Source organism: Xiphophorus maculatus, chromosome 14 (genome assembly GCF_002775205.1).
Source record: "Xiphophorus maculatus strain JP 163 A chromosome 14, X_maculatus-5.0-male, whole genome shotgun sequence".
Classification (NCBI taxonomy): domain Eukaryota; kingdom Metazoa; phylum Chordata; class Actinopteri; order Cyprinodontiformes; family Poeciliidae; genus Xiphophorus; species Xiphophorus maculatus.
This window is the reverse complement of record NC_036456.1, coordinates 7,406,809-7,469,346: the sequence shown is the minus strand read 5'-3', so window position 1 is coordinate 7,469,346 and position 62,538 is coordinate 7,406,809. Positions and strand designations below refer to the sequence as shown.

Sequence of the window (62,538 nt, the reverse complement as noted above, 5' to 3'; positions counted from 1 at the left end):
CCAGATTCGTCAATTTCTTTCTACCTCTTTACGGAAACGACCGTCAGCTGTTAGCTCTCAAGCGTTCGCAGCGAAACAACCGTCAGCTGTTCTCAAGCGTTCTGAGCGAAGCAACCGTCAGCTGTTAGCTTTCAAGCCTGTCTGCCGCGCTCCGAACGAAACAACCGCCAGCTGTTAAAAAGGGGCGGGACGATCAACCCCATTGGCCGACACGAAACCAGACCGCGCCAGCCATTGGCTGCCTAATCTGTCAATAGAAGCTAACACTAAAAGCATATTTCACATTTTTTGAAGATTTACGTAATTACCTTTTAGCTATTTTGGTAGAATAAGACATTGAATCAACATCTATTATTTTTTTTTCTTGTGTTTTTAAACACTGGGTTACATTCATCTTGTCAAACTGTAAAAACATTTGGCTTTGATGTCATATTATTAGCAAGCAAGCTCATATTTCAGAAAATAATGAAAATATTTTGGTGTAGATGTGCTTTGATATTCTTACAGCTCATTAAAATCTCTTAGGGATCTTTATCCACATCATCGAAAGGGATCTTAAACGTAACATTTATGGCACCACAAGTTATTTTACTGCAACTTTAAAAGTTTATTCTCGTTGCATAAAATGTAAAACATTTTGAAATTCTTTTAAAATTCTACTCTTAAAAAAATTTAGTCATTTTATTTAAAAACAATATGGAAAAAAAATACAAAAATATATATATATTTTTTTTCCCGAAGGACTTAAGTTTATCCACTTGTACTTCTAATGTGGTTGGGGTTAATTTCATACCTTGGAAATGTAGCAGTTTTCTTTCCAGTGAAAAGTTTCATTATCTATAGATGATCGTTCTATTGCTCATCTTTACATGAATATCCACATCTATGGTGGATTTTCACATTTCTAGCATTTCCCAGCAGAGCTTGATCAAGAACTCTAGTTTCATAAAAATGTTCCTCATAAAATCCTTTTGACTACTGCAGAAGTCTTCGGAGGTGTGTCTTCAGTTGTTTCGGTGAGCTTGGCACGGCAATACTGGTTGCTCAACTTTTAATCTCCTGAAGCTTCTACAGGTGCGACTAAAACTGGAGAAACCTGTAAAACAGCGCCGCTGGTTCCTGGTTGTCTTGACAACCAGTGATCTGGCACAAAAACGCTCAGATGTTTTGACAAACTGGGTCAAGGCCTCACGCATAAAGCGTGCGTGCACGCAAAAGATGTACAGCGCCATATTTTGTGTGGAAAAATATGTATAAAAATTAACTTTGTGTCAAAGTTTGTGTAAATATACACACACTTTTTCGCTGGCGTGAAAATGTGCGGCAGCCACGTAAGCTTTTTCTGTAGACGATATCAATCTACAAAGCGTCAAAACTCGCCTAAATACACTGAAATCTGACTACATTCAATGTTGTTTAGACCAAGAAGCATCAAATTCAATGTTTTCATGGTTTTAATATTTTATTGTTTAGACGTAAACGATTAAACTGATCCGCATTTATCCTCAGACAATTAGCTAACACGCACACAAAATAAAGAAAATGAAAATAGAAAAATGTGAAAACCTCACTTGAATGTAACTACTACTTTTCCTCAGTTTTTGTCTCAAAGATTGGTCTGTACGCCAAGTGCATGAAATCGATGGGGTAATTTCATTCTGACTGAAAAAGAAAACGGGGTTGGATCGGCAGATTAACGCCAAACAGTTCAGGTTTGATTATTTTTAAGGTGATCAAAGTGTGTATAATCACACGCATATAAGTAGCGTTTCATTGCCTGGACTGATCATCCTGGAGCTCCGAGCAAAACTTCAAGTAGGAGCTGACCGGTACCGGTGCAGCTGCAGTCATCCTTCAGTCGAGCCGCCCGTTTTGTGAATGCGCCTTTATGGACAGAAAGCATCTCTATTCTGTAAATGTACAAGTTCTGCACATGATTCCACTATTTAGAATAAACGTCCATAATCCCACTCAAAGGACTCGCGGACTCTCTGTCTTTAAATCCTGGCTGAACTCTCTGCTGTTCAAACAGGCATTTGTACAATCTTTTTATTTATTTTTTATTTGGATTTTTTTTTCTTTGAAATGTATTTTTATTTTTGTGAGGTGACCTTATGTGTCCTGAAAGCACCTTTTAAATTAAATATATAGTTATTATTATTATAATTATTCATACTGCTACAAACAAGGACTTTGCCATGATTATTGCTTCACATGGTGGCAAACATCCGGGTATTTATACTAATTTACATATGTATTTATGGATGGCAACATAACATGTCCTAATCTCATCCTTTTGGTTTTAAAAGTATCAGCCAACAACATGAAGCTAGGAGTTGGAAGGTGTTAGCAAAAGCCTAAGCAAAGACAAAAAGGCATTTTGTTGGAATCCTTCAGAAATTCAAAATGATCAAGTTTTAAGCTCTTTATAATAAATCTCTTAGAGGATTAATTCCTGTTGATAATATGAAAGAGCCTTTAGCAGATTTATGGATAGTGAATACAATTGTAAAAATTAAAGACATCAGTAGACAAAGACTGAAAATGAACTTTTCCATTTTCATGTGGTAATTTAAGCCGACAGGGGGAGAAAGGGCTGGCTTATTTTGAGATGTGCTGCAGGATCAAATGTGTGGAAAAAAGCCGATGGATGGATAATAATGGTTTCAACCCACAAAAAGAAAACCTTTTAATATATAAACAGCTGTGTCTAGCTTGTTTTAATATCACACACCATTCTGTTCTCTTTTTTTTCTCCACCCACAGCACTTTTTCTCATATCTTGTGTAATGAGTTCTTCTTGTCACTGATCCTGATGAGTCGTGCTTCAAGAAAAATCCAGAAAAACACGTTGGGTTTGATGTCTGTCTCTGAAGTCAACGTAAGCAGGTGGATGTTGATGTGTTCCTCTTTGCAAAAGGGAGGGGAAAAACCCAATTACATACACACAAGCTCACTATCGACTCATACAAGTAATGCTTGGTGCACCATTACATCTTTCTACAACAAAATGCAAAAGAGAAATTCACCTTAGACTTGTGAATTAGATCTGCTATAAACCTGTAAAAAACACAAGTCACTAGCAAGTCCACCAGGAAGTTTGAAAAGGTAGTCACGTGGACAACTTGTGCAAATTTAGAGTAGGTGCAAAAACATGTCATTTGAGGGGCTGTCAATGGGGACCCATTTGGGCCAAGAGTCATACATGTGCAGTGAACCTGCAACTTTAAGAACTTCAGTCGTTTCCAATCAGACCTTCACAATTTCAACCACTTGGGTTTGGAGAACAAAGAGGATTTTGTATTAACACAGGCAAATATATCGTCTACTAAAAATTAATTAGGTCCCAGTAAACTGTGCTGAACTGCACACAGTTGCACTGTTTTGAACTAAGGAAATCACATCTTAAGGGATTTAGTTGTGCTACATTTTAATCAAGGATGTTACAGTAAAAATGGAAAAATAAATGAGTGCCATACATCGTATTTTAGTTGCACAAAATGTGGAAAATGTTAAAATTTAATATACTTTTTCTTCCAATATTCAATCATGTGCTAGTTGAGATGATTATGAACATAAATACCTCCTGAAATAATTAAAGCAACAGTAGGCAACTTTTATAAACTCTTTTTGTTAAAACTATCACTCTGTTGTGACAGGGTAATGAGACGGATAATCTGTGGAAAAACCGATCTCCTCTGTCTTTTCCCAGTACTGACTGCAGAAATACACCGCTCTCTCAGAAACGACCAATCAGAGGAAGAAAGAAGGTCTTGGTGTTGTCAATCAGGCTTCTGTACATGCTACTCTCCCCTTGTTCTCTGCTAGGCTATGGCTTATCCCCACCAGCACCATGCCATGAATGCTAAGGCTACTTAGCATGGCCACTGATGACTTCTTGTAACATTAAGTTGTTTCTCCACCATTAGCACACTTAGCAGCACATGCATAGTATTGATTGATGGCGCTAAGACCTCTCCTTTCTGTGTTTATTCAAATAGACAATGACTGAAAAGGAAAATTATCTATAGTACTATTTTAAATTATTTGACTTTAGATATTTTTATATCATCAGAGAATTGTCTTTTAATGCTTGTTAGCATCAGCTAATGCTGTAGTCTTTTCAATGAGAAGGGTGAAATCTGTTTTTGGCATTAAAAAGTCTTAAGTTTGGACCAAACCAAGTGATCATACTCATGCAGTCGTCCAATGAAATGAAAAAATATTTGATTTAGTCTGACAAGAAAGCCATGTTGAATGCACTTGTTCGCACTTCTGTACTCCGTGGAGCAGTTCTTGTACTTACAGTCTTGTGAAAGGTTATAGACAGCCCATTAAATATTTTCCTGATTATGAAGAAATGTTCGCTTCTTAACATTTATTTTGGCTTAATTGAAGTTCTCCTGAGACGCATTAAAATCCCTCGCCAGACTCATAAACTGCTTCCATCTTTTTTGTCAAACTGGACACCAAACTCAGTCTTCCAACCTTGAAACTTCGGGTCGGCACAAAAAATAATTAAAACCAACAGAAAAATATAGTTTTGAATGATTTTAATCACAGTTTATTACTAATCACAGTTTGTTTGTTTCATATTTAATAAAATAACAGTGTGATTATCTGCTAAAAATCCCAAACCTGTTGTCTGTTAAACACTCGAGATTTAATTGGCATTTACAGTTAAGAAAATACAGTCAACACAATGTAAAGGACAGAAAAAAAAATAAACGATTTGAATTTTATGAGAGGTTTGTTAAACTAATTACCAGATAAACTTATTACACCCTTCATTTGGTTTGTAGAAATCTTAATTTGTGAAATAAAACTAAATCAGACTAAAAATATCAACATTTTGATTCTATTGAATAGAGAGTTGGTGTTGGTTATGAACTAGAATGCAGAATGAGTCAAAGCTATGATTTAGTTTCCAGCACCACCAACAAACAGATGGACAAACAGAACAAGAGCAGAGAGAGGGAAGACTCGAGCGACGGGAATCAGAGTTTCACCACTGCCAAATATGCTGTCGTCAGTGGTAGAGTGCTGGGTGGTAAAGTCGGGGCGCTGGGTGGTAAAGTCGGGGCGCTGAGTGGTAAAGTCGGGGCGCTGGGTGGTAAAGTCGGGGCGCTGGGTGGTAAAGTCGGGGCGCTGGGTGGTAAAGTCGGGGCGCTGGGTGGTAGTTGGTGGTGGAGGACAGGTGTAGTTCAAGTCTCTGTCAATGCCTGGGGAGGTGTAGGTAACAAAACCTGGGTCCATGCCAGTGACTGTGTCGGTGATCCATTTCTGGTACTGGGACACACGAGTATAGATAGTAGGTAGATTCGGCCAGGTAAGACTCACAATCCCACTCTGGACCCAGATGGAGTCTTTCTTGGTTACTAGAGCTGCGCCTTCATCTCTCTGTGGAAGAATTTTAAAACAACATAGATGTTAAACGGTGTTTTTAAATCTGGTCCAATAGTGACACTTTGCTGTTTTAAAAAAACAAAACAAAAACACAATCACTATTTTAAAATCAACAAACTGAGACAGAACACATCTCATTAAATTGCTTGAGTTAGGAACTGACTAAATTGAATTAAAGCTGCTGTAGTTGCTCCAGAGATTAAATGGATATTATTAGGGCTTAATTAGTAAAATGGCAGCAATTTTGCTTATTTCATAACTTCATAACCAGGGACCTTTTTCTCCTCTGGTCTGTTTAACAGATAGTCTCAGATCAGCTCAGATTTCCAGGACTGTCAGCAGCAGAAACAGAAACTTTATACCTGTTGGGGAAAATATAGATTATATTTGCTTTGCATTTCCCCGCATGATGGCAATGATAAAGTAGAATCCAATTAGATTCTTGATTAAAATGGGTTGTTGCTGTGTTGTTGTATTGTGTTTTGGTTCAATGTGGCCCTTTTTTAAATGTGAGCCCCTGCCCCTCCATAGGTCTCTGCACGGCCCTGATACTATTATCTACAGAAATGCTCCTGTTCAGAAGCAACCAATCAGGAGAAGACGTGTCTTAGTGCTATTAATCACTGCTCACGTTCACGCTGCTCAATGTGCTGATGGTGGAGAAACACTAAACGGTTTATCTGCTGTGATCAGTGGCTATGCTAACTAGCCTTAGCATTTGTGGCAGGCTCTGCTGATGAGGAAAAACGTTAGGGCAGCAGAGAGTAATTGGAGGGAGTGAACCATACACACAAGCGTGATTGACAGCGCTAAGACCCTCCTTCTGGGTTTTATTGGTTGTTTCTGACCAAGTTATGTATTTCTGTATTAGGAATACATGACTATCTGTCTCATAGCATAGTGTTACAACATAGTTACAGCTTTATCAAATATCTAGAAAAGTTACTTAAGGCTTCTGGAATGCAGATTTAAGTGCATTTCATGAAGTTCAATTTTACTCAAAACATAATCAAAAAATGAGAACAAAAAAAGGTAATTACAGAAGATTCTGTCTTTGAACCATTTTCACTTCCAGCACACATCAGGTCCTCTGTTATTGGATAGTTGTAGATGTAGTTGTAGATGTAGATGTAGTTGTAGCTGCAGTTGCATTTTCTGTTCCCAAGTACTGATACATCAATTTCCTGTAAAGGGTAGGATACTAAAGAATAAAGTTTTAAGGATTATTTCTCTTTGGAGAATTCAGCAATGGTATTGTACAGAAAGCTGATGCTAAAAACAAAACTGTAGAAATTACTCAAGTTGTCACTGAAACCAGTGACCCAGCTGCTGGTTCCATCGTAGAAAGTGCTGTTTTCTGCAGCCAAGCACACTGGTCGGATGTAGTCAGTGAAGTTGACTGGAGCAGACAGCTTCACAAGGCAGATGTTTCCACCATAGTAGGTGTGGTTTGGGTGGCAGTGAAAGCTGTCAATTCCCCGAGTCACTTCACCAATTCCAAAGTGCAAAACTACAATAGAGGGAGTGCTTAAAGAAGAGAGAAGAAAAGTGTTTAAATCTGATTGTCACTGAGTATCACAGTAGGTAGATCTTTATCTGTCTTTCTTGCTTTCTTTTCGGTAGTAGAGGTGTAAAACTGGCATCCTTGATCCAGATGCTGACCTGACATGACTGCTGCACATCACTGAGTTTACTGCAGTTGAAATCTGTTTTGAGTTGACTACCGTAAATTCTGGCTTCTTTTTTTCCCCAGTCTCTGAACACTGGCCTATACTAAGGCAAGGCTAATGCATGTTTTGTTTTTTGTTTTTTTTTCTCCCACACTGCCAAAAACATTTTTCCTTATAACAATAGACCAATGAAATTGATCAGAGATCTAAAGAAATTGTACAATAAATTAAGAAAAATTTTTCAAATCAATGACTGGTATAGTAAATCTGCCACTTTTTCGCCCTCATCAACATGGAAAACACTCAAAGAAAATCATATGATGACGCTTTTACGCTAAAGGCGATCAATCTGGCGGTTCAAGAAGGACATAATCTTGGCATAAATGAATTGATGGTGAGACGGTGGAGACGCCAGCGTGAAGAACTGAGTCAAAGCAAAAGTACAACGAAAGCTTTCAGAGGTGAAAGGTGAAATTTTTTTTGAAGACTGGCTTAACACACAGACAGAAAGTGGCTGCAGTGTTTCTATCGTGCAGATCAGACTGAAGGCTAAAGCAATCGCCACTGAAATGAGAATCAAAGATTTTAGAGGTGGACCATTGTGGTGTTTTAGATTTATGAGGCAAAAAGGCCTGTCCATCAAGGCATGCACGGCTTTGCGTCAGCAGCTCCCTTCTGACTACGAGGATAACCCTGCTAACTTTCACACGTTCACTCAAACAAAGATGGCGGAGAATTCCTTCAGGCCATATATCATAAATATGGATGAAGAACCTTTGACGTTTTACCTGCCTCCAGGGGTGGGAAGTAACGAAATAAAAGTATATCGTTACTGTATTCAAGTACAATTTTCGTGTATCTGTACTTAAGTAGATTTAATCATGGATACTTTCGACTTTTACTCCACTACATTTTACAGCAAGTATCTGTACTTTCTACTTCACTACATTTCTGCCGAATAAACAAAATAAGAACGCAGAGCATGCTCATTGCTCTTCGATTGTTTTCGTCACCTGTCATGGCAGACAGGGTGAGAACAGTCACGGTCCTTCTGCTTGGTTACTTCTTGCTTGTTGCGCCTTGGACAGTGTTCATAGTTGAGCGTTGTTTACCATTAATGCATTGTCTTAATTGCTATGTTTAATGGTGCAGACGGTTGTGGTTTCTGACGTGGGTGATATGGGCAACCGCCCAGGGCGTTATCTTTTTAGGAGTGGCAGGAGACCTCTGTGGATTGTGGCACAAAGATGGAAGCAAAGCAGAATGAAGGAGGGTTTGAATTGATAATGATACTGGTTAAATTTATTTAAGCTCTAAGTATTTAATTTCTAGGTGTTTTATGGGAATGTGGATCTTTCAGATCAATTTGAGAAGCAATTTTGATAGGTGCACTTAATTTTATTGAGTCATGTAGCGCGGGGCGCTGGTGTTGGTCTCGGGTTTGGTGGTCGTGACTACAACACTGCTACATGGCTCCTTGGTTGCATATCCTCCCCCACCCACCTTCTTTCCATCACATTTCTGTTGGATTTCTGTCAAAATAAATGCCACTAGTGGTAAAAAAAAAAAAAAAACAGTGAAGTTGATGCTATGTTAGGACAGGAGATGAGATGTTTCCATCCCTGAAATTATGATGCATAGAATCACATATCTAAGTCTAAACTATGTTACAGGGAGTAAACACAATAAAAACATGCTTTATCTGTGGCATTATTTAAAATGGCACATTACTAATGTATTAATATTAAATACGATAGGTACATTTAATGGTATTGTATTAGCAATTATGTAATGCTTTCAGCAAGTACTTTTACTTTTAATACGTAAGTATTTTTAAAAGCCAGTACATTTCTACTTTTACTCAAGTACAAATGTTAATGTGGTACTTTTACTAGAGTACATTTTTGTCTGTGTATTTGTACTTTTACTTAAGTACATTGTTTGAGTACTTTCTCCACCACTGCCTGCCTCTCACTGGGACTGTTAACAACTGAAGGTCCCAGAGGTGGACATATTGGAATATTTGTGCACTGTTCAGTGAAAAAGTATAAGCAATGTAATTTATGTTACTGATACGTATGTATATTTAAAGGTAGACATGTTAAAGGCACTGTTCATATAAAACACTTGCAATATGTATTCCTCATGCGTAATGTCTTTGTAAATATCTCGTATTACATCATGGGTCACCTGCGGTTTACCATCTTACTAATCCAGTGCGGCTTGTACAAAATGTATTTTCTTTCTAAAATTAGAGCATGCAGCTTTCATTTACGTGTGCTACGTGGTCTGAAATTTACGGTAGATTAATTTGAAAAGATCTTTGAAAAATAACTTTAAAAAAACATATGAAGTGGAGTTCATTAGATGGTTGCTGCAAGGTGATTTGTTGCAAAATACCAAACCATAGCTTCCTACCGTTCGCATTGAGCAGCTGTCAGCACCCACTCTTCGGTGATCAGAGATCCCTGACAGAAGAGGAAGCTGTTGCCAATGGTAAAAGCAACATGCCAGGGCCATCTTCCTGGAGATGCATCTTGCCCTCCGATGATCCTGCTGTTGATGGGAGGGCTGGCACAGGCTTTACAACAATCACAAAACACAAAGGTTAATGACAGATAGTTTTCACTTGTTTTGTTTTTAAAACAGTGGGTTGGTCAGTACAAAATTAGTCAGAACACATAGGCAAATCTTTATTATAGGTGCAGCATTATGCATTTTCCAGTCACATGGTGCTATTTTATGACACAATCAAGCAATAGTTGTTATAAAAAGGCTATCTACATCAAATATAACATAGAAATTTGACTTCATAAATTAACTCCTTGAAATTAGGCCCTGGTCTCTTTAAAACCTCCTGCTCTTTCTGAAAGTCTGTCTTCAGGAAGTCATAACGCCGCTCCTTTATTAACACTTTAACAATGTTTCATCAGGGAAGAAGGAAATTAACACAAATGAGTTTTTTCCTTCCTTTCTTCTGTTACTATTACCACTATTGGTAACTTGTTAATGTTATCATTCCATCATTTTTCTCTTTTTTAACAACATTTTACTTATTGTTACATAACTCAGATTAAGAAGAATCTATAGATGTACATCGGCAAGGACTTGGTAATTATTCTGATGCTGTATGTCCAGTTGTTTATTATTGCCATTATTACTATTATTGTCATCCATAGATTTTCTTATGATAGTTTGTAACCATTTTGCCAATGGAATATAGTTTTTATTGGTTCTGTAGCAGTATATTGAACATGCACATGAATATTATAACTTGGTTTTAATTACAGATTTTTGATAATTATTGAGCCGGTAAGTGATATATTTCAATAAATTTAGATAAGGGGTGATATTAAATGAGTGTTCATTTGTTTATATTCCTTTTCAAACTGTAAAGTAGTGGTAAACTAATATTGTTCTTGGTTATGTATGCAGATGTTTTCTCTGTCCTACTGATTGCTTGTTTTTAAAAACCTGTTTGAAATAAATAAATCAAATCGGCGTCTCACTGAGAAGCAGCTATTATAGCAAGTTCAGCTAATGTGCAGTTCCAGCAGATGTTTGCTAATTGTGGCTGGCTAGTCTGAAGGAGCTGAGTGGAGCAGTCGCGGAGAAGGGAGGCTCTGAGTCGGAAGCTTGGAAATTGCAGCACGGAGGAGGAGCTTTGTCCTCAAAGGTGGAGCCAGGTCCACCCAGGCGTTTTAAATTAAGGGATTTCTCAAACATTAATGGAGAAACAAAGCAACACTCCAGGAATGTTTTTATGAGGAAATAACATTACATGACGTAAAGCTCAAAAAGTTGATTTTATCTAACACTGCCCCTTTAACAATGTGCTGCTTGAAATATTTAATGCTATAAAAAACTGAAAATTAGATTTTGCCCATTTATTTTGTAAGTGAGTGATTTTTAACAAAACTGACTATTGTACCTTAAACATGCCTGTTTTTGTGATATTACAAACACCAATTTCAGTTAATTTTAAAAGAATTTTATGAGATAGATCAACACAACACAATAATTAAAATTTTATTTTGCACCACTCTGCAATGGTCTATCATATTGAACCCCAAGAACATACAATCAAGTTTGTGTTTGTAGCATCAAAGGGTCTGAATACTAAATATCTAAGTGATGCACTAATTTCCCCACCTCAAAAATCTTCCAGATCAACGTGAACATTTTTATCATTTTACAGGTAAAAAATTCCCAAAAGTACAATTATTATTTTTTTTCCTGTTAAAAATTAGAATAGGAGTGTTGGATACTTACCGGGTTGTGAGTCACCTCCTGAAATTTGCACACACACAAACACAAACATGTCAAACAAGTCAGGTGAGACTGTTTTCTCACTTTGTCAGTCAGACATGTATATCAAATCCATAATCAGATCTTATCCCCTCAGTACATCATTGATATTAAGAGACAGATTTTGTGTCACTGTCTTATATGAAGCCAACCATCAACAATATAAAAATTGCAAAAATAAACCGTATTAAACAAGGCAATTGTCTGTATATCATTGATGGTTCAGTAGTTTATCCACAAATTCGTATGACAGTCTTTTGAGATCAGCTGTACAGACTTAAATAAATATGGAATCATTTAGTAGATTCAGCCAAAACCACTGAACATTTCCTTAGCTCTTAGTTTGGATCATAATCATAAACTTGTTTTCCTATATGAATCATGCCGTCCTTTTCCCTGGTGTACCTGTAAACACGCCATGTCATACTACAGTCTATCAGTTTATTTCTTCTGGTAAAGTATTTCTGGAAATTATGGATATAATCTCTCAGATAAATTACTTGTAGGCCAGGCGTGTCGAACTCATTTTTATTTTGGGCCGTATAAAAAGCCTGAATGTTCTTAAAGGCAGGTTGTGTCAGAATGTTTTTATAAAACTCATTAAATTATTAAATTGACAATAAATAGCTGTTTTAGCATTAAACAAGAGTTTCTTCTAATTTAATATTATCTTTTCACACTGATCAGTCCATCCAGGATTTTGCGATTGTTTTTGTGGTGCTAATTTATAAATATTTGTAAGAAATTTTAACATTTGAACTAATGCATGATACTAAATGTGACTTTTTATTAATTGTCGTATCAAGTAAGACTGAGGCAGCAGTCACTTAAACTCAATGTTTTTGGCCAATTTTGAAAAATGAAACAAAACACAAAAAAACAGTAAAATATGAAAAAATGTGGAGATCTATTGATTTAGTGTGAATTTAGCAGATTTGTGAGAAACTGGAGGGACTTATTAAAGTCATTTGCAGTCTAGAGGGCCACATGAAAAGCCTACAGCGGGCCAGATTTGGCCCCCGGACCGTGGGTAACAGAGGTGAACTGCAAAGCAAATGACTGATTTGATGGCTATAGACGGTGTGCGATGCTTTTCTTTAACAGTATTTCAATGAAAGAGAAATATAAGAAATATATTTTTCTCACCTTTGAAGAAGAGTGCGATCATCACAGTGATCCCCCATGCAAACCCTTGAAGAGCCATTGTCACCAGTACCTCTTTTCTCTGGTCTTCAACATTAAATACTTTTCTGTGTTTAGCTCCACCCAAAGTGACATGAGGTCCAATAAACTGCTCTGATCACAAATGAGCTCTCTCTGTGGTCTGGCTTGGATCTTAAAAGAACAAGAATGAATCCAAACTTGTCTATCTGGATCAATTAGTTGGTAATGACTGTACCTGAAGCGCTATGCACAGAGTGTTTTTGGGAAGCAAGGTTATGTTGTCATGGCGTGCAACTCAAATAAGCTAGACGAGGTTGTTTATGCATCATGGCTTTCTCTGTTTTAACAATATATAATCTAAATGGGGCTGCACAGTGGTGCAGTTGGTAGCACTGTTGCCTTGCAGCACAAAGGTCCTGGGTTCGATTCCCGGCCCGGGGTCTTTCTGCATGGAGTTTGCATGTTCTCCATGTGCATGCGTGGGTTCTCTCCGGGTACTCCGGCTTCCTCCCACAGTCCAAAAACATGACTGTCAGGTTAATTGGTCTCTCTCTCTAAATTCTCCTTAGGTGTGAGTGTGTGTGTGAATGGTTGTTTATCCTGTCTCTGTGTTGCCCTGCGACAGACTGGCGACCTGTCCAGGGTGACCCCGCCTCTCGCCCGGAACGTAGCTGGAGATAGACACCAGCAACCCTCCCGACCCCATTAGGGACAAGGGTGAACAGAAAATGGATGGATGGATAGATAATCTAATTGGCCAGTTTAGTTCAGGATGCCACCCAGCTAGTAATAATCCTAAACACTGGGAAACAGTTTTACTAAATAGTTAACTTGTGTCAACTAAGAGGGCAAATTGAAGAGAAATACAATAATTTTCTATTAATACTAGAGCAGTTATACATTTTGACCACTTCTGAGTTTAATACAACTAAAAAGAAGCACAAATGGCCACGATGATTAAACATAGCAAAGGTCTAATGCAGTGTTTCTCGGTTCCCGTCCTCTGGCCCCCCTGCCCTGCATGTTTCAGGTGTTTCCCTTCTGCCACACACCTGGATTGAATCTGTGGGTGATTAACAGATTCTGCAGTACTTGATGGCTGCTTTCTTCCTGAACATTGTCCTGAAAAACTGGATGCCTTTATTTCCAATAGAAAATAGTCTGGTAATGTAGCTCTCTTTTTTTTTTTTTAACACTGAAGTCTGTATGGAGGACTTTGAAGCCAGTTTATTTAACCAGAATAAATCTGATATTTTACTGTATAGTAATAGAGATATTTAGAGATAGTAAAACATTTAAAATACTTGTATCATTCAAACAGAAATCCAACTCACTGCATTTAAAGTCACTCTGGTTTTGTATATACTCTATGTATAAGGCTAATTTATAAAAGAATTGATTTTATGCCATTGAGTGAAATATCTACTTTCTCTTTGACATTGATGATAGATGTACTCTGTATAATCAGTTTGAGCCTCTTGAATATTATAACCTTTTCTAATCCTGAACACCCATTAATAGCAAATGTCAGATTTTAAAAGATGCAGAGGGAGTGGGGCTAACTCTAATGGTATTTGGTTTTAGTTCAAGGTGGTTTTATCCAAGTAAGTAGGACAAGTTTGAAATTATTTTAGTATGGATGAATAGAAAGGATATTTGGAGGTGAAAGGAGAAAAGGAGGGTGTGAGGATTACACATGTTGACGCTGTAGGATAAGAAGCTTTTATACTGAAGGCTTGACTGGTTGTTTCCCAAAATGTTATTGCCTTTCAGCCCCACAGTTTCATTCATCCCAGAGGGACAATGTGGGTCAGATTGTTAAAACATAAGCGCAGGAGGTTTAACTTACTTCTCATTAAACTTTGCTGAGCTTCACTTACCTTTTATTCCTCTGTAAATTATTAAGACATAAAAACAGGAAGATGGAGGTTCCATTCTGGCGAAGCTTTTTCTTCAAATTGTGTGCAGTTAGAAAGAATGGGGCTACAACGACGCGCAGTTAAAACTAATTTGCAGGAATGGAGGTGGGAACAAACTGGACACAACGCAGAAAACATTTCAGGGAAAGGAGCAGAATTCAAGCCGGTCATGGAAACGGTGGCTCAACATGGAGCAGAATACGTTTCTGAGTGCCATTTTGAAAAAGTGTGAAAGTAGTGTTTGCAGAGAGAGAGAGAGAGAGAGAGAGAGAGAGAGCGCGGTAAAATCAGGGTAAAATCTAAGATCTTACATAGGGCTCTTAAATTGAAAATCTAAAATCTTAGATAATAAATAGAAACAATATTTATTTATAGATTTAGAAATGGTAAGGCTGATAGTCTGTTATACAGGACTGGAATACCTACAAACGTCTAATGGAACTTATTGGTAAATCAGTTTTAAAAATGTCTATCTTCAAAAAATTCTTTTAGTTCTCTTCATATTAATTTTAATCTGCCAAACATTAAACATGGTCTGACATTGTCTGTGTTCTTGAATATTAGAGCTTGAAATCTTGTAAATGACACCACTATCAGGTTATATTGTTACTGGATGATGGTTGATCATTTTATTAATGTCTTCTTGTTAAAAAAAAAAGCCACACATATTCCACTATTATTTCTATCTGGAAAATGACAAATGCATTTATCCAAAACAAATATACAATTTCATAAAACAATGGTAAAATGTTTCTGCCATGGATATAAATAAAAACACACCAAATTCACACCATGTCTGAAAACCAAAATTCACTTGTTATAGAATCATTTAAAACAGATTAAAAATAGGTCAGATTTTTAAAAAATTAACTTGGCTCTAATGTCACAATATTTGATCATTTGTATTACTTGATTGGCAATACATGTCACAATATTCCTGTTGGCTCAGATTAACCCCCATGTTACTTAGCTACATATTAACAGCAATACTATTCAAAATGAATTTAGTTAACTGCTCAAAAGACAAATAACTTTTTAATTTTAAAACTTTCACTGTGTTTAGAAGCACATATTTTATACTGCAGTGAAGTATAAAACATAACCTTTTTCCTATCTGTGCATCGCATAATCCTCAGTAAAAGATTTACTTCCAAGCACCGCCCACAAGGAAATGAAGGAATAGAGCAAGAACAGCAATTCCCATGAAGTGAGTGAAGTGGCTCAGGGTTTCCCCACTGCCAAAAATACTGTCGTCAGTGGTCATACTGGGAGTGGTGGTGTGGGCGGTGGTGGTGGAGGTGTGGGCAGTGGTGGTGGTGGTGGTGGTAGTAGTAGTAGTAGTACAGGTGAAGTGTAGGTCGCTGTCGATGCCGGCCGAGGTGAAGGTAACGAAGCCTGGCTCCATGCCAGTGACCGTATCGCTGATCCAGCTCTGGTACTGGGACACTCGGGTGTAGACGCCTGGTTTCATTGGGACAGCACATCCCTCACCAAAGCTCACAACCCCTGCTTGGACCCACTGAGAACTATTCTGGAGTTGAACCATCAGAGGTCCGCCTGAATCTCCCTGAAGGGGAAAGAAAGAGAAGAAAAGTATCAATTACTTGTGGATAGTAATTGCAGTTTTATATTACCTTCTCATTCTCAAATTTTCTTTTATTTTTGGCTGGACTGATTAGGTTTTTCTACAGTGTCTGCTTTTTCTTTGGTTCTATTGTGTTACATGTTGTGCAATGCTTCCTTCCTTCAGTTAGGGACTGGACATCAAAAACAATGCTGCTTTTTTTGGTTTTATCCTGTGAAATACTTTGATTTTAATTAGGGGTGCAGCCGATTCATTGGTAAAAATTTCCTTCATTTTCAGAGATTGGTGATTGGCCAATACTTCAATGTGTAGCCAATCTTTTCACCTGATATCATCTACCCCAGCAAATGTCTTGAAACCAACCACTGTCCTCTCCTGCTCACCTGTGAGAGGTTTGACTGTTGGCCCCACCCATCGGGTCATGTCTGCACGTTTGCACGTAACAAGAGTCGCTCCACTGTTGCCAAATCAACAACTTTCCTGCTATATTTAATGACATTTCAGACAAAAAAAAAAAATGGTATCGGCAAAATCAGAATCGGCAGGTCCGAAACCTACCTACAAACTAGGTAGGTTTCAATGATCCGATGAAAACATTGCATTTATGATTGGAAACGACTGTACTTCAGTCGTTTCCAATCAGACCTTCACAATTTCAACCACTTGGGTTTGGAAAACAAAGAGGATTTTGTATTAACACAGGCAAATATATCATCTACTAAAAATTAATTAGGTCCCACTAAACTGTGCTGAACTGCACACAGTTGCAATGTTTTGAACTAATGAAGTCACATCTTAAGGGATTTAGTTGTGCTACATTTTAATCAAGGATGTTACAGTAAAAATGGAAAAATAAATGAGTGCCATACATCGTATTTTAGTTGCACAAAATGTGGAAAACGTTAAAAATTTAATATACTTTTTCTTCCAATATTCAATCATGTGCTAGTTGAGATGATTATGAACATAAATACCTCCTGAAATAATGAAAGCAACAGTAGGTAACTTTTATAAACTCTTTTTGTTAAAACTATCACTCTGTTGTGACAGTGTAATGAGACGGATAATCTGTGGAAAAACCGATCATCTCTGTCTTTTCCCAGTACTGACTGCAGAAATACACCGCTCTCTCAGAAACGACCAATCAGAGGAAGAAAGAAGGTCTTGGTGTTGTCAATCAGGCTTCTGTACATGCTGCTCTCCCCTTGTTCTCTGCTAGGCTACGGCTTCTCCCCACCAGCACCATGCCATGAATGCTAAGGCTACTTAGCATGGCCACTGATGATGACTTCCTGTAACATTAAGTTGTTTATTTGAATGCACTAGTTCGCACTTCTGTACTCCGTGGAGGAGTTCTTGTACTTACAGTCTTGTGAAAGGTTAAAAACAGCCCATTAAATATTTTCCTGATTATGAAGAAATGTTCGCTTCTTAACATTTATGTTGGATTGGATTGGCTTAATTGAAGTTCTCCTGAGACGCATTAAAATCCCTCGCCAGACTCATAAACTGCTTCCATCTTTTTTGTCAAACTGGACACCAAACTCAGTCTTCCAACCTTGAAACATCGGGTCGGCACAAAAAATAAAACAGAAAAATATAGTTTTGAATGATTTTAATCACAGTTTATTACTAATCACAGTTTGTTTGTTTCATATTTAATAAAATAACAGTGTGATTATCTGCTAAAAATCCCAAACCTGTTGTCTGTTAAACACTCGAGATTTAATTGGCATTTACAGTTAAGAAAATACAGTCAACACAATGTAAAGGACAGAAAAAAAAAATAAACGATTTGAATTTTATGAGAGGTTTGTTAAACTAATTACCAGATAAACTTATTACATCCTTCATTTGCTTTGTAGAAATCTTAATTTGTGAAATAAAACTAAATCAGAGTAAAAATATCAACATTTTGATTCTAATGAATAGAGAGTTGGTGTTGGTTATGAACTAGAATGCAGAATGAGTCAAAGCTATGATTTAGTTTCCAGCACCACCAACAAACAGATGGACAAACAGAACAAGAGCAGAGAGAGGGAAGACTCGAGCGACGGGAATCAGAGTTTCACCACTGCCAAATATGCTGTCGTCAGTGGTAGAGTGCTGGGTGGTAAAGTCGGGGCGCTGGGTGGTAAAGTCGGGGCGCTGACTGGTAAAGTCGGGGCGCTGACTGGTAAAGTCGGGGCGCTGACTGGTAAAGTCGGGGCGCTGGGTGGTAAAGTCGGGGCGCTGGGTGGTAGTTGGTGGTGGAGGACAGTTGTAGTTCAAGTCGCTGTCAATGCCTGGGGAGGTGTAGGTAACAAAACCTGGGTCCATGCCAGTGACTGTGTCGGTGATCCATTTCTGGTACTGGGACACACGAGTATAGATAGTAGGTAGATTCGGCCAGGTAAGACTCACAATCCCACTCTGGACCCAGATGGAGTCTTTCTTGGTTACTAGAGCTGCGCCTTCATCTCTCTGTGGAAGAATTTTAAAACAACATAGATGTTAAACGGTGTTTTTAAATCTGGTCCAATAGTGACACTTTGCTGTTTTAAAAAAAACAAAACAAAAACACAATCACTATTTTAAAATCAACAAACTGAGACAGAACACATCTCATTAAATTGCTTGAGATAAGAACTGACTAAATTGAATTAAAGCTGCTGTAGTTGCTCTAGAGATTAAATAGATATTATTAGGGCTTAATTAGTAAAATGGCAGCAATTTTGCTTATTTCATAACTTCATAACCAGGGACCTTTTTCTCCTCTGGTCTGTTTAACAGATACAGTCTCAGATCAGCTCAGATTTCCAGGACTGTCAGCAGCAGAAACAGAAACTTTATACCTGTTGGGGAAAATATAGATTATATTTGCTTTGCATTTCCCCGCATGATAGCAATGATACAGTAGAATCCAATTAGATTCTTGATTAATATGGGTTGTTGCTGTGTTGTTGTATTGTGTTTTGGTTCAATGTGCCCCTTTTTTAAATTTGAGCCCCTGCCCCTCCATAGGTCTCTGCACGGCCCTGATACTATTATCTACAGAAATGCTCCTGTTCAGAAACAACCAATCAGGAGAAGACGTGTCTTAGTGCTATTAATCACTGCTCACGTTCACGCTGCTCAATGTGCTGATGGTGGAGAAACACTAAACCGTTTATCTGCTGTGATCAGTGGCTATGCTAACTAGCCTTAGCATTTGTGGCAGGCTCTGCTGATGAGGAAAAACTTTAGGGCAGCAGAGAGTAATTGGAGGGAGTGAACCATACACACAAGCGTGATTGACAGCGCTAAGACCCTCCTTCTGGGTTTTATTGGTTGTTTCTGACCAAGTTATGTATTTCTGTATTAGGAATACATGACTATCTGTCTCATAGCATAGTGTTACAACATAGTTACAGCTTTATCAAATATCTAGAAAAGTTACTTAAGGCTTCTGGAATGCAGATTTAAGTGCATTTCATGAAGTTCAATTTCGCTCAAAACATAATCAAAAAATGAGAACAAAAAAAGGTAATTACAGAAGATTCTGTCTTTGAACCATTTTCACTTTCAGCACACATCCGGTCCTCTGTTATTGGAAAGTTGTTGTAGATGTAGTTGTAGTCGTAGTTGTATTCGTAGTAGTTGTTGTAGCTGCAGTGGCATTTTCTGTTCCCAACTACTGATGCATCGCTTTCCTGTAAAGGGTAGGATACTAAAGAATAAAGTTTTAAGGATTATTTCTCTTTGGAGAATTCAGCAATGGTATTGTACAGAAAGCTGATGCTAAATACAAAACTGTAGAAATTACTTGTGTAGTCACTGAAACCAGTGACCCAGCTGCTGGTTCCATCGTAGAAAGTGCTGTTTTCTGCAGCCAAACACACTGGTCGGATGTAGTCAGTGAAGTTGACTGGAGCAGACAGCTTCACAAGGCAGATGTCGTTTCCACCATAGTAGGTGTGGTTTGGGTGGCAGTGAAAGCTGTCAATTCCCCGAGTCACTTCACCAATTCCAAAGTGCAAAACTACAATAGAGGGAGTGCTTAAAGAAGAGAGAAGAAAAGTGTTTAAATATGATTGTCACTGAGTATCACAGTAGGTAGATCTTTATCTGTCTTTCTTGCTTTCTTTTCAGTAGTAGAGGTGTAAAACTGGCATCCTTGATCCAGATGCTGACCTGACATGACTGCTGCACATCACTGAGTTTACTGCAGTTAAAATCTGTTTTGAGTTGACTACCATAAATTCCAGACTATAAGCCGCTACTTTTTTTTCCCACTCTTTGAACACTGTGGCCTATACTAAGGCAAGGCTAATGCATGTTTTTTTTTGTTTGTTTTTTTCTCCCACACTGCCAAAAACATTTTGCCACATAACAATAGACAAATTAAATTGATCAGAGATCTAATTAAATTATACAATAAATTAAGACAACATTTTCAAATCAATGACTGGTATAGTAAATCTGCCACTTTTTCGCCCTCATCAACATGGAAAACACTCAAAGAAAATCATATGATGAAGGCGATCAATCTGGCGGTTCAAGAAGGACATAATCTTGGCATAAATGAATTGATGGTGAGACGGTGGAGACGCCAGCGTGAAGAACTGAGTCAAAGCAAAAGGACAACGAAAGCTTTCAGAGGTAACCATAACAGATGGCTCGAACTTGAAAACTTTCTTGAAGACTGGCTTAACACACAGACAGGAAGTGGCTGCAGTGTTTCTATGGTGCAGATCAGACTGAAGGCTAAAGCAATCGCCACTGAAATGAGAATCAAAGATTTTAGAGTTGGGCCATTGTGGTGTTTTAGATTTATGAGGCAAAAAGGCCTGTCCATCAAGGCATGCACGGCTTTGCGTCAGCAGCTCCCTCCTGACTACGAGGATAACCCTGCTAACTTTCACATGTTCACTCAAACAAAGATGGCGGAGAATTCCTTCAGGCCATATATCATAAATATGGATGAAGAACCTTTGACGTTTTACCTGCCTCCAGGGGTGGGAAGTAACAAAATAAAAGTATGTCGTTACTGTATTCAAGTACAATTTTCGTGTATCTGTACTTAAGTAGATTTAATCATGGATACTTTCGACTTTTACTCCACTACATTTTACAGCAAGTATCTGTACTTTCTACTTCACTACATTTCTGCTGAATAAACAAAATAAGAACGCAGAGCATGCTCATTGCTCTTTGATTGTTTTCGTCACCTGTCATGGCAGACAGGGTGAGAACAGTCACGGTCCTTCTGCTTGGTTACTTCTTGCTTGTTGCCCTTGGACAGTGTTCATAGTTGAGTGTTGTTTACCGTTAATGCATTGTCTTAATTGCTATGTTTAATGGTGCAGACAGTTGTGGTTTCTGACGTGGGCGATATGGGCAACCGCCCAGGGCGTTATCTTTTTAGGAGTGGCAGGAGACCTCTGTGGATTGTGGCACAGAGATGGAAGCAAAGCAGAATGAAGAAGAGTTTGAATTGATAATGATACTGGTTACATTTATTTCAGCTCTAAGTATTTAATATCTAGGTATTTTATGGAAATGTGGATCTTTCAGATCAATTTGAGAAGCAATTTTGATAGGTGCACTTAATTTTATTGAGTCATGTAGCGCGGGGCGCTGGTCTTGGTCTCGGGTTTGGCGGTCATGACTACAACACTGCTACATGGCTCCTTGGTTGCATATCCTCCCTCATCCACCTTCTTTCCATCACATTTCTGTTGGATTTCTGTCAAAATAAATGCCACTAGTGGTAAAAAAAAAAAAAGTGAAGTTCATGCTATGTTCAGGAGACGAGATGTTTCCATCCCTGAAATTATGATGCATAGAATCACATATCTAAGTCTAAACTATGTTACAGGGAGTAAACACAATAAAAACATGCTTTATCTGTGGCATTGTTAATAACAATGACACATTACTAATATATTAATATTAAATACGATAGGTACATTTAATGGTATTGTATTAGCAATTATGTAATGCTTTCAGCAAGTACTTTTACTTTTAATACGTAAGTATTTTTAAAAGCCAGTACATTTCTACTTTTACTCAAGTACAAATGTTAATGTGGTACTTTTACTAGAGTACATTTTTGTCTGTGTATTTGTACTTTTACTTAAGTACATTGTTTGAGTACTTTCTCCACCACTGCCTGCCTCTCACTGGGACTGTTAACAAACTGAAGGTCCCAGAGGTGGACATATTGGAATATTTGTGCACTGTTCAGTGAAAAAGTATAAGCAACGTAATTTATGTTACTGATATGTGCGTATATGTAAAGGTAGCCATGCTAAAGTTACTCTTCATATAAAACACTTGCAATATGTAGTCCTCATGTGTAATGTCTTTCTTTGTAAATATCTCTTATTACAACGTGGGTCACCTGCGGTTTACCATCTTACTAATCCAGTGCGGCTTGTACAAAATTAATTTTCTTTCTAAAATTAGAGCATGCGGCTTTCAGCCACGTGTGCTATGTAGTCTGAAATTTACGGTAGATTAATTTGAAAAGATCTTTGAAAAATAACTTTAAAAAACATATAAAGTGGAGTTCATTTGATGGTTGCTGCAAGGTGATTTGTTGCAAAATACCAAACCATAGCTTCCTACGTTTGGCATTGAGCAGCTGTCAGCACCCACTCGTCGGTGATCAGAGATCCCTGACAGAAGAGGATGTTGTCAAAGGTAAAAGCAACATGCCAGGGCCAACTTCCTGGAGATGCATCTTGCCCTCCGATGATCCTGCTGTTGATGGGAGGGCTGGCACAGGCTTTACAACAATCACAAAACACAAAGGTTAATGACACAGATGGTTTTCACTTGTTTTGTTTTTAAAACAGTGGGTCAGTCTGTACAAAATTAGTCAGAACACATAGGCAAATCTTTATTATAGGTGCAGCATTATGCATTTTCCAGTCACATGGTGCTATTTTATGACACAATCAAGCAATAGATGTTATAAAAAGGCTATCTACATCAAATATAACTTAGAAATTTGACTTCATAAATTAACTCCTTGAAATTAGGCCCTGGTCTCTTTAAAACCTCCTGCTCTTTCTGAAAGTCTGTCTTCAGGAAGTCATAACGCCGCTCCTTTATTAACCCTTTAACAATGTTTCATCAGGGAAGAAGGAAATGAACACAAATGAGTTTTTTCTTTCCTTTCTTCTGTTACTATTACCACTATTGGTAACTTGTTAATGTTATCATTCCATCATTTTTCTCTTTTTTTAAAGCATTTTACTTATTTTTACATAACACATATTAAGAAGAATCTATAGATGTACATCGGCAAAGACTTGGTAATTATTCTGATGCTGTATGTCCAATTATTTATTATTGCCATTATTACTATTATTGTCATCCATAGATTTTCTTATGATAGTTTGTAACCATTTTGCCAATGGAATATAGTTTTTATTGGTTCTGTAGCAGTATATTGAACATGCACATGAATATTATAACTTGGTTTTAATTACAGATTTTTGATAATTATTGAGCCGGTAAGTGATATATTTCAATAAATTTAGATAAGGGGTGATATTAAATGAGTGTTCATTTGTTTATATTCCTTTTCAAACTGTAAAGTAGTGGTAAACTAATATTGTTCTTGGTTATGTATGCAGATGTTTTCTCTGTCCTACTGATTGCTTGTTTTTAAAAACCTGTTTGGAATAAATAAATCAAATCAGCGTTTCACTGAGAAGCAGCTATTATAGCAAGTTCAGCTAATGTGCGCTAATTGTGGCTGGCTAGTCTGAAGGAGCTGAGTGGAGCAGTCGCGGAGAAGGGAGGCTCTGAGTCGGAAGCTTGGAAATTGCAGCACGGAGGAGGAGCTTTGTCCTCAAAGGTGGAGCCAGGTCCACCCAGGCGTTTTAAATTAAGGGATTTCTCAAACATTAATGGAGAAACAAAGCAACACTCCAGGAATGTTTTTGATGAGGAAATAACATTACATGACGTAAAGCTCAAAAAGTTGATTTTACATAACACTGCCCCTTTAACAATGTGCTGCTTGAAATATTTAATGCTATAAAAAACTGAAAATTAGATTTTGCCCATTTATTTTGTAAGTGAGTGATTTTTAACAAAACTGACTATTGTACCTTAAACATGCCTGTTTTTGTGATATTTACTATCAGTTTCAGTTAATTTTAAAAGAATTTTATGAGATAGATCAACACAACACAATAATTAAAATTTTATTTTGCACCACTCTGCAATGGTCTATCATATTGAACCCCAAGAACATACAATCAAGTTTGTGTTTGTAGCATCAAAGGGTCTGAATACTAAATATCTAAGTGATGCACTAATTTCCCCACCTCAAAAATCTTCCAGATCAACGTGAACATTTTTATCATTTTACAGGTAAAAAATTCCCAAAAGTACAATTATTATTTTTTTTCCTGTTAAAAATTAGAAAAGGAGTGTTGGATACTTACCGGGTTGTGAGTCACCTCCTGAAATTTGCACACACACAAACACAAACATGTCAAACAAGTCAGGTGAGACTGTTTTCTCACTTTGTCAGTCAGACATGTATATCAAATCCATAATCAGATCTTATCCCCTCAGTACATCATTGATATTAAGAGACAGATTTTGTGTCACTGTCTTATATGAAGCCAACCATCAACAATATAAAAATTGCAAAAATAAACCGTATTAAACAAGGCAATTGTCTGTATATCATTGATGGTTCAGTAGTTTATCCACAAATTCGTATGACAGTCTTTTGAGATCAGCTGTACAGACTTAAATAAATATGGAATCATTTAGTAGATTCAGCCAAAACCACTGAACATTTCCTTAGCTCTTAGTTTGGATCATAATCATAAACTTGTTTTCCTATATGAATCATGCCGTCCTTTTCCATGGTGTACCTGTAAACACACCATGTCATACTAAAGTCTATCAGTTTATTTCTTCTGGTAAAGTATTTCTGGGAATTATGGATATAATCTCTCAGATAAATTACTTGTAGGCCAGGAGTGTCGAACTCATTTTTATTTTGGGCCGTATAAAAAGCCTGAATGATGTTAAAGGGCAGGTTGTGCCAGAATGTTTTTATAAAACTCATTAAATTATTAAATTGACAATAAATAGCTGTTTTAGCATTAAACAAGAGTTTCTTCTAATTTAATATTATCTTTTCACACTGATCAGTCCATCCAGGATTTTGCCATTGTTTTTGTGGTGCTAATTTATAAATATTTGTAAGAAATTTTAACATTTGAACTAATGCATGATACTAAATGTGACTTTTTATTAATTGTCGTATCAAGTAAGACTGAGGCAGCAGTCACTTAAACTCAATGTTTTTGGTCAATTTTGAAAACGGAAACAAATCAAAAAAACAGTAAAATATGAAAAAATGTGGAGATCTATTGATTTAGTGTGAATTTAGCAGATTTGTGAGAAACTGGAGGGACTTATTAAAGTAATTTGCAGTCTAGAGGGCCACATGAAAAGCTACAGCGGACCAGATTTGGCCCCCGGACCGTGGGTAACAGAGGTGAACTGCAAAGCAAATGACTGATTTGATGGCTATAGACGGTGTGCGATGCTTTTCTTTAACAGTATTTCAATGAAAGAGAAATATAAGAAATATATTTTTCTCACCTTTGAAGAAGAGTGCGATCATCACAGTGATCCCCCATGCAAACCCTTGAAGAGCCATTGTCACCAGTACCTCTTTTCTCTGGTCTTCAACATTAAATATTTTTCTGTGTTTAGCTCCACCCAAAGTGACATGAGGTCCAATAAACTGCTCTGATCACAAATGAGCTCTCTCTGTGGTCTGGCTTGGATCTTAAAAGAACAAGAATGAATCCAAACTTGTCTATCTGGATCAATTAGTTGGTAATGACTGTACCTGAAGCGCTATGCACAGAGTGTTTTTGGGAAGCAAGGTTATGTTGTCATGGCGTGCAACTCAAATAAGCTAGACGAGGTTGTTTATGCATCATGGCTTTTTACTGTTTTAACAATATATAATGTAAATGGGGCTGCACAGTGGCGCAGTTGGTAGCACTGTTGCCTTGCAGCAAGAAGGTCCTGGGTTCGATTCCCGGTCCGGGGTCTTTCTGCATGGAGTTTGCATGTTCTCCCTGTGCATGCGTGGGTTCTCTCCGGGTACTCCGGCTTCCTCCCACAGTCCAAAAACATGACTGTCAGGTTAATTGGTCTCTCTCTCTAAATTCTCCCTAGGTGTGAGTGTGTGTGCGCATGGTTGTTTATCCTGTCTGTCTCTGTGTTGCCCTGCGACAGACTGGCGACCTGTCCAGGGTGAACCCCGCCTCTCGACTGGAACGTAGCTGGAGATAGACACCAGCAACCCTCCTGACCCCATTAGGGACAAGGGTGAACAGAAAATGGGTGGATGGATGGATGGATAATCTAATTGGCCAGTTTAGTTCAGGATGCCACCCAGCTAGTAATAATCCTAAACACTGGGAAACAGTTTTACTAAATAGTTAACTTGTGTCAACTAAGAGGGCAAATTGAAGAGAAATACAATAATTTCCTCTTAATACTAGAGCAGTTATACATTTTGACCACTTCTGAGTTTAATACAACTAAAAAGAAGCACAAATGGTCACGATGATTAAACATAGCAAAGGTCTAATGCAGTGTTTCTCGGTTCCGTCCTCCAGCCCCCCTGCCCTGCATGTTTCAGGTGTTTCCCTTCTGCCACACACCTGGTTTAATCTGTGGGTGATTAACAGATTCTGCAGTACTTGATGGCTGCTTTCTTCCTGAACATTATCCTGAAAAACTGGATGCCTTTATTTCCAGTAGAAAATAGTCTGGTAATGTAGCTCTCTTTTTTTTTTTTTTTAATACTGAAGTCTGTATGGAGGACTTTGAAGCCAGTTTATTTAACCAGAATAAATGTGATATTTTACTGTATAGTAATAGAGATATTTAGAGATAGTAAAACATTTAAAATACTTGTATCATTCAAACAGAAATCCAACTCACTGCATTTAAAGGGCTAACTCTAATGGTATTTGGTTTAAGTTCAAGGTGGCTTTATCCAAGTAAGTAGGACAAGTTTGAAATTATTTTAGTATGGATGAATAGAAAGGATATTTGGAGGTGAAAGGAGAAAAGGAGGGTGTGAGGATTACACATGTTGACGTTGTAGGATAAGAAGCTTTTATACTGAAGGCTTGACTGGTTGTTTCCCAAAATGTTATTGCCTTTCAGCCCCACAGTTTCATTCATCCCAGAGGGACAATGTGGGTCAGATTCTTAAAACATAAACGCAGGAGATTTAACTTACTTCTCATTAAACTTTGCTGAGCTTCATTTACCTTTTATTCCTCTGTAAATTATTAAGACATAAAAACAGGAAGATGGAGGTTCCATTCTGGCGAAGCTTTTTCTTCAAATTGTGTGCAGTTAGAAAGAATGGGGCTACAACGACGCGCAGTTAAAACTAATTTGCAGGAATGGAGGTGGGAACAAACTGGACACAACGCAGAAAACATTTCAGGGAAAGGAGCAGAATTCAAGCCGGTCATGGAAACGGTGGTTCAACGTGGAGCACAATACGTTTCTGAGTGCCGTTTTGAAAAAGTGTGAAAGTAGTGTTTGCAGAGAAAGAGAGAGAGAGAGCGGTAAAATGAGGGTAAAATCTAAGATCGTAAATAGGGCTCTTAAATTGAAAATCTAAAATCTTAGATAATAAATACAAACAATATTTATTTATAGATTTATGTAACCAGGATCATTTTCTATATTAGATTTAGTTTATTTATTTTATTTTCCATTTTGTTAGATTTATTTTTTAAAGGGTTACTTAAACATTTTTTCCTCTTCCCCTTAATTTATTTAACACCAACCAGGCGAGAACAATAGTGTTCTCGCGTGGCTCTGACGTCATGTGACAGCTGCACATCAGCGTCCTAAATTGACAGCACAGTTTATATGGCTGCAAATCGCAGCTTAGGCAGGAAACGCTGCGGGACTCTGATGTGCAGGTAGGCTTCTGGTCTGTTCCCGACGAGGTTTTCAGATCTCTATTGTCTGTTTTTCAATCGTGTATGTCTGTTAACTTGCAGCCGGGTGATTACTCAACCAAACGTTGCAAGAATCACGATTAGTCAAGAGGGAACTGGTGAGTGTTTGGTAGGGAGCTAGTATGCTAGCACTAGTCTTCCAGCCTGTTGTGATTGTATATTGATTTGTTGCGTAACAATATTGGTTGCATAAGTTATATTTACTTATGAAACGTCTGCACATGTAACTGATTAATTAGGTCTGTTTATACAGGCCAGGTGCGTTGCAGATCCCTCGCGCAAGGAGTGGCTGGAGGGATCTTGACAATAGCAAGGATTGTCTGGTTTCACTGACCAGACTGGCGAGCTAAAATAAGCAGGATACCGAAACACAAGACTTATCATCTGGGAATATTCTTCCGACCTAATTGGAGGATCAGCTCAAGTCCCCATTGAAGGAAGTGGATTATTTTGGGTTTTTTTTTCATCATCAACAAAGACTGGTGGACGTCCTTGGTATAAGGAACTTTAACTTGTTTTTCCTTTACACTATGGACTAATGTGTGTATATATATTGTAAATACTAAATACAACTCACCAATTTGCACCGTCTTACTGTCTCTGTGCTTTACAAATTGCCATCTCCTCCAGTAGCCGAACCTAGCTAGACTTTAAGAACTGTTTGGATAAATTTTAATTCGGATTATTTAAAATCTTATTAATCCTTGAACGCAATGTGGGTTACATTTAGAAATGGTAAAGCTGATAGTCTGTTATACAGGACTGGAATACCTACAAACGTCTAATGGAACTTATTGGTAAATCAGTGTTAAAAATGTCTATCTTCCAAAAAATTCTTTTAGTTCTCTGATATTACTTTTAATCTGCCAAACATTAAACATGGTCTGACATTGTCTGTGTTCTTGAATATTAGAGTTTGAAATCTTGTAAATGACACCACTATCAGGTTATATTGTTACTGGATGATGGTTGATCATTTTATTAATGTCTTCTTGTAAAAAAAAAAGCCACACATATTCCACTATTATTTCTACTATCTGGAAAATGACAAATGCATTTATCCAAAACAAATATACAATTTGTAGGAAATGTTATGTCCATGAGCATTAAGATTTATATAGGATTATCATTTTAGTTGCAAATAATTCTAATTGTTCTGTTGGACATATTTGAGAGATGACAAGAAATCTTTAATCCTTACTCAGTTGAAGTAGAAAGGACAAAGCTGAAACGGGAACAGTCATTAGTTTTCTTAAGTGACTGGTAAATTCCAAACTTCTTAAAACAATGGTAAAATGTTTCTGCCATGGATATAAATAAAAACACACCAAATTCACACCATGTCTGAAAACCAAAATTCACTTGTTATAGAATCATTTAAAACAGATTAAAAATAGGTCAGATTTTTAAAAAATTAACTTGGCTCTAATGTCACAATATTTGATCATTTGTATTACTTGATTGGCAATACATGTCACAATATTCCTGTTGGCTCAGATTAACCCCCATGTTACTTAGCTACATATTAACAGTAATACTATTCAAAATGAATTTAGTTAACTGCTCAAAAGACAAATAACTCTTTAATTTTAAAACTTGCACTATGTGTTTAGAAGCACATATTTTATACTGCAGTGAAGTATAAAACATAACCTTTTTCCTATCTGTGCATCGCATAATCCTCAGTAAAACATTTACTTCCAAGCACCGCCCACAAGGAAATGAAGGAATAGAGCAAGAACAGCAATTCCCATGAAGTGAGTGAAGTGGCTCAGGGTTTCCCCACTGCCAAAAATACTGTCGTCAGTGGTCATACTGGGAGTGGTGGTGTGGGCGGTGGTGGTGGAGGTGTGGGCAGTGGTAGTGGTGGTGGTAATAGTAGTAGTAGTAGTACAGGTGAAGTGTAGGTCGCTGTCGATGCCGGCCGAGGTGAAGGTAACAAAGCCTGGCTCCATGCCAGTGACCGTATCGCTGATCCAGCTCTGGTACTGGGACACTCGGGTGTAGACGCCTGGTTTCATTGGGACAGCACATCCCTCACCAAAGCTCACAACCCCTGCTTGGACCCACTGAGAACTATTCTGGAGTTGAACCATCAGAGGTCCGCCTGAATCTCCCTGAAGGGGAAAGAAAGAGAAGAAAAGTATCAATTACTTGTGGATAGTAATTGCAGTTTTATATTACCTTCTCGTTCTCAAATTTTCTTTTATTTTTGGCTGGACTGATTAGGTTTTTCTACAGTGTCTGCTTTTTCTTTGGTTCTATTGTGTTACATGTTGTGAAATGCTTCCTTCCTTCAGTTTGGGACTGGACATCAAAACAATGCTGCTTTTTTTGGTTTTATCCTGTGAAATACTTTGATTTTAATTAGGGGTGCAGCCGATTCATTGGTAACAATTTCCTTCATTTTCGGAGATTGGTGATCGGCCAATACTTCAATGTGTAGCCAATCTTTTCACCTGATATCATCTACCCCAGCAAATGTCTTGAAACCAACCACTGTCCTCTCCTGCTCACCTGTGAGAGGTTTGACTGTTAGCCCCACCCATCGGGTCATGTCTGCACGTTTGCACATAACAAGAGTTGCTCCACTGTTGCCAAATCAACAACTTTCCTGCTATATTTAATGACATTTCAGACAAAAAAAAAAAAAAATGGTATCGGCAAAATCAGAATCAGCAGGTCCGAAACCTACCTACAAACTAGGTAGGTTTCAATGATCCGATGAAAACATTGGATTTTTATTAGATCCAGAACTACATACTGAAACCAGAGATTCATACAAAATGAGTCTGTTGTTACTTGTAAATGCAGCTGATTTGTAGACTATCAGGAAGTTTGAAATAACTCTTCTTCCTTGTGTTTTATGCTGAGAATTATTCCATTGAGCTGTAAAAAAAAACAACAAAAAAAAAACATTACGCAAATAAAGTTGTAGTTACCTGACAGGAGTCCTTTCCTCCCTCTTTAAGTCCAGCACACATGTAGTTATTTGGGTTTAGGTTAGCATTGAAAAGAAGATGTATCATGAATGTTTCGGAGTAGTAGCACATGCATCGGTTGTTTCCAACTATTGGCACTTCCACTTCCTGCAGAGTGTTTGAATGTAGTCCAGTTCCAATACCCTGGGTTTCTAGAAGAGAAAAGTAAAGGCTTTAAATGAAATTCACAAGCGAAGTTGTCGGAGACGGTGACTATTGTGCAACTTACCAGTGTTGCCAAAACCAGTGACCCAGCTCAGAAGGCCATCATGGAAAGTGCTGTTCTCTGAGGCCAAGCAGATCGGCTGGATGTAGGGAGTAAAGTCAACGGGAGCCGAAAGCTTCAGAAGACAGATGTCATTTTCAGATGTCGAAGAGTCGTACTCAGGATGGCAGATGATTTCAGAGAGTCTTCGAGTCACTTTAGTCGAGTTGGAAACGTTGTCTAGTTGTACAACACCAAGTTGGACTTCTGTGTGGTTGAGGTCGTCTCTTACAGAAAATGAAAACACACGAGAATAAGAGTCAACACACAAAAGTTTAGGCTCGGTTGTTTCAGTATCAGCAAATGTTGATAAACATAACAAGAGAGTCTTTGATAAAATCTACAGTATGTAACTTATTTTTAAAAATATTTTTTTGTTTTACACATTTGTTGAAACTGTCACGATTGTCATAGTTAGTAAAAAAAAATCAAGCTCTTCTGCCTTCTTCCAGTGTTTCCATTGCTAGCTAGAAACAGTCAGAGCCCAGAGGCGGGCCTTAACGCTGTCAATCACTCCAGCTATGCCCTGTGCTGTGATGCAGTGTCTTCCCATCAGCATTGTTAGTTGTCTAGTTAGCATAGCCACCATTGATGGTGTATAAATAGTTTTTCTGTAACAGTGAGTTGTTTCTCTGCCACTAGAACATTTAGCAGTGGGTTCACGAGGATGATTGACACCGCCAAGACTGTCCTCCAGACTCTGATTGGTTGTTTTTAACCAGGAGAGGTGCATTTCTTCAGACAACAATATCAGCACTGGGAAGAGGTGGAGGAGATTGATCTTTTCAAAGATTATCGGTATCATGACATGGTGATAGTTCTAATAAATATGTAAAAAACAGATTTTGTTTTATAGAAGTTACACACTGCAGCTTTAATCAGTTAACAAAATAAAAACAACCCTCTCACCTTGTTATGCAGTGAGCAGCTGTTAGCACCCATTCATTGCTTATCAGCGACCCTCCACAGGAGGAATCATCTACAGTAAAATATACCTGCCAGGGCCAGTCCCCCAGCTGGGCATCTTGACCCCCAATGATTCGCGACTTGCTTCCAGCTGCTTTGCCACACGCTGGGGAAAACCGAGAAGAGACAAAAGCTGAGACGAGTGAAGGTGGAGGAAGTGCTCATAACTGTCAAACGACGCCTCGTCGGATGCGATCATTATTTCAATGTTGAACCATTTTTGCACGATTATTTTAAAAAAATTATTCTTGCTTTTTTTAAAAAGCAATTCTAATAGAAAGCAAAAGCAAAATGTTCATTAACTTAGCAAAGGCCCAACTTATAAAATTAACTATTCATGTCAGAAGACAGAACCAAACTGGTTAAGCTTGTTAAAGTGTCCAAGATGCTTACCAGGCTCCTGTGATTGACAACCTGAAATGCCAAAAATAGAAAGACATGTTAAACCAGTCATCAGCACACATGACCAGTTAGAGAAAGAAATGAATTATTGTTTCCCACACATTCACTTGTAGGATGATAGAGTTGATCTTTATATCTGTACATGTATGCGTAAATAACTTTTGTTGTTCTGAAATCATGGCTGTCTTGTTCAGCTGAAGTTCAAAAAGTGTTTGCCCCCTCTCATATTTAAATGTTTCCAGTATATTTTCAAGAACAAATCCCCCCCCCCCCAAAAAAAGTTTGGATTTCTTTTATTCATGGAAAATAGATTCTCAAACATCTCTGTCTAGTGTGAAAAAGTAATTGTAGCTTCATCATTTGTACTGGTTATTTCTTTCTTGATGGTAACAAACAAACACTTGTAACAGGTGTTAATCGCTATGGAGTAATATTTGCAAAGTCCTCTTTATGGAATTGTATAATTTCAGCCACACTGGACAGGTTTTGGACATGAACATCCTGTTTAAGGTCATGTCAAAGCATGCAAAATTAAATTTAAGCTTGGACTTTGACTAGGCCTCTCCAAAACCTTCATTTATTTGAAACATTGTCCCACTGTGACGGTATGTTTGAGTTTAAGGTCACGAACTGATGTCTGAAAGTTTGCCTTTATGGTTTTCTGTTAGAGGAAAATTAGTGGTCAACCATTAATGTCATCCACATACCTTTGTTGCATGTATTTTTAATTTTCATTTTGTCAGGATGTCTTTTAAGATAAATTTTTTTGATAATCCAAAGCATTTGAAGTGTGACATAATACAATAACTGAACAAATCTAAGACTGGAAGTACTTTTTCGCTGCATTGAAGCTCCTGCAGGACAGAAACAGTTGCCTTTTCAGCGTACACGCCGCTGTCCTTGCATCCTGAATTAAATATGTCTGTTTCAGAGAGCAAACTGCCATAACTCGTATGCTTTTATAGAGGTGGGCAGATTTACTGTTGATTTATTTGAAGTGAATATGATTACCAGTACATGGCTGCTGTTGAGCACATCTTCAGAAAAGTGGTAGGTGCATACTGTACTTTTTCTGTGCTGGTTTTACTTTTGAGCACTAACTGAGCGCTGAATCTGTTGGAAGTCTTACTGGCTCACTCCAAATATTACTTCCAGTCATCAGAAACAGCATGGTAAAATTAAAAGGTTATTTTAAATCTAAATTACTATTTATTCATAAAGCACTTTAAAACGGTAGCTGTGACAAAATGCTGTACAGATAAAAACCAATAAGCATTCAAAATATGGAAAGGACGGAAGACAATACCATAAAGCATAATGCGCAATAATTGAAGTAGGAGGAAAAGTCTCAACGTGTTTAAAGCTATAGAATGAAAATGTGTCTGACGAAGAGTTTTAAACGTGGACAATAAAGGGGCACTTTTAATACGTAATGAGAAAATGTTCCATAATTTGGGAGCAGTAACACTAAAAGCTCTGTCTTCCAAACCTAAATCAGAATTATTTGTGTATTGTATCTCAACTAATAAATGTGAGAACAATATGTAATAAAACTTGTTCATTTGAAATGAGGATGTAAATGTTAAATTTTTACTGTACTCATAAAAAGTAGTCACAAAGATAAAACGTCTTTGAATAAAATGTGACTAAGATAGCAGCACATGTAGGTTTTCTTAACTAAGTCATAAGTCACAGAAACCTTTTCGCCATCTATATGTATGAGGTTTATCAGAGACACGCCATTAAGCTACATGAAAGGTAACATGAATCATGAAACATTCTTTCTTACCATTGGATAACAGAAGGATCAGCACAAAGTTTCCAAACAGCTCTTGGAGATCCATTTTTAAAGAAACGATATCCTAAAGCTACAGATGAATGCAGATGTTCAGCTCCACTTAGAATGAACCTTTTACATTAATGTCAGCCTGAAAGGAAAGGAAAGGAAACCTGTTGGCCGTGTTGCCAGATTGAATCGGCCTTTTATGAGACATGAAAGTTGTCCAATCAAGGAAGTAATTTATTTTCATGATGCAACATGTTTGTTTCCCTTTCAGGTTCTAAAGATAATCAACTAAGTTCGTTTTCCTAATCTGGGCATCTCCAACTTTTATCAACAAATGTACAGATATTTTATGTTTTATGGAATAATTTAATAGCACTTGACCTCTTAAGTACTTATTTTAAAAGCATTTTTTAAAAGTAAGAAGTTTTTGATAAATGGTTGTGGTTGACTTTGACTGTCAGTGAACCAGAAGAGTATTTAGTGCCTTTACTGCAGGCATTGTTCAGCTTCAAAGTATTTTCCTTATTGTTTCCTTTTGTCTTTCACTTGCCTGTAATTCCCACTGAGCCTTTTGTCTTCAGCCCATCAAAACCGGTCTGTTCTCTGTGCTACATCTGTCAGGGAAACTATGCAGCATTTACCAGCTCGTTGTTTCACTCCGTCCCCAGTGACTTGTTTCTGTTGTTTTAACTTTGTTCTGTTTACCTCTCATAAAATGACTGTTCTACCTGCCATATCACCAGAGATTTTTCCCACGTGAAAGTTTTATATCGGTGTTTTGCTTCAACCATGGCAGCAGAAAAATAAAATTCTTGCCATTTCATTTGCTAATACTCCCGTTACTTCTTGGTAATATCAACTACCATTGCTAGGATTAGCTGTCATTGAAGCACTGGTAATTTTATCTTTTGCACAAATCTTTGATAACACACAATTTCACAGTTCCAGTGTTTCAGTTTAATAAGAAATTAAATCAAAACCACATGTGAATAATTTTGTCATTAAAAATGGATGTAAACGGTTACATGAGATTATGTTCAAAATTCTGCCATGGCGCTAATGCTCATCATCAATCAGCCAATCAGAGAAGACGTCGGCGTCTTATTCAGGTGTTGGAGCACATTGTCCAAAAAAAACAAAAACAGAAACAAACTATCATTCTCCTGCCACTTCCTGTTATCGTCTTTGTTGTTTACAACAGTAGTAACATCCAGCTGTTGATCACGTGACTCGTCTGATACCAAAAAAGGTCTTCTTATTTCCATTTTTCAAAATACATAAATTTCAATAGAACCAAAAAAACACCTCAACATAACACATAAACTTATCGAAAATTTTGTTTTATCCCCCCCAAAATTGCCGTGTTTTTGAGAGAATTTTCATAATTTCGATTTGTGCAATTCTATGGTTAATGGAAACCTTAATTGATGACATTTTTAAAATGAAAGAAATGACTTTAGCGACGCTCAGCCTACTGTTCTTTAAAAAGAAAACAGTATTGTCCTAAATGGAATGAGGAACAGACAGACGTTAAACCTGATTTAATTCGTAGAAGGATGTGAAATAAAATGTTTTCCACTCATCCCCTTGTGGGAAGACATTGTACAATGCAGCTAGCTGCCTTAACAATTTCCCAACTCTTTATAACTTTTCTCATTGTAAAACTCAAAAATCGAGTTGCTTGGAAACACTCTTGACCTTTGTTTCTCTGTAAGGAAAGCCTCCTGGCTGGCTTTTGTATTTACTTTTCTCTAGGAGTGCAAACCTAGATTATCATTACCTTGACAACCATGCAACTCTATCTCTGTATGGACCAGCATGAATGTATACATTTGTTAATCTGCCTTGAAGGTGGCAGAGATGCACAAATTCACATTCTTGCATAAAAGACGTGAATCACCTACAGCATAACAATAATTAACCACCGTTCAACTCTTCCAACTACTGGCTATTGTGCGTTTGGTGATTTTGTTTATGATATTAATTCTGTCTTTATACAGGAAAATCTCTTGAGATTCGTCATCTCATTTACAAGAGAGACCTGTTGCATACATCAACAAATTACATAAAAACAATAATGCAATCTAAACACCTGCATTGACAGAGTTAATGTAGTTTTTAACAATGATAACAAATAAGTGAGCAAAGAGATATTTTTAAATCCCTTTATTAAAATGCTGAGCTCCCCAGGTGTGACCAGTTTGGACAGCTTCAGAAGTTCAGTACACACTGAAGGAAGACTGAATGTGACAAAGTCCTGAGTGCAAAGGCCGTGGTATTGATTCTTGTGCGAAATGTGACATAAGAATAATGAAATCAGATGGAGGATTGATTTATAAATGAAAGTGTGCCCTTGCAAGAGTGTGTGATTGTATAGAGGGGGCCATTTAACTAATTTGCAATAGTGATAAATCCAACAGTGTCTAACAGACATATAGAGCACCCTAGTCTAGAATACTCATAAAAGTGTCAGAAACAAGTAGATTTCTGGCATTGTTTGAGAAACAAACTTGTTTTGAAACAAGAAGCCTAGCATCTTCTGTTTGTTAAAAAATAAGATGCTCTTAGTCTTATTTGCCTTCAGCAGCAATGCAAATTTTAATAGTTGAGACTGAGAGACTGATTTTGCCTGACAATAAATTACTGAATCATCAACATAAAAACTCACAGCTGCACTTGTAAGACCATGGCCCAAATTGTTTATACAGATATTAAACAGCACAGGTCCTAAAATGGACCCCTGTGGAACCTCCCTAAAAATGTTCATGTAACTTGATGTTTGACAACCATGTTGTGCACATTGAGATAGTTTAGTAACCATAGTCTATTCAGTAAGCCCATATGTCCAAAAGCCTTCGTAACACATTGCATGTTGTGTGAGTGATCCCACCACATAACCACATATTGAAAAGATAGCCCAGCATTTGATTGGCTTTTAAAAACTTAAAACTGCCTGGCAGTCCCCCAGTGACACTTGGCATGTATCCGATGCTTTTAAGGCCATCACTGCAGGCTCTTTTATTAACGGCTGTGTTTGCAGTCGCACAAACTGCATTCACATTGGGATGTGGTGCATCATATTACTGATAACTGACAAAAGATTTGACCAATGTTTCCTAGGTAAGATGAAAGTAAGCAACAGGTAGGTCATTTGATTTTTAACCTTGCCACAGTCTTTTATAATTTATGTTTGTTTGGTAATGAATATCAAACTCCTATGATTGATTAGATTAATTATACAAAGACCCAGAGATACTTGATTACTATGATAATTTGTAAAACAGGTCAAAATGAGGTAAGAAAACTTAATAGGGAAGAATAAAGTTTAAAAGTTCAAACTACTTATTTCACAGCTTGAAGCTAGATCTGACAATAAAGAGTATTTGTGCCTCTCAAGGTTTTCTGTAAGGTAGCAAGTGACACACTAGTCTATGAATTGCATCAAAGCTCCATATTGACAGAGCATATTTGTACACTCAGGAAGTTACTGTGTATTAAAATGTTTTCTTTGCCAAAACAACAACAGCAAAACATGGAGAAATGCTGCGAGAACAGAGATCACCAAAGAATGATTGGAAGGACTTGGGTTTTCACCACTGCCAAAAATACTATCATCAGTGGTGGTAGCCATATAGGTAGGACAACATATTTGAGCACTCAGGAAATCACTGTGTATTTAAATGTATTCTTTGCCAAAAAATACATGGAGAAATGTTGCAAGAACAGAGAACGCCAATGAGTGATTGAAAGGACTCAGGTTTTCACCACCACCAAAAGATTTCTCGTCAACCGTCCCATTGAGGTGACAGAAGTAACTTAAATCCTTGTCAATGCCAGGAGAAGTGAAGGTGACAAAGCCCGGTGTCGTGCCAGTGACCATGTCTTTGATCCAAGTCTCATACTGGGACACTCGAGTGTAGACTCCAGGTGACAGTGGGAGGGCACAGCCTTCACCCATGCTCACGATCCCAGCCTGGACCCACTTGCGGCCCTTTTTTATCATTAGTGGGCCCCCTGAGTCTCCCTAGTGAGAAACAAGTAGTAGAGCATGTAAAAATTATTTTAAGAAATTTTACAGGGAAACATTTTTCAGCAGAGAAACCATATATATATAAAAAATGTCATTTTAAATGCTAAAACTTGATGTCAAAAAGTTACATTATAAACATAATGTATTTGTTTGAGCAGTAGATTTTCTTGATGAAAAGGACCAACAGTTTAAACATTTAGCCATTTAAAAAACAAGTAAACACACAATGATGGTTACGTGACACGTCACATACAAGTGTTTAGATTCAGGTGTTTGTCAGATACACTCTCGGGTTGCGGTTGCCACTATATCCATCTTGTATTACCATGTATCGTGTACTTTCCAGTGATGCTATAACTGTTAATATTATATATGCAGATGTTGGCTGTTGTGGTTGCTTGTTTTTTTTTTCTTTCTCCCTTTCTGCAGATTTAGAGGTAGACTTTAGTGACTTTATGCTTATTCCTCTTCTCTAATCCGATCTCATTTCCTTTTAAACCTTTTCTCCACCTTTCGCCCTGTCTTTTTCATCTCTGTGTCCATTTGAAATAAACGCTAAGAAATCTCTAAAGGTTTTGTAAATCTAATGGAGCATCATGGCAAAAGGCATAATACTCCACTTGTGAAAGTAAATTTGTTGGGCCTCACCTTGACACTCAAGACAACAATTTTGAGTGCCACGCTGCTGGATAGTGGGCATTAAAAAAAGAAAAGAGAGAAGAAAAAAGATAGTTACCTGACATGAGTCCTTTCTTCCATCAAAATATCCAGCACATATCATGTTGTCTGTGATTGAGGCAGTCTGTTTATAGTAGCATCTACACCTCTTTCTTCCAATAATTGGTACATCTACCTCCTTCAACTTGTTGGATGATGATCCAGTTGCTGTGGTTATTTAAAGAAAAATGAATAGCATTTGTGTAGAATTAAGAAGAAAAAATTAAGTAAATATTCTATATCTTACCAATCCCACATATCTTACCAGTCACACCAAAACCAGTAACCCAGGCCTTTTTCCCGTCATGGATATCGCTGGTTTCAGAAGCTAAGCAGATTGGTTGGATGTACTTGGTGAACTTGACAGGCTTTGAAAGCCTCAGAAGACAAATGTCATTGTTAAATGTCTCAGAGTCGTACGCAGGATGGCAGATGATTTGAGCAAGTCGTAGATTCACCCGATGGGGGCTGACAGCATCCAGTTCTACAGTACCCAGCTGGACTTCTGTGACGAAAAGGTCATACCTTCAAAACACAAAAGTACAATCATTAATTTGAACTTCTGATGGTAAACTTAGTGACTACTAGTCTGAGATCTTCCCCATGGCAACTAAACAAATAGTCCAGGAATGTTTTATGCCCGTATTGTTGAAACGGGGCTTTGAAATAAAATTTGACCCTGCTTCTGCATTTGAAATACAGCTTAATAATTATACTAAAAACAAACCACGTGTAGTTTACAAGTTGTCCCAATATAATCTTTGAATGGAACATGCGTCCACAAACAACTTGGTTGCAATAGGTACAGATTGGCAACAATAGTTATCAAGTGTTGAACGTCTTGCAACTGGGCCAACACCTTCCGTCAGTAATAGTCACATTCCTATTAACAGAAGTTTGTTTTTTATTACTGCTTATTGTGACTTCTACCCAGACAACACATGGTCAAATTGTTAATCAAGTTTATTTGTATGACACATTTCAGCAAGAAGCCAGTTCAGTGCGACCCCGCCGGACCGCACATGTAGTAAAAAGTTCCTGGGGTCCAAATGAGCCCCAAGTTTAGGACTGTGGGAGGGTTAAATAAAAAATGTAATATGCTTTGTCAACCTCTCACCATGTTACACAGTGAGCAGCAGTCAGGACCCATTGATGGCTGATCAGCGATCCTCCACAGAAAGCAAAACCATTCTGATGCAAACTTGCCTGCCATGGCCACATCCCAAGATATGCATCTAAACCCCCAATAATTCGAGTGTTGGTCGTCAGACGGCCACATTCTGACAACAGGGAAGAAAAAATAAGTAAGAAAGGACAGATGCAACAAGTTCTGTCACAAGATATTCCTTTTACTTTCTATGTCTATCTAGAACATTCAGTGTTCCCTGGAGCAAATTTTACCTTTAAGATATGTGTGGTTTGCTGATTTGTATGGGTTTTATTTTTGTTCTTTTTAAATACTATTTATTTCCTATATTCATTTACATCTGGTATTGTTACATACACTAATAAATGAAACAAAACAGGTAAAATGCATGGTTGTTGAAACATGTTTTATGCTGATTCTTCTCTTTGGCTGCCATTATAATGGAGGCAGAAATTATGGCGGCTTTGACTGAGCTCCAACTTGCAAAACAATTTGCACACAGGTCTGGTGACACTGCCCTTTGGAAGGGATACCTTCTGGTATTAAAATATGTGACATTAGTATAACTTAACTCTCCATTCGCTGCAGAAGAGGGGAAAAAAAAACTTTCAAAACTCGCACAACTTCTCAAACTGGCCTTAGACGCTTACCAAACGGCTGCGACTGACAACCTGGAACACAGAACAGAGGAATGCTTCATCTCAAAATTATTACAAAAAACCCCCAACACATACATTTAGTGACATGTGATGAAACTGACCACCACTATTCCAATGTTCAAGGCAGACTTTAGATAATTTAACTAGATAGATACACATACTTTTTGTAGAGATTTTTATTTTAAAAACAGAAATACTAAGTCAAATACCTTTCTCTAAGTATTGCTAAAGTCAAGTTTGACACAATGAGACAAATTTTATTGTATGTATAGAAATATTTAAAACAAAAACTTATTTCTTACCACTGTACAGCAGCAGGGTCACCAGGACTAACCCAGTCAGCTTTAGGAAAGCCATTTTCAAACTCCCCTCCGGTCGCGGTGCATTTTTTCCCCTCTTAGAAACAGGTCATACACTCGAGATTCATTTTCTTCTTGCAAATGCTAATCCTCCTTACAGTATGAGCCCATGCTGTCATGATCCTCAGGTGTTTGGGGCTGTTTGATTTTCATTTGTGTTTCGATCATTTCTGTTATGTACTTGGAATGTTCAGAGTTGCTATAGTAACGGTAGCCCAGGGAATGATGGGTAGGTTAGAACATGGCAGTTGAAAACTAGTGACTGAGCAACAGTGGATGTTAATAAACAACACAACAAGAATGAAACTTCTTCATGTCTTCAATGTTATGCCGTGACATAAAGGGATTGAAGACATAGCAGTTTCCTTTCTTTCATTCTTTTCTTTTGTGTCTGTTGATATTTCTCTGAAACTTGGCTTCGCCTGAGTTAAAGTTAATGGAAGGCCTTTTCATTTGAAAATTAATTTTCTTTGATTTCCACTGTAGAATGTCAAATTTAATTTGTCTGGCAATTGCTTCAAATAATTGCTTTGTTTTGGTCATTGCTGATGCTTTTCCATCTTAGCATTTTGCTAACATACAATATATGCCCCAAACACCAGACTACTGACACCTACCGACACTGGTTTAATTATTAACATCTGGAACTTCTTTTCTTATTAAATCAACAGTTTTCCGTCTTAAATTTGTCTTTGACACTTTAGCTCAGGAAGTTATCATTGTACTATTAAAAATGAGTTTGGATTTCCTTTGGTGCTTTTCATTACTGCTTGTTTTACTTCAGAACTAAAGGTTTAAGTTGTTGCTGAAACTGCCACGTTAATTTTAGCTGACTATTTAGAAAGTAATTTTGAAAAAAAAAATGGAGCTGTTTTTGTATATCTTTACATCTGTATCTTGATGGATTATGGAGACGTTGAATTGTTGCACAGTACATTGGGTATGCTTTTCAAGATTCCTGGAAAGCATGAAAGAAAGAGGAATGTTACACCTAAAGACCTGTAGAGCTGGTTGTTCAAACGTAGGTCAAAAAGTGTCGTGGTATCGATCGGTGAACTGCTGAGTGTTCATCAGAGACGGACTCAGGGAAGAAACTACCTGTAGTGGCTTGTTTTTGGAAATATTACTCTGTTATGCCGAGTTATGTCCTCTGCAGACCTGCTGCAGTTTGGACCCACCCTGTTTTGTGGATGAGCCAAACCACACAGTAATGACAAAGTTTCCTACTGTATAATGAATCTACAGTAGACGGTGATGAAAACAGGCGATCCAACTTAAGAAGAAAATTTAGATAATTTATAAGAAATTAAATTAAGTTTATCCAAGTAAATATATTTAGTTTATTAAGGTATCAAGTTAAGCAAACATAGATAGCTGCAATTTAATTACATTTTAACAATTTAACAATCAATTATTTTTAAGTTGTACCTCCATTCTCTTTTTCAGTGTAGAAGGCCATTGTCATCTCCACATTCTTGAGTGAGTTTGTACACCCTGAGACTTGTGAAACTCCTCAGAAAGATTTATTTTTTGATACTTTGAAATTGATATGCTTTCAGTTCCCTTCAGAATTGATATAAGGATTGATATACTCTTCAGAATAAAATCCCATATTTTTTTATTTTTCTTGTTACCTCTTTGCCTAACAACATAATGGACCATTCCTATGTTCTTAATAGGTTTAAGCTCTTAACACCCCCACCTTCCACCACCTTTTAATTGCTTCTATTTTCTTTTTCCTCCCTTCAGTGCTTCAGATATGTGATATATGAACAGAGGTGGGCTGTTTGGAAGTACATTTATTTGAGTACTGTTCTTGAGAACTTGTACTTTCAGTATTTATGTATCTTTGAAAGCACCCACTCCAGTACTTTAACTTAATATTAACTTAATATTTGGACAGGGCTTTGTTTGTTGGACTAATATTTGACCAGTACGATCATTACTTTGACTCAAATAATGAAACAAAGTACTTCTTTCACCGTTGTTTATGACTGAAAGTTACTCGTTTGATTTAGTTTTCATGAGAAGAAAAATTGCAGAATACAAAAAAGTAATTACAATTTGCCAAGGATGTTTATTTTTAGTCATAAATGCATGCAAATCAAAAGACTGTATAAACAAACCTTTAAAAGGTTTGAAGGTACATTAGCCAGTGACAAATCAGTGTAAATCTACCCACATGTGATCTTAACCATATATAAGTACAGCATTAACTATGTTTAATTTGGATTGAATACAGTAATACAGATGATTTTAATAGTAAAGTTGAGATTCTACTTAAACACCTTTGTGTTAACATTTTTCAACTAAGCAAAATTAATTGCAACTAGCTTAGGAGAATCCAGCTACAGAGGTGCACCACAAGAAGAAGCAAGCATTTTCTTAATTTTTTTTTAGCAACAGTTACATTCCACCGCTGCCGACAAAGACATGGAGAATGAGCCCAAGTGCAGAGAGAGCCACGAGGTGAGTGAAGTGACTCAGGTTTTCACCACTGCCAAAGAGGCTGTCATCAGTGGTGGAAGGCATGGAGGTAGGAGGCATGGAGGTAGGAGGCATGGTAGGGCAGGAGAACAACAAGTCATAATCAAAGCCAACGGAGATGAAATCGGCAAAGCCCGGTCTCATGCCAGTGACCGTGTTGCTGATCCACTCCTGATAGTTGGACACTCGAGAGTAGACGCCGGGTTTCATTGGAATGGCGCAGCCATAACCAAAACTCACCACCCCACCCTGGACCCACACAAGACTGTTGTACATCACCAGCGGTCCTCCTGAGTCTCCCTGTGAGAGGAAGCAGAAGAGATTTGAACTTTGCTTCTGCTTAAATTATTTTTTTGTGCGAATAAGAGTTGAGATTGTTTTTTGCTTGAGCACAATGGAATTTACATTATGTAAAATCTGCTTGGCCTGATTCTTTACAGAACAAAAATAAGTTGAGCTAAAAAAAATCCTTATTTGTTGGTCTATCACCTTGACATCATACCACCGTATGTTTTACAGAGTTGAGAAGATCCAGGTACATGACGAATCTCACGCACACACAAAAAAAAGTACTAGTCACCTGACACGAGTCCTTTCCTCCCTGATCGAGGCCAGCACACATCATGTTCTCTGTGATGGTGGCAAAGCCTTCATTGTAGCATGAGCACTTGTTATTTCCTATGATCGGTATTTCAACCTCCTGCAGGATGTCAGAGAGCATCCCATTACCTAATGGAAGAACAATTTCAGCGTTTTTGTTTTATGGGATTTCAGAAAACACGACTGTTTGAGTTGAATGAATGATCTGTAACTTACCAAGGTCACCAAAACCAGTGACCCAGCTGTGGGTACCCTCATGAAAGGTGCTGTTATGTGAAGCTAGGCACACCGGCTGAATGTAGTCTGTGAAATTGACGCTAGCCGACAGCTGCAGCAAAGCGATGTCATTGTCATAAGTGTGAGGGTTGTAATCGGGATGGACGAAGGAATGTGCGATCCCACGAATCTCTTCATTGGGGTTGGATTGCAATAAATTGTAGGCACCCAGATGAACTTGAGAACTGAGGATGTCACTATAATAGACAAAAGTAACAAAGATTGAGTTCAGCATTTAGAGATTGTCACCATCACCCTAGGAATCAGAGGTGAGAAGAGTAGCACTATTTTAACAGTTTTGCTCAAGGAAAAGTAGAGAGTAGCAATCTAAGAAATTACTCAAGAGTAAAAAAGCATTTGGTAAAGACTACTGAACTGCTGATCAAATCATCAACCATTAGATATTTAAAAATTATATGATCAGACAGACCAAAATGTTATCACACTTTCTGTATAGACTAGTCGTCACAGAAAAACATTCACATCCTCTGACGCTTGCGCCATCATGCTTCAGCATAGGGATTGTAATTGGGGATTTAAATGTTTTGTGGTCTAAAGCAGCAGTCTGTAACATTTATGAAATTTTTTTGTCTTTTATCACATTTTTGTTAAGACTCACAATGTTGTGACAGTACAGTATGAGGCAATCTGTGAAAAAGTCTAACTCCTCTGCCTTCTCCTTATGGACCTGCTGTTACCTGAACAAATATACTGCTATGTCATAAACAACCAATCAGCGCCAGGAGAATGGTCATAGTGCTGCTAAACCATCACCCTTGTTTACACGCTGCTCATACCCTCCACATTTCGGTCTGCTCCGCTGCAGCTGGTTCATCACAATGGAGGCTGTCATAATGCTACGGCTAGTTAGCATGGCCACTGGTGAGTGGATAAACGATTTTCCTGGAACTGTAAGTTGTTTCTCTGCCGTTGGCGTATACAGGTGTGATCGACAGCGCTAAGGCCCGCCTTCTGGCTCTGATTGGATGCTTTGAACTGCGAGCGGTGCATTTCTTCAGGGAGAAGGGGGGAGGAGCTCTATCTTTTCACACATTATCTCTCATATTGTCACGACATGGAGATAGTTTTAACAAATGTGTAAACCTATTTTTGTAACAGTGACATACTCTAGCTTTATCGGCTTCCAGAAAAAAATGTGGAAATAAATCCAGATATGATCAAATGGTTGTAACCATGCCCAACGAGAGACAGAAATCTCACCCTCCAATGCAGTGGGACGCGGTCAACACCCACTGGTCGGTGATCAGGGATCCACCACAGAAGTGACCATTAGCTCCCTGTATGCTGACCTGCCAGGGCCAACGGCCCGGGGATGCATCCTGACCCCCAACAATCCGGGGTGCTTTAGTTACAACACCACACACTGTTACGGAAAACAAGAAACAATAAGAAATGTCATAAATGTTGATATATAATGTTACAAAAAAATCATATTGTGTATAGTTTCACCACTTACAGCCGAGGTAAATAGAAAGTATACCCTCCTTAATTAATGACCAGATCAACACAGGACAAATTTCAAAATGTCAATATTTAAGCCAAATTTATACCACATCAAACCAAAATTGTTCTGTACAAAAATTTGTAAAACTATAGAATTTAAAACAGTCATACAAATCTAAAAATGAAATGCAAATTTTATTAGATTGTTCAAATGGCTGTATACGTTTTAATCACTGCTAAACGACACACAAGTTTGACAGAGTTCTGATTTTAACGTTGCATAACTAGTACTTAAGTAATCCTAAGAAAGAACACCATCATCTTGAAATATGTGATGTTAATACGCTCTAATCTGAAAACAAAAGTAGTGAACTTGTAAAACATGTAGAATTCATCTTTAACACTTACTTGGCTGCTCTTGTGCCAGACAACCTGAAACAAAGACCAAAGATGAGTTTATTAATTTAAGAAACAACCGTCTCCAACTCGGCATGTCATTACTCTCAGTATGTTTTGAGTTATATTTCCTATCCTTTTTGTTTTTAGTCCATTAGATTCTAATCTTAGATACATTGACTATAAATGACGACCCAATTTGTAAATTTGGTGTTTGACTTCTTTAATTTTCTTTTTTTTTGTGATAGATTTATTCAGGGATCAGGTTAAATTTGCATCCAGTGCAAAATAAGCAAACAATTACTACTTTTTTGATTTTAATCTGTAATTTTAAGCTCAACATATTTTATTTATATTTCTTTGTTTTATAGTCTGGTTAATAGAGGTGGGCGGATTGATCCAAAATATTTAACATTGATACCAAGATATCAATTTTGTGTAACACTGATAACTTGGTACCAATACTACCAAGTTAGTATCGGTATCGTATCAATTCAAGCGTGGTAAGATCGATACATTATTATGCATTTGTTATTGTAGTTTCTCAACTCTATCTTGAAAAGATTTTGTTTTGATTTGCTATAAAATTAGATTTTTTTGCACTTTGTTCTGGAAAATTTCACACTAATATTTAAATATTAAATATTTTTTAGACGCATATAAACTTTGAGTTAATTTGCTCAAATCTAGGACAGAATTTGGACAAAGAAAAAAAAACAACACAAAAATACCTAAACTTTTTTTTTCTCCCCTTCAGGGGGAGAAAAAAAGATCACTTTTTGTGGGCTCTAGTGTCCCTTATATGAAAGTAGGCTGACAGGAAAGGGGGAAGGAAAAGGAGGAAGGATTGCGGCAAATATCGCCTGGTCCGGGAATCGAACTCGCAACGACCACGTCAAGGACTCAAGGAATCCAAACGTGGGTTGCACTATCCCCTACACCACCACAGCACACCCCAAAAAATACCTAAACTTGAAGTGTGATAGTATAACAAACTTAAATAAAAAGTGTCAGTATTGGCAATACTGACCCTGTATTTGTATTTACTTGGCATTGAATACTAAAATATACAGAATTCATCACTTCTACTGATTATATAGCGGGGCTCAGATTTCCTTTGAGAATAACCACATAAAAGATTTAATTAAATTAAATTTCCTCCAAAATGAATAAGGAAACAGTTTATTAGTATTGTGCATTCCTAAACTCCTTTCAAAACTGAGGATTAAACAAGTACTGGCATCCTGCCAAAGGAAAGACTGGTTAAAAAAAAAAAAGTCTTCAAACAGGGTTTAAAATCAACTTTTAAATCAAAGTGCATATTCTCTTAATTTGATTTCATCAGTTTCACTTTGTGTGATTATTTAAATGCTGGAAAAGCAAGAATTTGTTCATAGTGGCATACTGTGTAGATAGAAAATAACTGTTTTTCTCCCACAACCGTGTTGAGTCAGAATAATTATCAGAAGAGTAAATAGCAAAAATATGAAGAGAGCAAGTTTGTAAAAATATTTCTTACCATTGCATACGAGACTGGTCAACACAATGAACGCAGACAACTTTTGAAGAGTCATTTTGAAACCCTCTAAACACTCATCACAAAGTGTCAGACTTTAATAGTCTGGCTTCAGATGTTTAGCTCCACCCCTAACACCATCCATCCTATTGAATACCGACCTTCATTTGACATAAGCTGTATGAAGAAAAAGATAGATGAAAAACATGTTTGGCCTCATGCATTGGTAAGGTGGTGCATTGTGCAGATACAAAAGATGTTCAGTGAAGCAACAATTGATTGTAATCAGAAGTTCTTTTTTTCCACCCTTGTCCTTTGTCCTCATCGTTCCCTTTTTCTCCTTTATGTCTTTGCCTTTAGTTAAGCAATAATTTATAATTCAAAGTAACTTTGGCTCACCTTTCTCAACATCATTTTACCCCGGCCCGCTAGATTAATCAATGCTGTATTCAGCAACTTTCTTTCTTTTCTTCCCTAGAAAATCAATTGAGATTTGAGAGTCACTTTGGTCTGTTTTTCTCTTCAACATCCATTCTTGAAGGAAGAGTCTGGGTTCAAGTGTTATAGGTCTTCCTGAGATTAGACATTTTGTGTGTGGACTTCGATGGGCTTCCTTAAATAGAAAACTTTTTTAAGCCAACTGGAATAATGAGCTGAACTTTTCTCACTGTTGGAATCCATTGAAATGCACGTAGCTGCATCTTCCTGTAAACGTAGGAGCTGGGCAAAACCATAGCTCAACTTTTAAACCTCTGAAAGATTTCACTATTATATCACTCAGACATATGTAGCTGGGAGTTTCTTGTTGTGACAGTCACTAGCAACATTATAAGGCAGTTTTAAAAATAAACTCTTTTGTTCACACTTTCAGGGTCTTAATGGATTACAGACTGAGGGAGCATATCTTGTAGAACATGTTGTCCTCGTTTTTAAATGGCATTTCCACAAAGTATGTAAGCTGATTCAAAAGACTGAAGCAGAAGGGCAACACCCTTAAAATGTTGTTCAGCTAGGTTTTATGCAAACAATGTACAGTACTTGGAAATCTTCTTTACCTGAAAGCTGTGTATACACTCAGGAGCTATGACGTTACCAATGACTAGGCTAAGTGAGTTACACTGATTATCTTTACAGCATGGCACCTGTTGGTGAGTGGGGCATCTTTGGGAGCAAATTAATGTTTGTGTAGGTTGTATTCATGACTGGAGTATGCCCTATTTAAACCAAATGCATTATGTGTATTTAAAATACACATAAAGCTTCTGGTTCTCATTTAAAAAGTGTCGTTTTTAGAGATTCTTTAAATATTGACTCTAGTATCGAACTGAAGCTAAAATGTTTTCTGTGACTTCTGGCTCTGCTCTCCTTTGGTCAAACTGTATTCAAAGCTGAAGCAAATGGTGGCCAAGTCCAATCCTGCAGCTTTTCGATGCATCTCTTCTCCAACACACCTGAATCTAATGATAACATTTTATGCTTCAGTACTTGTTTCTTTTTTTTTTTTTTTTCACCAAATCCTTTTTGGGTGTCCCAGATTTCATAATTTCTTTCTATGTTTAGAAAATCAAATGCTGAGTACCTAATATGTGAGGAAATTTGAAAATATCATTTGATAGTTATGCATTTTTGGAAGACTGAAAGATTAATACCTAAACACCAACTATATACCCTGGAGTCCAATTCTTACTGGAAATGACTTAACAGCCCGTATAAAAGGACCTGGTACCCCATGCTCCTGGATTAGCCCCCCAAGAGACCCAAAGGGACACAAACGCCTGTAAAACACATGTAGACTGGTTGGGCAGGATCCTGCTGAGAGTGTAGAGCAGGTCCAGTGTTTAACTATTAAAATAAATCAATCCCTAAAGCATCTATGCTGTCTCTGTGCATTAACCGAGACATTTGCAGCTTTAATACTATTGTCAACTATTACTTCAACATTGAAGTTGCTTTTGCTGGAGATAGAATAACCTTATCCTGGTACAATCAAAGAAGAGTCTCTTATATCTTGTGTGTTTAGTAAGAAAGGGTTTCTTTTTCTCATTTTAATGCGTGGCAGATCAATCAAAATCCCAATTTTCCCAATAAAGCAGAATGAAATATGACTTCAAATAGGAGGGCAAACACAAACAATCAGATGCAACGAATAACAAAAAAAGAGAATATGAATAGAGGACAGAAAATCATTTTTCCTAATAAAACAAAGTAAACAAAAGGCGCGGTTAATTGTGTGACTGAAGGCTTGGCTGATGCCGAGCTTTTCATCATCAAAGGAGTGTGAACATAGAACATAAACAACTTGGGTAAAATCAATAGAGAAAGGAGAACTCAAACAACAAAGACAAGTCATGTCAGTGCTATAACCATAATTACCTTGCTGGATGCTGGAGAGCTCCGAGTTCTGCATGTCTGGGATGTAATTGTCTCTGAAAATCCTGTGGGACAGCAATTATTAATTTCATCTTTATCTCATTGTAGCTTACAATTGCACTTTGTGTTGGATGTGTTAATCAAACAGTTATATGTATGAACTTTACCTCATTTATCAGGCCTAACATACCAAATATGTATTTTTTTTCTTTCACTATAATTGTGAAATATATCAACTGGATGTCTAGAAGTGGCAATTTATTTATTCAGAAACAAAGAAGATTCTAAGATTTGTTGTACAATGTAGGGCTGTTGTAAAAGAATTTTAGTAATAAAGTATTCTGGAATATTTTTATGATTATCCGAGGAATCAGATCTCTCTCTCTCTTTCTCACCCATGACAACGTGATTCCGACACCAAAAAGCTATCGCAGTCCAACCACCACACCGCAAAACGCCGCACAATTCAACACCATCCTGCTAGCACTTCACAACAACTCATAGGCTCCACAAATAATGATCCGGGCGGAACACGGTGCAACACGGTGCGTTACATAAATTAACGAAGCTTTGAGGCAGATACATTTTACTCGAGGAATTTTAAAGACATTACTCAAAACATTTGAGGAATCGTTTCAGCCCTAGTACAATGACAGCAGTTGTCCACATTTGGGCGTGCAAAATTAATTTAATAACTCCATCTTTTGATGCTGCAGGCTTATCTTTTAGTGAAAATTAGCTGTTACACGATTTACAAGATTTTCTTTCTTATACCACCCTTATACCGTCATTTCACTGTTGCATTGACATTGTTAGAATAACATAGGAATCTGCGTTGGCAAAGGAGAATTATCCTTCAGTCATCTTTCTATAAATTGAGAGCAGCATACCTATTTTAGTTAACAATGAGGACCAGGCTGCCACTGAGTGTTGGGCATGTCCAGAAATTTCATGACATGTGATACTGCTCCCAGATGCCATGTGTACCCCACACATGTGTACCACATGTAGCAGAAAAGGTTTGAGCGCTAGAATGAGGTTCATTTTCAGTTTCTTTAGCACAACTGCAATGGAAACGCTTTTTCATATCACACGGGTCATGTGATCAATGATGTTACGACTGGCGGAAAAGATGAAGATGACAGGAAGTGATGGGAGCATGTTTTTTAATGACTTCTGTCATTGTCGTATGTGATTTTAATTGTTTATTATTTAACAGAAATACAGCAATTGCAAAATTTGTGTTTTCTCAAGTTTAGTGGAATATCAAAGTTTTGCGCTCCTGGCAAAAGACAGTTATGTAGTCCAATCAGCGATGACCCAGGTTTCCCACTGAGGCTTACGTTTTGTTAAGAATAACTATAAATTATCCTTAATTTATAGTTGTGCTTAGTTTTTTATAAAAAAGATATTGACCCCTTTCTAATGTGATTAGGACAGAATGACTGGTTCATTTATTCCAACTCATTTGTATGCACTTTTTCAACCAGTGCTGCATAAGTGTGAGTGAGAAGCTGGTAAAGTCCACAGATTCAGATGAAATCAATGGAATTAACTCATTTATTCTCCAACAAGAAGTCTCCCATTAGCTTCCACATCAACAAGCAGAATTTGCTGCAATCATCCATCACTTTTATTGTTGCCAACCTCATCAGTTCATTGTTTTGTTTCCAGATTTGATTAATGTGCTTGGGTTTCTATTGTCCCAATAATATCACATTGATTCGTTTTGCAACTGCAGCCCAACAGTTGATCATAACCATTTCAGCTTTGGTTTCCGACATACTTTTTGTTTTTTTTTTCAAAGCAAGCCCATTTGATGGAATCTCCTTCACTACCTTGATTGGTTCCACCTGAACTCACAACAAGATGATTGTTTGTGAGTTAATTGCAAATTTGTGCTTTGCAAATGTGGTGTTTGGTATTTTTGAACCATACGTCAGAAGACAAAAATCCTCTTCAAAGCCAGAGGTGCGTGAAATGGTAAATTGACAGCTGGCAAATCACACGTGGCGTGAGCCCAAGTCACGCTGGTTGAGTGCAGAGAATGGATTTTTTTTTTTTCTTTTAGTATGTGCACACAGCGAGACGCTGACTGTCATATTTTCTTCTGACATTCATAGATGTCACCCATCTGTTACAGTGTTCAGGTGGGGAAATGATTGGAATGTGATGTGGACAGATACTTGATTCTGACTGTGGGAATTTATACATTGTCTTGCAAAACTGGCGTCTTGATTTTTTGTTTTTAAATATAACCACAAATTTCTATTCCTTTTATTTTGAACTTTGTGTCTTATCTCTGTGGGAAATTGGCATGGAAGAAGAGTGAGAGTTTTTAAAAAATGTTCACTAGAAAGTCTGTAAAGATGACAGTATTCATTGCTATTTGATGTGATCAAAATAGCCATAACAATAGATGGAAGCTCAGAAATGTACCTTTCATCAGTGCACAGTCACTACCTGCATTTCCAATGACTATAGAATTCTGCAATTTGACATTTCAAAAAAAAATTGTGTAAAGGAGATGCCGATTTCAAACAAAAACTTACAATAAAAAGCTTTGCCGCCACGATGAGGTGTTTTTCTTTTGTCTATATGGAAATTGGTATAATTGCACAACTGCTATGGGAACACTGATTTTGCATCACGCGAGTTACATGATCAAAATACGGATGTTACTACTGTCACAAACCACGAAGAAAACAGGAAGTAGTTGGAGGATGATGGTGTGAAATGCTTTTTATGTAAATGACTTATAGCATGAATAAACTTATTCATGTTTGATTCTAATTGCGCCCCTTACGTAATGGAAGCACTGCAATGGCAACGTTGTGTTTTTTGACTTAAGCAGAATAACCAAGTTTCATGCTGCTCCTCGACGATGACCATCATTGGTTTTAGCAATGGTAGTCATTGTCAGGGAGCAGCGGGGAGATGCAGGCAGGGTCTTGCAGTCAAGACGTCAAAGAGTCTATAAATGAGAACAAACTATAGCCGTGACATAAACTGTAGCTCTCCTACCATGAAGCCAACAACAGCCCTTTGAAGTTGCCAGTATCTTTAGTATTATTTCTGTTTTATGTTTTGGAGATCAAAAACGGAGCAGAAAATTGTGAATGTGTCCAATCTCTGAATATGAATCTGCCAGAAACTTATTTGGCAGTAAATCATCTTCCGTTGCCATGAACGCTTCACAACTCTCAACACTTCCGCAAGACATTTTGCGGCTGCTAAAAACTTGTTTGCAGTTGTCAAGTTAAATTAGAAATCATCTCTGAGACACAAGTCACTTTGAAGTCAAGCAAATGAGGGCTGCTGCGAAAAATCAACGTTTAAACCCGGCAGCGTTTTTTTGTTGTTTTTTTTTAAGCAGCAGCTTTGATTTCTCTAGAAGTCACAGGATGTTGGCTGATACAAAACGAGAAAACTGAGAGAACCGGGTCTGCAGCCTCTGTTCACAGCGTGTGAATCACTTCAGAAATATGAAGGAAGCATTCAGGCTGCGCTCAGGCGATAGGACAGGCATCTTGGTGGAAGGTCGGTGATATTTCTGGAGTTCCTGGAATTTCAGGACCTTGAACCTGGGCGGAGGTTCAAGGTCCTCCATACAAAGGCGCAGCGCGAACTTTGTATGCTAAATTCTTAGAAAGTCATTTTTCTTAAAACAGCATACAAGAAGGTCTGTACAGTTAACAGTATTCATTGCCATTTGATGTGATCGAAATAGCCATGGCTTAAAAAAAGGAAACAATATTTAAATTCTTATGCTTTATTTACTTTGTCATATCTTTGTTTGCGATATGTGCTTTTTGTACAGTGCAATAATTTTTTCTTACGTCCTAAAACATTAGAAATGGCAGAAAATATTCTATTTTTTAACAGTATTTGTATTTTTATGAAACGCTGTACAAGTGCAGAATAAGTTTGCATGGCAACAGAACATTTGTTCAGAAATGGACAATATGTTCCAACGGATTGTTAAATATTAAGACAGAAGACATCGTTAAAAAATTAAACCTTTGTTATTACCATGTATCTAGCATCGGCTATTTCCCCTGTGTCCCTTTAGTAAGCTCAGGAAAGTGTGCTAATTAAAGAAAATTTGATGATGTGATGAATTTCACCTTTCTTCTATTTAATTTCTGCAGGCTGGTTTCTTCTGTCATTAATGTTACTAATGTGCAATTTACTAAAACCACTTCTAAGACTTCTATGGTAAATCAGTCAGAAAACAAACTTTTCCTAATAAGAGTACTGATCTGAGTCTGTTGGTGTCTTTTTTATCTCTTTCTTTTGTGACTGCATATTTTTAAACAGGTTTGGTAGTCTGCATACAATAGCAAAACAGCTGAGTCATGAATTAGATAAGAGGATGGATTTCTAGATAATTTTGGTAGACAAACACGTGGAGGTTGCTTGCTTACAGGCCGGGGGCAAACTGGAAAGGGAGCAGCAATCATTTCTAGCCAAAATTGTTATAATTACGTTTTCAAGTCCTGAGGATATACCTGCTGAGAGCTGCCACATGTAAACCTGCTAGTTGGCTGCACCGGGCCTGAACTTGCAGTAAGTAGCTGGTAACCACCAAGCGTGTATAAATAATCGTTAATTATGTTAATCTAGCTACTTGCAGTTAAATTAATGTCAATTAATGAGGCTTTTAAAATACACATGTATGACTCTTACAGAATCACTGTTTGGTAAGACACTGTAAAACATAAAACGGTTTAAATATATAGAAAAGTGATATCTTAAAACAAGACTGATAAGCAGAATTTGAAATTTCAGAGGGTGAACATTACAGGAACCAAAAATATGGGAAAAAAAAACTAAGCAGAAATTTGAATATGGTTGAACCAGCTCAAGTTTTTGCCCTCGTTTCTGTTCTAGGGCGATTTCACACCAGCACTCTTTTACCCGCTTTTATCAAACTGTAGTTTGTCGAGAAAGTCCAGTTGGTTTGTGGAGGTGTGAATTCGCAATTCAACTCTGATGTGGACCAAAGTTTGGTCCACCAAAAACCACTGGGTCTCTGTTTGGTTGAAGTGAACGCTGATGCGGTTCAAATGCATATGGGGATTTAAGTGGACTGGAGTCCGCTCCAAAAGCAGGAAGTGGACTATAGCGCACGGCATTCTGGGTCAATAGGACCAAAACAAATTAGTGTGTCTAGCACTAGCAGGAGAAATGGCTCGTCATCTTTCACCAGAGACAAAGGAGAAACCTTAAACCGCTAAAATCTGATGCTACTCCGTTTTTGTTTACATTTTGTGAAGAAGAAAGTTGCGCAGGTCATCTCCTGAGGTTATTTTCTTCAGTAGTTCTTGGTGCAGCGCCACCACAAGCAAGGAGGTGAACCGGTTTTATATTAGTTTTTATTAATTTGGTTCATCAGTGCAGTGTGAAAGCGAACCGCACCAGCTGAAAATGTAATAAATGTTGCAACTTTGCTTCCCAATCAAACTAAATCTACCAAACTATAGTGTGAAAGCATAACATTATTCAGTTTTATCATCCTCAGCAGACTGTTGTCATACGCTGGCTTAGAAAACTCAGTTTAAATGTTTAGCAACAGTCTGATCTCCATTGTATTCTTCTCAATATGACTTGTAGTCAGGGGAAAAGTCACAAAGATGAAATGACGTCTAAGTCTCAGTTGAAACTTGTCAGAAGTCTCCACTCTACCACAGAGTTCACTCAAGTTGTTTGATCACCTTGAAACCTGAATCTTCCTGCCACTCCTTGCTGTGTAGATTCGGTTTTTCCAGCCTGACATGACATCATTTTCCACAGTGTGCTAAAAAAAACAACTTTCTTAGTAAACCTGACAATGAAAATTTAGACTTTATTTCCTTGGTGTGTTAGTATTACTGCACTTTTAGCGCTGTGCCAGTTCAGCCTTAACAAGTTATATATTCAGTTTACCCAGGATAAAATAAATTAAGTCAATAGTTCACTTGAAAAACATTTGAACTATTTTAAGGTTGAAAAGGTTTTAAGACTACATCTACAGTCAAGTCTAGTGTGTGTGTAATCTGGCTTTATTTTATGCTCTCATGTTGTAGAAAATTCATCAAATTATTGCTGAATTTCCAACACAGCTCTCCTCCTTCTCATATTTCAAAGCTTTTCTCTTCAGAGAGAAAGAATGTTGATGAAATTTGGTCCATTGGGATTATGTTTGTAAATGGGGTTGTGCTTAAACTACTAAAGGTTTAGTGTTTCAAAGACCTTATTCTGCTTGAGCACATCACTTAATATCTGACGTAAGTTAAAAACATAAACGTACTCTAATAATTTTCTGTCTAATATCTTGTCAGTTATTTTTTATTATTTAGCATTTCATTTGCCGTCTGAAAATTGGCTATAAAGGCTGGTTTACATTACAGATGTAAGCTTTACCCTTATAGAAATCAAAAATGTAAGAAACATTTGTTTTCATGCTTTCAACTGGACGTGTTTTTGTGAGAGAATGATGCACTTCAGAGTTGCATTTATTTTGTTTCCAAGATGATTCCAAAACCATTTAATATTTCATTAATTTGGAGAGACATTCATGTAGTAATCGTTCTGTTTTTAATTGGAAGAAATAATAATTTCCTGTTAACTATTTCAAAAAGTAATAAGCTCTCCTGATACTGACCAAACTTAAAATGTACTATTTCTGAACTGTTAATCCCATTTTCTGATGAAATCAAATTGTTTCAGAAGGATTTTTGCCCCCCAGTGACGTTCTGGTGTAAATATGCTCCTAATGGTCCACAGGTTGCCTATCTTAACATATTTTTAACATCCTATGGTTAATATTCCTCAGAACCAAACAATTAAAGTGAAAACTTTGAAAGCAGTTTTTGCTTTGTCGATTTTACTTTAGATGTGGAATATTAAAGAATACACACCTGACTGAGTCCGTCCTTTGTGTTTGAGCCTGTGGAGAGCCTGAATGACTGCGACAAGGCTTATCAGAATATTGGGAAGCGAAGGGGATCCCTTAAGACCCGAGCAAGGCTGCGGCTCTGTTCTGTACTTCACCTGCTTGTAAACGTGTTGAGTGCTGAAGAGCCCCGCACCTGAAAACACTTCCAGCTCCCTCTGTTTGGATGCGGCATGCCTCTGGGAGCGTGCTGAACAAATCAAACAGTTATGATAAACTAATAACTGCTGGCTAAAAATCCTTTGAGACTTCCAATTATAGAAAAGACACGACATGTTCCAGATATTCAATAACAGGCAAGTGTGTAAGCATAAGACAGAAAATCCTGACTTTTATTATTATTATTTATAGTCTTCACTCTTATGTCCCTGACACATTACAAAACGGTGTGCTGCAAATTATGGTTTGTTATCGGATTGACTAATAATTACCTTGAAATCCTACAGAAACTACAAAGTGATATTGATTTGTGGTCTGCATGATTTTTATCTCATCACATATCAAATGGAGAACTGTGACTCACAATTAAAAGGACAGCCGTAATATGTTGGGTGAGCGGTAAGGTAAAACCAAACGTCCAATCGGTTTTTCAGGCAAACTATATTAAATAAATTGACTGCCAAAAGTTACAGAAAGTTATAAAAAACTGCTAAAAGCAATACTTAAATAAGGTCAAACCGCATAGGAAAATATTACATCCCAATTAATTGGAATACTATTTAAACAGACTGCTGTTTAGTAATCAAAACAAAAGGTGTGACTGTAGATGTGATAAGCATTTGATATGCTTGTCTCTAGCCTGTCCATTGAAAGCTAACATAAGTGAGTATTTTCCTTCTCATTTGCCAGGGCAGCTGCTCAGTTACTATTTTTATCTGCATAGTTATCGATGTGATTATTAATTATTAATCAGCTGAAGCTACTAGCTAGCTTCAGAGTGAATATAGCCAACCTGTGACAAAGAAGGTGTGCAACAGTCTTACTTTTGGCACTGATACCGTGCTATCTTTTGAGCTTCTTCATTTGAATTGAGCCAGAATGCAAATCATAATTCCAAGAACTGAATAGCTAAAATACTTGGTAGAACAAAAACCCTGCTGGTATTTTTTTTCCCCATCGGACCATGAAGTCACGTGTTTTAGGAAATTCCTGAAATGTGGGTGTAGCCTGGCAGAAATAAACCCACCTGTAAGATCTGTCACCACAGTCAAAAGAACAGGTTATTGTTTGACTTTCCTTTTGTTAATTGCATAACCAGGAAGCATACAGTACTGTCCCAACAGTAACAACACTTTAATCTGTACTGTGAATGACTGCACAGCTGTCATTTCACTTACTGCATTTACAGTTCCCAGAAAAGCCGGTTCTTTCAAATGTTGTTTTTCTTCTTCAACAATTACCAAGTGTAAAAATTAATCATAAAATCAAAATGTTGTTTAAATTTATCAGCTGTCCTATAATGTATAGAATACAGTTTGTCCTTGTACAAAGGATGAAGGAAACGCGGTAAACAAACTATCTTGTTTGTTATAAACTGTGCCAAATAGATCAACCCTCATCCCAAATGAATAACAGATAAATATTAGGGGAACACAGTCTAGATGTTTTTCTTTTTGCTTGTGGTCCTTTAGAACAGTATGAACAAGTGGTGACAGTATGGCTCTCTGCCCAGGGTGGAACAATCTACGGGAAGCATAACATTACAGAACAAGGTTAGCTTTCTCTTGTTCCTCGAAAAAGTTTTCATTTGCTTATTGTAAACTACTGTAAATGGAAGTGGTGTAACACCTGGTGGTGTTGACAATGTTAGCAATAATATTGCTGTGTAACAGGTGTCTGAAAACTCAACGTTTTTTTGGTTGGTTGAGAATCAACTGAATACTTCAAAACACAATTTGAGATTTAAAATCTATTTGTAAACACAAAAATCAGCATTTCGTTAACAGACTAAGATTGAATCAGAATCAGAATATACTTTATTGATCCCCAAGTGGAAATTGCTTATTTGTTGACAAGCTACTCCTCTCCAAGCTGTTCGATGTTAGCAAATATGAAACGTAAAATGGAAGTGAGAAATTACAAATAATTTAAATATGGCCTGAAGATAACAAATTGAAAATAAGAACAAGTATCTACATGAACAAGGGAAAAAAAGCGATAAACTGTAAGATTTTCAAATGAATTATTCAGGTTTTAATGTTTTTGATATGTCCCAATTGAAAATGGGCTTCTTGCTGAATGAATTTATTCAAGAAGTAGGCACATTTTTAGTTGTGTGTGAGGGACGGAGGGCCTCGACTGAGTTCATGAAGACCTGTCATGACATTGTTGAATTCAAATATTTGTCTTTAGATCAAATCATTGTTGCTGCTGCTGTATTCAGGTGCGTAGTTCAGAGAAACACAATTCCTGTTGTACTTCAAATTCTAAAGAATGCGTGCAAAGTTTGACCGTATCGCTGCGCCCAGCCTTCTGCTTTCTTTGCTGCTTTCATCCTTTCATTGTCTATTGTATTTCTTTTTTCAGCTTGGCTTAAGAAGCATCTTACTGTAGAAAAAGATGTTACACAGTTGCGCAGCATAAATGCTTTAATTACAACAGAACACATAATCCACTCTTTTTAATTGTGAATATTTACAATTAAAAAATATCAAGTTTCATTTTCATTGCAAATGTGCGCAAATAGGGCGTGCCGTGGTGGCGTAGGGGTTAGCGCGACTCGTATTTGGAGGCCTTGAGTCCTCGACGTGGCCGTCGCGGGTTCGACTCCCGGACCCGACGACATTTGCCGCATGTCTTCCCCCCTCTCCTTCCCCGTGTCCTGTCAGCCTACTATCATATAAGGGACACTAGAGCCCACAAAAGACCTCCTGGAGGGGTAAAAAAAAACCAAATGTGCGCAAATCTATGAGAGCTCTGGTGGACAAATTGCTAGCAAAAAGTGTTTGCATTGCAGTTTTGCTAAATACATCTATTGGCTGAAAACCACCTCATCCTAACGCAACAACTTTTTATCAAAAATCTTGCATTTGTTCAAAATTTTGTTTGCCTTAAGCAATTTGATTTTTGTAATTTCAGTTTGCTAATTCTATGGACAATGGAAATCCAGCTCATATAAGACTGATTCTATCAACTAAAATGAAATCCCTGTCCTCTAGAATTTGTGTTCTGCATGTTTTAGATGTTGGAGTCATTTGATTCAGGTTTGATGAACTAAGCAATCAGCTCCTTCAGATGTTGACAATGTCTGGGGAAACTTTTGATTCAGGTGTGTGGATCCAGAGAACCCTAACCTCACACCGCTGCTTTACTGTTCTCCTCAGTCCTATCAAGTCTTAGTCTTCCTCAGTACGCAGCTGAGAGGACACCGTGCCAATGACAAAACGTGATCTGCATAACGAATCTGAACGCAACAACATCAACTGTTAATCAGATTTGGACTGGCAGCAACTCCAGCAGAACAAATTGGTTTACAGTTAACACAAAGTCTGTGGTGGGTTTGTTTACTTTCTCTCACTCGCTCCAGAGGTCGCTGAAGAAGAACGAGAAGAATCTTCCACTTTATATCTCCTGTAAATCCTTTAGGCCTTGGACTTCTGCACATTGAAACAAGCTAATCAGGTTTTGTGCCCATCAGTACGTGTTGTTTTTCTGCCCACGGCTTCTTCCTTTCTGTTGCATTTAATTTCCCTATGAATATGTCTTCCTCGACCTTCACCTTGACTGTCTCCTCTTCGCCAAGGGGAACGGCCTCAGGGACGGGACAGTTGCGGGTGAGGGATTGGAACGGCCGACGTAATTAGTCTGATCGCGCTCAGACCGGAATGACAAATTAGAGAAGAGATCAGCAGAGGTGGCAGGAAGGGAATACAAGTCGAACGGGTTGTGTCTTTGGTTTAAGACCCTGGATTGGCAATAATAAGAGGCGATGATGCACCTGGGACGTGGCAGCTTTTTAAAAAGCACCGTCAGCAGCTTACTGACATACCGGGAGTGTTTAAGTGAAAGCCACAGAAACCATGTGGGCCAAGTGTGTCATGTGCTTGAAATGAAAAGTTGAACAAAAAATGAGGCGCCCTCTACTTTTACAGGTACCGCTGAAGACTTACATTAAATTAAACTGAAAATATAGGAAAACATCAACCTTTAGGTCTGACCCACACATTCACAAACACACCGAATAAATTCTAAAGTCTTTTTGTCCGAGTAATAAAGCATCTGAGACTTTTTGAACAGAAAATACACAACTTACACAATATGAAAAGAGACCAGTTTATCTTTTCAAAATAGGAAAGATGGGAAAACCTTCCTGAGTGAAGCTAATGTGTATCTCTAATCAGAAGTCACAAAAACCCAGCCACAACAGGCCCTGTTTGAAATGCTTTCACAATGGCGCCCCCAAGTGATGGTTTGAAAAAGTACACCACCTCACAGTGTTTTCCTTTATTCTATGGTAAAGCCAAAAGTTTCCATCCATTAAGAGACAAATAGACGTTTTTATTCAAATCCGACTGAACTTCTCTTGTTTTAGGTCAGTTGCAATTACCAAAAATGATTTCTATTTGCTATTTCGAAGTTTACATACAGATTTCTCAGATTTCAAAGACATAACTACTTGACATATTCTTTCTCTCATTGTTGTGGCATTTAGCAAATAGAAATGAGTTTTGTAATTATATCTGACATAAAAAAAGAGAAATTTGGTTTACTTCAATTTAAGAGAGTGAGGGAAAAAAAAGGTGAATGTGTCAGAAAATTAAAACTACTGGTTTTTGCTGAATGCCACTCTTTGAAAGGATGTGTTTCTACCTGTATGGATTGTACTTGGGAAAATATAATCTGGTTTAAATTGACTTATTTACTCTGAACCAAACAAATCTTTCAGTCACACTTCTTCAAACAGATTGGAACAAAAAGTTTAAAATGCGTACATGTCAAGTCCTGCAGTAAAATTTCTTTATTCTTCCCAGAGATCTCCTTAAATTAGCATTTTCTCGTGTGTGTGTGTGTGTGTGGGGGTGGGCGTGTGTGTGTGTGGGTGTAGTGCAGGATGAGTCACCAGTTTTAAGAATAGCCTGGCTCTCTTTTCGAATCCCCCTTCCAGCCTCAGTTGGCCC

The 62,538-nt window shown here is 37.5% G+C and overlaps 6 protein-coding genes and 1 long non-coding RNA gene across 7 annotated transcripts; 1 reads left to right on the top strand and 6 right to left on the bottom strand.

The window, feature by feature from the left end:
* Positions 1-4,536: 4,536 nt before the first annotated feature.
* Positions 4,537-12,637, bottom strand: LOC111610958 (serine protease 27-like). The gene is made up of 6 exons (XM_023346199.1): positions 12,531-12,637; positions 11,349-11,366; positions 9,495-9,657; positions 6,704-6,933; positions 6,447-6,607; positions 4,537-5,400 (listed from the first exon to the last, which is right to left on the bottom strand). Exons 1-6 carry the CDS (start codon positions 12,586-12,588, stop codon positions 4,921-4,923), a joined length of 1,110 nt encoding a protein of 369 aa, XP_023201967.1. The 5' UTR covers positions 12,589-12,637; the 3' UTR covers positions 4,537-4,920.
* Positions 12,638-15,125: 2,488 nt separating this feature from the next.
* On the bottom strand, positions 15,126-16,475 carry LOC111611051 (transmembrane protease serine 9-like). Its single transcript, XM_023346670.1, has 2 exons — positions 16,436-16,475; positions 15,126-16,063 (listed from the first exon to the last, which is right to left on the bottom strand). The coding sequence occupies exons 1-2, from the start codon at positions 16,473-16,475 to the stop codon at positions 15,612-15,614; spliced, it is 492 nt and encodes a 163-aa protein (XP_023202438.1). The 3' UTR covers positions 15,126-15,611.
* Positions 16,476-17,652: 1,177 nt separating this feature from the next.
* LOC102228946 (tryptase beta-2-like) lies at positions 17,653-25,803 on the bottom strand. Its single transcript, XM_023346197.1, has 6 exons — positions 25,659-25,803; positions 24,479-24,496; positions 22,644-22,803; positions 19,837-20,069; positions 19,565-19,740; positions 17,653-18,515 (listed from the first exon to the last, which is right to left on the bottom strand). The coding sequence occupies exons 1-6, from the start codon at positions 25,714-25,716 to the stop codon at positions 18,036-18,038; spliced, it is 1,125 nt and encodes a 374-aa protein (XP_023201965.1). The 5' UTR covers positions 25,717-25,803; the 3' UTR covers positions 17,653-18,035.
* Positions 25,804-27,806: 2,003 nt separating this feature from the next.
* On the top strand, positions 27,807-28,753 carry LOC111610959. The gene is made up of 3 exons (XR_002753834.1): positions 27,807-28,024; positions 28,106-28,161; positions 28,317-28,753. It is a non-coding gene; the product is annotated as an uncharacterized LOC111610959 (long non-coding RNA).
* A 276-nt stretch (positions 28,754-29,029) lies between these two features.
* On the bottom strand, positions 29,030-34,620 carry LOC106700257 (serine protease 27-like). Its single transcript, XM_023346198.1, has 6 exons — positions 34,467-34,620; positions 32,669-32,689; positions 32,219-32,381; positions 31,274-31,536; positions 31,006-31,196; positions 29,030-30,180 (listed from the first exon to the last, which is right to left on the bottom strand). The coding sequence occupies exons 1-6, from the start codon at positions 34,519-34,521 to the stop codon at positions 29,758-29,760; spliced, it is 1,116 nt and encodes a 371-aa protein (XP_023201966.1). The 5' UTR covers positions 34,522-34,620; the 3' UTR covers positions 29,030-29,757.
* A 3,508-nt stretch (positions 34,621-38,128) lies between these two features.
* On the bottom strand, positions 38,129-41,552 carry LOC102230434 (serine protease 27-like). The gene is made up of 6 exons (XM_023346200.1): positions 41,319-41,552; positions 41,008-41,028; positions 40,328-40,490; positions 39,476-39,735; positions 39,230-39,378; positions 38,129-38,487 (listed from the first exon to the last, which is right to left on the bottom strand). Exons 1-6 carry the CDS (start codon positions 41,371-41,373, stop codon positions 38,140-38,142), a joined length of 996 nt encoding a protein of 331 aa, XP_023201968.1. The 5' UTR covers positions 41,374-41,552; the 3' UTR covers positions 38,129-38,139.
* Positions 41,553-43,432: 1,880 nt separating this feature from the next.
* On the bottom strand, positions 43,433-48,196 carry LOC102230169 (serine protease 27-like). Its single transcript, XM_014475390.2, has 6 exons — positions 48,118-48,196; positions 46,611-46,634; positions 45,960-46,122; positions 44,679-44,935; positions 44,443-44,591; positions 43,433-44,162 (listed from the first exon to the last, which is right to left on the bottom strand). The coding sequence occupies exons 1-6, from the start codon at positions 48,170-48,172 to the stop codon at positions 43,782-43,784; spliced, it is 1,029 nt and encodes a 342-aa protein (XP_014330876.1). The 5' UTR covers positions 48,173-48,196; the 3' UTR covers positions 43,433-43,781.
* Positions 48,197-62,538: the final 14,342 nt, after the last annotated feature.

Coding starts and splice junctions, on each gene's coding strand:
- LOC111610958 (XM_023346199.1), bottom strand. CDS start 12,588: ATGGCTCTTCAAGGGTTTGCATGGGGGATCACTGTGATGATCGCACTC. Junction 6,934..9,494: donor ACAGCTGCTCAATGCGAACG/GTAGGAAGCTAT, acceptor CTCTTCTTTAAG/CACTCCCTCTATTGTAGTTT. Junction 6,608..6,703: donor TGGTTTCAGTGACAACTTGA/GTAATTTCTACA, acceptor TTTATTCTTTAG/TATCCTACCCTTTACAGGAA.
- LOC111611051 (XM_023346670.1), bottom strand. CDS start 16,475: ATGACCCGATGGGTGGGGCCAACAGTCAAACCTCTCACAG. Junction 16,064..16,435: donor AACAGTCAAACCTCTCACAG/GTGAGCAGGAGA, acceptor ACAAGTAATTGA/TACTTTTCTTCTCTTTCTTT.
- LOC102228946 (XM_023346197.1), bottom strand. CDS start 25,716: ATGGCTCTTCAAGGGTTTGCATGGGGGATCACTGTGATGATCGCACTC. Junction 19,741..19,836: donor TGGTTTCAGTGACTACACAA/GTAATTTCTACA, acceptor TTTATTCTTTAG/TATCCTACCCTTTACAGGAA. Junction 18,516..19,564: donor GTTCAAAGACAGAATCTTCT/GTAATTACCTTT, acceptor ATTCTTCCACAG/AGAGATGAAGGCGCAGCTCT.
- LOC106700257 (XM_023346198.1), bottom strand. CDS start 34,521: ATGGATCTCCAAGAGCTGTTTGGAAACTTTGTGCTGATCCTTCTGTTA. Junction 32,382..32,668: donor TTGTCAATCACAGGAGCCTG/GTAAGCATCTTG, acceptor GGTTTTCCCCAG/CGTGTGGCAAAGCAGCTGGA. Junction 31,537..32,218: donor GCTGCTCACTGCATAACAAG/GTGAGAGGGTTG, acceptor ATTTTCTGTAAG/AGACGACCTCAACCACACAG.
- LOC102230434 (XM_023346200.1), bottom strand. CDS start 41,373: ATGGCTTTCCTAAAGCTGACTGGGTTAGTCCTGGTGACCCTGCTGCTG. Junction 41,029..41,318: donor GACCCTGCTGCTGTACAGTG/GTAAGAAATAAG, acceptor TCTGTGTTCCAG/GTTGTCAGTCGCAGCCGTTT. Junction 40,491..41,007: donor TTGTCAGTCGCAGCCGTTTG/GTAAGCGTCTAA, acceptor CCCTGTTGTCAG/AATGTGGCCGTCTGACGACC.
- LOC102230169 (XM_014475390.2), bottom strand. CDS start 48,172: ATGACTCTTCAAAAGTTGTCTGCGTTCATTGTGTTGACCAGTCTCGTA. Junction 44,592..44,678: donor CACTGGTTTTGGTGACCTTG/GTAAGTTACAGA, acceptor TTCTTCCATTAG/GTAATGGGATGCTCTCTGAC. Junction 44,163..44,442: donor GAGGAAAGGACTCGTGTCAG/GTGACTAGTACT, acceptor TTCCTCTCACAG/GGAGACTCAGGAGGACCGCT.